We start from the raw sequence: 72,089 nt of genomic DNA, 5'->3' as shown, positions 1-72,089 counted from the left end.
AGTAATAAGTGAAGAGTCACACACGGGCCTAGTTCAGAGCACAATGAAATCAGTTATCACTGCTAACAAATCGCACTGTTAAGACAACATCAGGGATTGTGGTCATTACCTCTTCCAGGAATGAGTTGAAGGAATGTCTCCATCTACCATGGTCAGTATGAAGATGATGTAAGAACTGAGCCTGACTCAATGTCAAGGACCAAATTAAGGTGGACTATTTAATTAGAAACTCAGTTCTTTAAGTACAGTTCTAAACAGAATATTTAGGGATGTGAATCTAGCTATTTATCATGGGATCTTGATTAGTCATACAATAAACTAGCTTAATACTTTGTGATTTCCGTATGCACTAGCTCATGACAAGGCATTCATGTTGTGACTCAGCAAAAGAACACCTGCAGTGCGTGTGAACAGACAGAAATGCAAAATAAGTGGCCTCTCCTCATTCTCACTTCAGGTGGGAACAGGAGGAGAGTTCATGAAATAATTTGCTAAACATATTCCCAAGTTTTGGGATTGGACTTGGCTGCAATGCACAAAGGAGTATGTTTTTCTGTAATTATGCAGTGCTCCAGTAATGCCAGATCATTTATAAAAGCCCTAACTGGAATTACCAGATAGTTCATTGAAACTATTGTCTCTTCAAAGCTATTGTAGCACAATCTTCTACTGATTAATTGCACAGAGCAAGACTTTTGACTTTTAACATCTTTCTGGAACATTCCCCCACAGTATTGCCATCAGTTCCACGAGATGCTAGCAATTTGGTTCATGAAACATGGTGAAGTTAAAAGCTTCTTTCATCAAGATAGTTCTGTTAAAATTAAGTCGTGTGGTTCCCAAACATTAAAAAAAAAAAAAAAAAAAAATATTTCTCAATAGAGCTTTGTAATCTTTTCAAATACTAGAAGGTCACTTATGTTTTCAAGGCCGTTTAGCAAGGTCAGGTTGTAATGAGCTGCAACTACTTTATTTGTGATTTGTGGCTCTGAGGGATTAATTGTCCCCACTCTGTCTCATCCACAATCTAAGGCCGAATTGTCAAAATGATCCATGGCTTTCGTCCCCAGGCCCATGGTTTCATTATTAAGGTGCGTTCTAATCGATAGTAGCATTTTTAACATTTTGCCCCTTACGTTTTATCAATCCTTATTATCTAATGACCAATACTGAACTGGCACAAGGTTTTTCAGAAACACACTGACAGATTACAACAGGCAGTCACATGCATTTGTAATTAGACTTCATTACCATTATAAGTGCTGAATGGGAGCAGAATTGAAAGGCAGAAGGAATGCACCCAGTTCACAGGGCTGGTCCCATTTCTTAGAGCCCTGCATGAGTCTGCCTTAATTTAAAAAAAAAAAAACCAAAACAAAACAAAAAAAACCAACTCATCAACAAGCAACAAAAATTTGGGATCTTTTTCAGGTTAATATGTTCACTTTATTCCACTCCACTGTCCTAAGTGATATAAGAAGCTTTGAGAACTAGACCAGCTGTCTATAAATTATTAAGTTTTGTTTTGACAAAGAAATTACCCACTGCAAAACAAAGCAATTCTGTTACATTTAGTGACCTTAAATTTGATTATTTGAATTACTTTGATTCTTTGTCACAGTTTAATCTGTTCTCACCTTGATGAGGTAAATACAAACATTAATTTTCTTTTTCCCCTCTGCTGGAATCTGGAACTTTGACAGATAATACTGCATCTCCACATCTAAAAATCACTACTGGTTTAGAAAGAAAGCTGAGGGGACAGATCCTCAGGTGGCATAAACTGGCCTAATTCCACTGAAGTCAATGGAAATACACTAATTTACATGTGCTAAACATCTGGCCCAATAGTGGTCATTAACAGAATATTGCCCAAGAGTAACATTTTCCAGGCTACAGAAGAACTAAAATAGTTATTTTAAATTCTATAGCATTCATTCTCCCTCCTTTTCTGTGAGAAGGGAGGCCTGGGCTATCTAATGAAACTGCATGCTCTGGGCCTTCTGGCTTTCTTATTCAGGGAACGTGGCCACCTTTCCAACCTGACCTTGTCAAAGCAAGCAGCTTCCATCTCTGGAAAGCATGTCAAACTGCAGGCTACACACAAACACATGCAAGAATTTCACTAGGAACAAAGCGTGACGCTTAGCATTTCACTGACAAACTCGGAGCATGCAGTGATTTAGAACTGCAGCTAAATCTGGACAACACTTAGTCGTATGGTTTAGTTTGTGGTAGTCCTGCAAGAAGCTGGGAGTTGGACTCGATGATCCTTATAGGTCCCTTCCAGCTTGAGATATTCTATGGTTCTATTCTATGATTAAAAAAAAAAAAAACCAATCAATATTAGGTCCAAACTGAATTTTCAAACCCAAATCTGAATGAAGTACTAGTTTGTTAATTCTGAAAATACAAAATCATTGCTGGCTTCAAAAAGCCTGGAATGTTATTTACCAAGCTTTCAAATTTGGTATTTTTGTGAGGGTCTGGTCTGTATGCTTTCAATCCTTATGATCATTTTAGAGTCTACTATTGTATTTCCTTTTTCCAAAGAACTTCCAGAGCTGGTTGGGAAGAAAATCTCCTAAACAAACTTAGTCTGCACACGCTCAGACTAGAGGAAGGGCTGGCATGACTCTCTTGATCTCAGCAGAGACTTAGCCATAAATTCAAATACTGGTATCTTAATTGCTGATCAATGCAGGCAAGAAAGAAGTGTTACAAAGACTTGGATGACATAGGTGACTGGCATCTCATTTCCTATCATGAATCAGCTCTACCTAAAAAAATATCACCAACACTGTTTTTCAGCTATCCTAGCACATTAGTGGATAAATAACTCATTCAGACAGACTATTTCAAAGGCCCAGCAGTATTGTCTTTAAGACGATGGACAGCAAAGGCTTCAGCTAAAGCAAAGGGAGACACTTTTGCCTGTGGCACTTCCGACTTTAAAAGGATACTACAATTGTATGAAGTTTTGCTCTTAAAATCTGTCCTGTTTGTACTATATGTGGCTATGGGCTCATTTTCTCCAGTCCAAGGTGAAGTGTTCTGTATATAGAATTGTATACATGACTATATGAATACATACATAAAACTTTTGAAATATGTAGTGAAGTCCTACAAAAAGTTTCCGTGTTAAAGGACTGATAGCTTGGGCTTATGCTACTTCTGTTTGATGAAGACCACTCCACTAAGAAGCACCTAACTTTTCTTGTCTGGCAATGCTGGAAGGTGAGAAAGAGACTGGCCATTTTCCTGGAGAACAAACTGATTCTGCTCACCTCTCACCGTTATTCTCAGATAAGTCCAACAAATTGGAAACACTTGTAACACTCATGTAATGTAAGCAAACTTTTCTGCTTTGCAGAACAGGCCATAAATATATTTCAGTGCTAAAATTCTCTAGACCCCACCACCCCATTTACTAGTCAAAGTGTTTATCGCAAGGGCTTCCTGAATGACACGGACACGTTTCACAACCCACACTGTGTCTATGGATGAGGAATTGATCCTCCCTTATTACAAACAGCAAAGGTGGTCAAGAGCTCTAGCCAGCACTAGATTATATTTGTCAGGTAGATAGCTTAGAGGTCATTAAATGCCTAAAACATCTATTTTTAAAGGAATTACTGCTCTTCCCAGCCAAAAACTTGTTTCTGTTTTGTATCGACAGTGTTTGCCCATTTCCATTTCCCTCATTATAGGCAGTTATATCCAGCTATTGAGGCCTTTATTTAACATCATGGCAACGCACAGCAAAATTTTGCAGTACCTGCAGCAGCAACCTTATACAGAAATTAGGCAATGATGTTCAAGAAAAAAGTTGCAATAAATCAATTTTGCATTCAGAGTTTTTCCCAGAATATGTTGGTGTTTGTTTTTTTCAATGCTCACTTGGAAATATATTTTAGACACATGTTAATGAAAAAAATCCACAAATCCAGTAAGACGGGGAGAAGGAAAAGCAAAACCAAGGTAAGTGGTGTTTGAAGCAAAACAAAATGTGTTCGGTAAGTTAATAATACTAGAAGTTCACTTTATATTGCATTCCCTTTATGAGGCACAAAAGGCAATACTACACAGAGAACGTCCAGCCATCGCAGCTGGCAATATGAGTTTTGAAGACCATTTTGGGTAAAGATAACCAAGTGTACTGACAAAGATGTCTGTCTTTTAAAGAGGTAATTTGCTAAGCAGAGAGAATGAGATATGACAGTTAGTACCCATGCAGTAAGGTGACTTTTATTAGTCCTTATAAATTCACCCCTGGCCTCCTAAGCTTTGCCTACGTCAGCAAGAAAAGCTACCCACCAGGAACAGACCTGTAGACTGCAACATGTTCTGAGGCCCTGACACCCACCTGGGTGTGATGGGCCTTTCACTTCCAGGACTTCCTTACTTCCCAAAGCAGGGCAAGTGAGAACCGAAGTGCACTTTTCACCTGAAGTAAAACACTAATGTAAATGTACTCTTAGAGAAAATTATGAGACTCAGAAGGAAAACTGTCATCATTTAAATACTGCCTTCACTAGAATGACTAATATGAGCAGCTGTATGTCCTTCTATTTCACTTCTTGTTTCTTCGAGAAAATTTCCATTGTGTTTGAGTCACTTTCTGTTACTAATGACAGAATTTGAATTCAACGAGAACAAGGTAATTAGGCCAGCAGCCATGCTGTATGCAATTTTTCCAGGGTAACCTTGTCAAGTCTGAACATTCAATTTCTACACACGGAATACTCTTACTGCTAAATGTAAGGCATATCCTTTGCTATAAACTGATAGAGATAAATCCACTTAAAGAAGGAAAGAATTTTAAAAGGAATTTATGGGAAAATAATCACATGCAGTCACTGAATACACACAGAAGAATAAAAAAAAAAATAAAAATCCATCAACAGAACAATGTGCAACACCAAAAAAAGACCAGACTTTCTGGTGAATCCAACAGCAATGAGTATTTTCTCAAAATGACGAATATTCTACCTCTTGGAGGGTCCACAACAAAGATGTACTTTTCCTAGTGATGTCACAGCCTCCTTAATAGGCTAATCATGTCATAATTCCTGTGAGGGCAAAAATGACCATGCCCTTGCATCAAGAGAGTTACTCAAACTACCCTTTCAATAGCCTGAGAAATTTCACTGGATATCAGGCCCTGAAACACCACTTAAACCCCATGCAAATACATATTATTTTGAAAGCATAACAGTCCTGTGATTATTCTGCAATTGAATTCAGGAAGATGCTCAGTAAAACTCAGAATATAGACCTTTTCTGGCTGTGGTAGTCCTGGAAGAAGGCCATCAAGACTGCCACTATGTTGAAATTCAGAGTAGCTAGAAAGGCTCCACTATGTGTTTCCATATAAACATTTTGCAAGTAAATAAGTTATGCTCCAAGTGAACAGAGTCAAAAATAGGTATATAAAATTACTTGCCAGCCATTCCAATCTAGGGAAGACAATTCCTGATTTTTAGTTAAGGTAAAATGCTCCTCTGCCCTCTTGAAACAATTATCTCACTCCCTCAGTTTTCACTTACATTAAAAGTAATGTTCCTATTTCAACAGTCTTACCTGCCTCCAGATTGCAAATAGTAAAGACCACAAAACTACAGGGAAGTTTGCCCTTTCACAACATTAATATACTCAGTTTATTCAGTTTTGTTCGTCTTTCTGATGAAGGATTTCCCCCATTGATTAAGATGACTGCGCATGGGAAGAAATAGATTCAATAACAGGAATTAGAGGGTCAGACTGTATTTCAACTGTTTGTCTATGCAGTCAAAAGGTGCCTTATAACAGCAATATTATCACATACATGTATTAAAGTCAAGCTTTTATCTGTTCCTAAGGGTTTTACACAGAAGAGGCTGAATTCTATTCTGGTTCTCTTTGTGGCCGTTCATTTCCAATGAAGAGAGATGACAGGAGTGAGGAACAGTCTTCAAAGATTATTTCTGAGGACTTAACACAGGGCTAATTAAAAAGTTATTGTAGGTGAAGCAGCCCACTGTACGGAGATGATTCTGTTGAGCATTTTTACTAACGCAAGACTTCCCCACTGAAGTTCAGGACTTACTTTGTCAACTTGTACACACAGTATTGATCAGCAGCATGCATGCATCTCCCAGCACATGATCAAAACTACCTCATTCCTGAATTATTCAAAGAGGGATATGAGTATTATTCAACATGCTCGGTTAAATTTAAATTATACAAACGTTTATCAATGTTGTCTGTTTAGAGATCCTACCGTTACTGCTGAGGTCAGCGCACAAATCCAGTTCAAAGCATGAAGCCTGCCTTCTATGCATTTTCCTCTTGTTTTCTTGGTAAATTACAAGCAGCTAAACTCATACACATATTTCTCCATAAAAGCTTTTGACATGACAGGTAATATTGAGCAATGTTTAAATAAGAAGGGACTTAGCTTGCAGACATAGGAGCAAGAGAAGGTGCAAATTTGTAATTTCCAGAGTTGTAAAAGTTTAAGCTTTCTTCCTATATGTCTGCTTGGAATTATTTTATTAAGAAGAAAAAAAAAAATCCTCTGGTACCTTCAAGATGCTAGGACAATCTATGTTCTATTTTTAGAATTTGTCAAAACATGAAAAAAATAATAAAAAATGATGAAGGAGGGTTACAAGTATGTTGAGCCATTGAGACACTTTGTCACATTTATGACTGAGAGAAAATTCAGAACAGTCTGTAACTGAAAACATCAGCTCAGGTATAAATTCACTGAACCAGTATGACCTCAAGCACAAAGTCCTAATTATTATATGCTTGGCAGGTTCTCTGAACAACAGAAAATATAAAAGACATCGTAGATACTACTGGGACTTTTTCCGTCCTCCCGTATCTGGGGATTTCTGGCAGAAGCAAAAAGCTTTCTTGCTCCTGTTATGTTCAAATTGGTTTGTATTTACAGTAGTCCAGCATGAAAAGTATCCTGTGACCTAAAAGGTTGAAAATAATCTATCACAGTACAGCTGAATGCTTAGGCTATTTCCTTTTTAAGCAAAGGTCTTCTGATCATTCTTGTTTTTCTGATTTGTAAACTACACACAACTGCAACTTTTCTCTAAATATTTTCATAACATTATATCCTTCGTGGATTAACTGCATTAATAGCAAGTGTTACATAAAACAGCACGACCATTCATTCTCATATCCTTCTCAATTTTAAAATTTTTTCTAAATGGAAGTGTTTTCTGAAATACAGCAAGGATTTTGATTACAAATGTAGTTAGGAGTTCAATTTCACAGACATTATCCAAGATCAGTCTTTTAAAAAAAAAAAAAAAAACAAAAAAAAACTTTGCCAGCTTTTAAAAAAACCCTCCCTCTTGTCCCTCTCACTTCCACTATTGCTTATTGAGCTAACAGAGTAGCCAATATTTATCTACACTCTGAAACACAACAAATGGGGAAATTTGGGCAACACACAATAGACAGTCATCTGCTTTTGAAAAAGTCCCACAGCAACTTTTAACACTCAATAGAATAAAATAAAATAAACCTTCATTTTTAAGATTCCACAGGAAAAAACATCAGGATTTTTTTTCCCCCCAATTAAAATAAAGCTACCTACTACCAATGAAATCTAAAAAGGAAACAAAACCCTAAAATCATCATTGGGATCATTCTGCTTGGGGACCCCCAGAATTTCTCAGTTGCCTCCAGAAACAGCCCCACTGCAGTACCCGAGGGACCTGTTACTCAACACTAGTACTGCTGGCAGAGCCTGTCCTTATTAACACATGGTGAGATTCATCTAACCTAGCTTCAGACATCAAAAGATTGGACATTTAATTCTGAGTTTGTCACTGTAGGCTTTTCTGCACTCAATGGAGAGAAACAGGCATCTCCAGGGGCCAATTCGTCCGACCTGCCTATTTTAGGCTGAGATGAATCACTCTCTGAAGGTGCCCATTTTTCCTCAATTGACTGTAAAGTGAATGAAGGGTGACTTCCCCAGACTTCAATATCTACCTTTCTGATATCTTGGTGAAGACATCTGAATTTCACCCACAATTTTCAGAGCTCAAACCCAGTATCTCTGACAAATTAGCAGTCTTAAGTATCTGTTCCTTGAAACTGAAATTTTCACACCAAACTCCCAGATAATATTTCAGTTGACTTTCACAATCCCGTCCCTTCTAAAAGCACTGCCTTTGTTTTAATGTTGTAGTTTCAAGTCAATAAATTAACACAATTGAAAAACTAAAAAGGCAAAAATGATTTTGACTGCTGCAGTAATGCTGCTTTGGTTTGTTCTGTCCTATTCAGAGCCGACTTTCACAAGACAACTTTTCTGAATTCTTCAGTGAAACACTTTCAGTACAAATACTTTTGTTATTATAAACAAAAATGCAACAAGCATCTCTCATCAGTAACTATATTTTTCTGCCCAACAATCTGACATGAAATTTCAATTTTTAGTTTTAAGCCTTCATAACTTCATAGCAACACAGAAATTAAGTACAGGACACCATCGAAAGAGAGAGAAGTTGTTCCATGCATCTCCCTTTCGTAACAGAGGTCTTCCAGCTATGCATTTTTTCCCATGGGATAAGCTAATGTTACAAATTCAGAAAGGTCCTTCAATTATTATTTTTGGACAGATGATCCATTAGAGCACCATTCACCATTAGCACTGTACTCACGGATATAGTCTACACCTTAAGGCTAAACGAGCCCTCAGATGGAATCTAATCCATGATCCATCAGCATCTAACTTAACCGACAGTCCTATATGTTTTTCCTTTAATGACAAATTCTTACCATATATGTCTTTTTCCACCGATGTGTTCCCATCTCTCTCTCTCACTAGATCTAGCAACATTGTTTCTGTAATACATAAACATAAAATGTTCTTTAAGTATTATATTACCACCTTGTTTACTTAATGTATATTTTGGTTGGGTTTTTTTTGTTTTTTAAAAAAAGTTGTAGTTAACAAAATAAGTACTAGAAGAGCAGTTAAAATTACATACAAGAAAAACAAAATGGGGAAAACAAAAAGAAAACTAAGATGAAATACTCTATTTACTACTAACTAGAGCTCCTTTATAAGCTTGCTCATTTTTAATATATCACAACTATTATCACTAAATAAAAGAAAATAAGTTTTGGAACATGACCAGCTAAAACAATCAAAAAATTAATGTTTCATTCAACTCTACCCAATTTATTTCAGTCTGCCTAACCTACAATATCCCTCTATACTGTGTTACTACGGTGCAATCTATTTGCTCAAAAACGTGCCTACAGCAGTCAGTCAAGTTATTAGGTATCTGATTACTGATCTTCTTGCAGTCACCCTGTGGCACATCCTCCTCTCCTGCTCACACAAAAGCAGAATCCAAAGCCCAGCGTGCACAAAGCTGTGAGTAATGCTAGCTCTAGACGTCTAACTGAAATTGGACCTGTCATCTACCAATTCCTATTCACTTCCTGAATTTTAGCACATTTAAAATACTGTTTTGCTTAACTACCTGCAATCAGATGGTACACTTAACAGTACTTTTAGGGAAGCACTCTACAATTTTTTTGTCATGATTCATAATAAAAGTCCCACAAAGGAATGTATTTAAGCATAGGCTCAGCTGAAAGTCCATGGTTGATCTTAAATGGGAAGAGCACGGTGTTTTTCTCAACAACAAATACACCAAATACTCTACAGACATATCTAAAACATAAATCACTAACAATTTCATTCCCAAGCAAGTGTTTTATTTAGCTGGCTGCATGGTTATGGGAAATCACTTAGAAGTTAGGAGACCAGCCAGAACAAAATAAACTCTTCATTTACCTGGATAGTGAAAACATCTCCTGTTACATAGAAGGCAGTGCGGTCAAGCACCATTCCACAGCGCAGCCTTCAAAGCAGTCAGAGCCCTCCCTGAGGAGGAGGTACAGCAGCCTCTGATTGTCAAGGTGGTACCTGTACTAACTCTGAGCAACAGGCTCCGGCCAGTCTCAAAAGTGATTAGACACTGTATCACCTATTCAGCGGATCACTTATAATAATAATGATGTCTGTGCTCCTTAACAGACCTATCGGCCAAATTCAACCTGTTCACATCAGACCAAGGTCTGAAGAAACCATATCTGAAGAGTTAAAATGGTGCGAGCTCTTGAAAAAACACTTACATAAAGTTTGATTCCTCACTGTATCTTAAAGAGTCACCTCGATTTTGGGAACCCAAGTCTGAAAGAGCCAAGAAGAAGAGAGGCAGAAGCAGACAGCTGTTCCCCAGCAAGGGCCCTGTAGACTAGGTCTGCCAGGGGTCAGCAGAAGCAGATGGATAACAGTTACTAGGTTGTAACTGTATATCCCACAATAAACTATAGTGGATCAGAAGTGTACACCGATTAAGGTTGCCAAAATAAAGTGAACAACTGAACTTGACAAAACTGCTCCTTTGTCTGTGGTTTCTTATTCCTACATGTTCCCAAATCCCTCATCTCTGTTCTCTCTTGGAAAAGTGTTATATTCTCTAATATGGACCATCAAACATTTTTCTTAGGAAAAGCAGCAGCTATTTTGTTCATAGTTCTATTTTTATAGATGAGTTTAGGTTTGATTCCCCTTCACACTCTCTATACAACAGTAGTTAATGGCCTACAAATTTAAATTTAAAAAATCCCCAAATGTATCGTGTTTGTATTACACACGGCAAAAAAATAAAGACTATGTGTCTGGAGGACGGGGGCAAGATGCAAGAATTGCTTTTCAAGTGCAGTAAAAATAATAATAATTCTGCCATTATGCTGAGACCTTTCACAGCAGGACAAGTTTTTATTACCAAGATATAAAGTCCTGAAAAAGTAGATTTATAGGGGGCATGGTGACACTAATTAGAAATCCTTATGAGTGTCCATAGAGCACGACTTAAAGGCATTGTCTGAGTCTGCAAAATTAATCATGGGCATTTGGAAACATTTACCCACATGCTACTGGTTTGGTGAAAATCAATCAAATTTTAGGAGCAGGTATCTATTTATCCCTGTAAAGCTCTTCATTTTGGGTTACTGAGGACAGAAAAGAGGAGGCAGTATCTGCCCAGGTATACATGTCCTGTAAATCACACCACTTGGAACCCTGGCTCTCGCAGTAAAATAAAATGCCTTGATATAAAATTAATAGCAACTCAGAGAAAATACTACTTCTGATGGGTGTTGGGAGGTACTGGCACAAATGAGCTAATGGTCTCTGTTAAATTTCTAAAAGAAAAAGGTCAAAAGCAATTCGTCTCCAGTCCCCACCTTCTCTCCCAGTCCAAACTGCTTTCATGTCGGCAATACCTTAACAAAGGTAAAGATGTGAAATAAAATTTGGCCCCACTGAGATCAGTACCAAAGTTTCCACTGAACTTGCTGGAGAGAGGATTTCACTTGTGGAGAGTAAAATATCATCTTAAATCAAGGTTTGGTCCCCCTTGCTCAAGTCTGAGATCAAGCACGTTTGCAAAGTGATGACTGCAGGACACCTGAACTGGCATGTTCCATGCTATAATTTTTCTGTGCACGCTCAGGAAAGCAAGGTGTCTGTTTTAGGCAGTTTGCAATCTAAAACCAAGATCTGCAAAAATTTATGACTGAACTGCCCTACTAAAGAAAAAGGCACCTCTCATAGGAGTAAATATTGCACTTCGTGGGTGGAAGCTGTCCCCAAATGAAGAAGAAAAGACCAGTCATAATGTTATGCCGTCCAGAGTTCATAAGATCCCTCCAGTATAAAACTTTTCGATGTGTTTCACTGAATAATTTTCAGCCCTATGAAATGTTATGACTGTCAGAATTTCACTTAATGTGAATATATGCAAAATACAACATTTTTTCATGCAAAATATATTCACTTATATTGCTTAGGAGAATGCCAATATATTATTCTAGACTATCAAGTCTAGAATTCTGCTCCACGGAGTATATGAAACACTTAACAGCAGAGAAACAAAAACCCCATACACTTCATACATCAGTAGCGTAAATCATGCAATGTTGCAAAAGAAGATAAAAACACACGAAAATTTTTCTGTCCCTTAAACTTTCAGTTGGCTTTCTTAAGCATTAAGTATTTTTTAGCATGCACAACTAGAAATAATTTTACAATGTTTTCACGAATGGTCAATAAAAATGCAAGAATATAAAATCCCTGTATCTGAACAATAACTTTGGTTGCTGTTTACTGAATAATACTTGGAATAGACTGGAAACAGGAAACATATGAAGCACATCTTTTTAAAACAAGTCCAAGAAAACTCTATGTTCTGTAGCTTTTGAATGGAAGCAGACAACAGACTGATGGATTTTCCTGTAGATATGCAATTCTAACATCTACGTAGAAGATTATTGCGATAGCTGCTTCCCTCTTTCTTAAAAAGCTAACCCGGTAACTTCAGGACCTGACCAAACAGGCATCCGTGACTATCAGCAGATGAAAGATATCGCCATAGTCTTTTTTCAAAGATCGTCTGTTAACCAGCTTCAATGACTTTCCAGGCAGCCTACCTGGTTTGTTTGCAGCTTTAATACACTGGTGGCTACTTATGCAAAAAAGGCAAAAACTAATTAAATTTGTTTATGTATGTTATCGTGTGGAGCACTCATTTCCAGACATCAAGCTATGAATCATTAAATAACTGCTAAATTGGTCTCCTGGGATAGATCATGCCTCAGAGTTGGGCAGGCCCCCATCCCACCAAAGCCAGGTGTGCTCTGCAGCAAGCAGGCATTAAAACTGCTTTAAAGGCCATGATTTGGGTATGTAGCCAGGTCTCACACTGTGAGGTGAGTGGTAGGAAATCATGAAAACAGTGACAGCCCTCCTGTCAGAGTTACTCCTCTGTTTGATTAATGAGGGCATTTGAAAGACAATTAGCCAGAGCAGGTTTGGCTGCAACCAGCTTATCAATCAGGCACCCTCTATTCAAAGCACTCGTGCCTCCTTTTGTTTTTCCGTGGCAAAAGAATTGTATCAGTGATACACAAACAACAAGGGACCTTTACGTGGTATTTAAAAAGAGGAGAGCAGAATGTAGCAAACCACAACTGAAATAGTAAGAAATTGTTTTGTAAGCCACAAGCCACTGGTTACTAGCAAATCATCGCTGCAACTTTCACATTACTGGATTTTTAGCTTGTGCATGGTGAATTAAATGCTGCAGAATTACATCAGACACTTCCAAGTTTCACAAGGGCAAGTTTAAGCTAAGTTTTCAACAACAATGAAGCCCAACTACAAATGATCACATCTGTAACAGAACAAAACAAAATTCATTGGAAAGCCTACTGTGAACCCTACTCTGAGTTTCAATGTGTGTCAAACGTGAACTCTTTCAATTTTTAAAAAATGAATTTGTTGCAGTAATTCATCAGTTCAATTTATCCACTAGTAATGCAACTTTATTGCTTTCCAACTACCGGCATAGGTAGAACTTAATATAAAACTGACTTTTCATAAACAACTGCTCTCATGGGAGCGTGTTTCATTGTTTTGGTTTTACTGAGGGCTTTGCCTCAACTGGGGTAGCCTTTGGCCCCATGTAAGTGATCAGAAATATGCAACGGACTATTTAAACCATGCCAGTCCTTCTCCTGAAGATTTGCATTTCCATCAGAACAGTTTTTATCAAACTAAGAAAATGATGATTTTTGTCTGTGAACAAGTAAGAACCAAATACATTGAGTAATGTACTTCAATTACTCAACCAGTAGATCTGCATAAATCCAAGACTGAATGACGAGGATTGAGACCAAAGTGTGATGTGCTACTTTTCCTTTCAGTTTATGGTTAGTTTTCCCTGGTAATACCAGATCAGAAGTATTGTTAATGCATGACTACTGTAGTACTAAGTGGATATATATGCAATGCTAGGAGGCTAACTTTTTTTAAGCTGGCTATAATCTATTTCAGAAGTGAGCTCACAAAACAGCTACATTGTGTGTGTTTGAATACGGAGCTAATAAATAAGAGGCAAATTAATCTCTCATTAGATTAGCTAGACTACAAAGACAGAGGGAGCTTCAGCATAGCCAAAAAAATCCTCTCTCAAGCTTCCCTGTGGTGTAAGTATACGATAGTCCAATAGACGTGTATATGGAACTATAATTGTTTTTAAAAACTGGGAACAGTTCCCACTGAGAACACACAGCTTGTCGCAGAGTTCATCTCCAAAATCACTTTTGTAAAGTCTTCAGCCACCTCGGTAAGCCCCAGCAGTGGCACCCACAATGGGAGCACTGTTGTAAACTTGCCGCTAGCAGTTTATACAACCCTGGCCCTGATCCAGGATCCACTACAGAAAGCTGAAGGCTTTTTCAATGGATTTTAAATTGGTCCCTGCACTCCTCGAAGTTACAAAGGTGGTAATGAAGTATTGGGAGACACTAATAGAAAAATAAAATAAAGGGGTTCTAAGTAGGTGGTGGATAACCAGTGATTCCCCGTGTTCTCTACCGAGAAAGAAAATGAACAGTTTCTCATTTTTCTATGGCTGTAATTGCAAACAAAAAGGGACAAAGGCCTAAGTGGTGTGGCATAGCTCCCGTCTGTTCCATGTGCCAAATTCTTCCCACCCTCACCATGGGGGCAGCCCTCATTCATCCTGCTTATTAGAAACAGTCTCTGGCCTGAGCAAACACCTGACCCACATCTGGCCATCTTCAAGGAGCAGGCTAGTTGGCATCAACAAAAACCAGGCCATAAATGTGGCAGCAGTGCAGCCCTATGAATGCTTGTAGTGCTGTATTCAGGTCCATGCTTGGCCTTGCTTAGTTTACTAGTGCCGACGTAGCCACTCAATTCTACTTTAACTGGATCCAGGACACACTAATTGGCTCCTTGCAAGAGAGCGGTAAATGCTATGACCGTCCTTCGGCAAGAAAGTGGGAGTGCTGGGATAAATGCAGGCTATAACCAGCACTACTAGCTTGTGATCATTTCAGGGTAGGGGAGATCAAGTGGACAGAAATAGGTCCGCTATTTTTATACAGATTAATACAGACTGCCAGCTTCCTCCAAATAACAAAAGGTTAAAAGGACCCTGGGCAAGCAACAGAGACTTTGGGTTTTCTCATCACCTCTAGGAGAACAATTGCCTCTCCCTCCTCTTATTCCTCAGAGTCAGAAAGCATCCAGACACTTTGCTTTCTCAGCAGTTTGAAGAAACAATGGCACGAACAAGAACAAATATCCTACAATATATCCCAGGTATTTCAAATTTGAGGTCAATAGATGGTAAAAAAAAAAATAAATTTAGGGCACTTCACAAAAGATAGATTCTTCTGTTTCCCATCAGTGACCCACAGTCCAGCCACTGCCATTCGCTTAGCTGGTGAGAACAGCCAGAAACACCTTTTGTAGAAAACAACCAGAAGTGTTTATTAAGCAGAGACGATTAAGAGTGCAGGTTTTGACTGTTACATGGATTTAGATCTGTTATCTACTTTTCTATGATGTCCATGGAGGATTTTTGCAATGTATTCTGTCTCAAAGCCTGAAACCTAAGAAAGACTTCAAAGAAAATGTCAACAGCTACAGTAAAGAAACCTGTCTTTCCCTTATCTTCCAAAGGCATCAGATTGCTTTCCAGATGCAACTGCAGACATTTTCTTTCCCATACAAGCCCCTACGTGTTTCCCCTATTGGTTTATTCTTCTGGAGCACACTTAGGGAGACTTCAGTTTCCAATCCAGGGACACTGACGCCTTTGGTGAAGAGCATCACATTTTAACATGTGCTCTGCTATCTGAGTCAAAGAACCTGGGCAATCAGAAGCAGCAAAGAAATTTTGCCCCTCCAAATAAGCTGAACAAGACGCAAGATCCACATGAATGTGTAGGCTTTTCCTGAGGAAAAAAAAGTGAAGGCTTGTCACAGCCACGATTAAAGAAATTTATTCTTTCAATGTCTATTTATTTGAACCTATGGCTCAGGCCTAGTAGTTTAATTGACTTTCATAAATCAAAAAAATAAATATATAAAGTGAATCCTGATCACAAGGTGCATAAAAATGACCTTGTATCCTTCTTCCTTGTGAAAAGTTGGAGAAATGCTATCTGTCTAGGACAGATGGTTTTCACCTGGGCAAAAATGACAGAATATGCATCTTGGTTGACATTCCATTAACTACAATTTAGAAATTCTTCCTTAGCCTTACGCATTTTTTAATGCAAGTAAAGTTTACCTTGCTAATTGGTTCACTAAGTAACATATCATTGTTATTAAAAGGAGAAATGAAAACTTGCTGACCTAACATCCACAGCTATGATTATTCTTGTCAATTATTTTACATTTGGAAAGCCAAACAAACGTTGTATATAAAAACTAAATACTGCATTTGGCATAACTTCAAATTAGCTGTCTCACCGTGCTTATAGCATGCAAATTAAATGTCCTGAATAAGCATTAATCATCATAATAGGCTAATTATTGTCAGTTAGCTATCGAATGACTTAGCTACTACACCTTGCAAAGAATTTGTGAAAAACGTTAATAACAAGATCCTGGCTACCTAAAAGCAAGAAACAAACATTAGAATTTTTATCAGCGAGCAATTTTTTAAAACAAATACATACACCTTATTTTGACCAGTTTAAGCATTATTCTGGTTTTCCAACATATGTAAGCTTACTGTCTTTGAGTAATCTATATTTATTTCAAAAAACATTTTTGTATGAAGACGTCCTTGCATCTATGTCACTTAAAAAGACTTGTTGAGTTTTAAAACATTAATTAACATGTTAATAAACAGCTAATCTTTGTCTTCTCTAGCCATGCACGTGGCTACCACAGTACTTACAGATAGCAAGGGACTTAAATGTTTTACACAGAACTAAATGTTTCAGAAGGAATAAAGTATACATGAATGTAGAGCTGCTACTCAAAGCCAGTACGTTAGGACCTCAGAGTATATATTTAATAAAGGACTGATACATTATTGAATGTAAATGGATATCCAACACTTAAACGGAACTAAAGCACTTCTATGAATACACAAACACCAACACATTCAAAATTAAGTCTTAAGCATTTAAAAATATCTTTAAAACAAACTTGCAGACAGGTTTCAGGTAGACTGGCTGGTATTTGTCTGCAGCGTTTGTGAGGAAGAGGTTCCTCTTAGCAGATTTATTTATGTACCCCTACATAACACATTTGTCTCCTTTACTCAAAAGGTTTCCCCAAGGTGCTCACTGCTGCAATATTCTTACGCTGTCATTAACATGCTCACCCTCAGACTGCCTCCAGGACTGCGAAGAGGCTTTGGTCCTACTCCACAAATGGGAAACCAATGCACAGAGTATGATTTCTACAATGTCCCAGAGGAAATCCACCTCAACAGTAGAGATCAGAACCGTCCTCTCCCTTTCCCTCACCACCACTACACCTTCCAGGATGTTAAAAATGGCTCAAAGTCATGCAGAAAATGTCATGCAGAAATCATACTGATTTCACACAGTGAAATCAGTAACAGCTCCAGAACATGTGAGTCTTCCTTTACTGCCTTCACCACAGACCATCTCAGGGGAATGCTTCTGTACTTACTTTTTTCCTAAGAAATCGCTTGTGTACCTTAGTTTTTCTGCTTCATAACATTCTGCCTATGACACTGAGCTAAAGAAGTGTGAAAGACAATGACAAAGGCAGGATGCCTCCACAGACAATACAAAAGGTCTGTAGGAGAACAGTTAGCAAAGTATTGATTGAGAAACATTTAGTTACTCAGTCATAGGAGATAAAAATCACTTCCCATCCCACTGCTACCATTTCATTTAAACATCCAGGGATCTCACTGGCCTTTCTGAGCACAGCATTTCCCTTGGAGCTCCTGTTCAGCACTCTTGCCACTATGGCCTCATAATCTTTTAGGGCAGCAACTGTTTCACAGGATGCAGTTGCCATTTCTGTTGACACTTGTCTCCTATGTACGACCTCATACTTGGGTGTGTCAAAATGCATTTTAGTCCAATAAGGTAGAGTCTATGTGACATGAAGCGATAAAAACCTGAGGATGCTCTCCCTCATAATTTGCCACCAATCTTTGTCCAAAAATATTCTTGGCCAAGTTATTGTGTTTGGTGTCCGGTCATTGAAGATGACACCAACCACAGAATCAGTCCTGGTAGAATGCCATTGGAAACCTCCCACACACTAAGGGCTCTTCACTGAAAACTGCTCTTTGGCATCTGCCAGTGAAGCTGTTTTCAGTTTGTTTGTTAAATATTGCAGTGACAGTGTGAAGTGCTAGTGTTCCTCTTAATTCCAATATGGCATCAAAAATTTTTTGAGGCCTAAATACTCTGTCTACACAATACATTCATTAGACTTGTACTCACATGAGAAAACTGAAAGCTTCTTTGACGAGGTATTTTCTTCATAAAACTATGTTGACAGCCATCAACTAGACTTCCATTCTGTAATTCTTTGTCTACTTAATTCACTATCAGCTTTTCCATCAGTTTACCTGCGATCAATAGCAATCTGACTAATCTATACAAATCAAACCCATACTGCTTGCAGTTCTGAACACTAGCACAGTATAACACTTGTGTTTTGAAATATGCACAAAATCACATGCTTCAACAAAAAATAAACAGGTTGTCCAGGAAACCATCTCAGCAAAGTCCTTTAGGACTCTTATACTGAGGTCACCTAAGCCTGCTTGAATTTTTTTTAAAAAAATACATTAAAAATCGTTCATTTTTAAAAGAACTTCTCTAACTAAGCTACTCATTGGTTTTAAAGTTTTTCATTGCTTTGATACAGTACTTAGACACAATACCATGTTTGTTTCCAAATGGAAAGAATTATCTATTTAATCGTATCTGGGTTTTTTTCTGCAGTATTAAGAATTGGGAGTTTCCATTGAGTAAACAATCTATTCAATTCTTAGGGTTAGGGGGTAGTTTTGGTGGGGTTTTTTTGTTTGGTTGGTTGTTTTTTTCCCCCTAAATATGTTACAAAAGCCATTGTCCATGATCCTGTCAGCAGGATCCCTCACGTCTTAGCTTCCCTTTTCAATTTTTATACTTCATTACTTCTAGTTTGTATGACCTTTATAGAGATATCAGTTGATATATAAGTGTATATATAGTATAATAGTCATTTATTACAAGTGTGGCTTCTATTTCTCTCTGACAAAAGACAGAACTTCTGTCTTTTTCAGTCTCTGGTACTCTTAAAATAACTCTCAATTTTCATTCCCATTTTTCTGCCTGTATTTTTCAATTTCCATTGCATCTCAATGTAGCTTCACCATTCTCCCCAGATTAAGATATTCCAGTTTAGAGTATCCTGACAAGGAAGGAAGATTTAAGTCTAAGACACATCTATTTTGTCCCTTTATGAGAAAGCAACCTTTCAACTTGCAGCTCTGCTATGCACCACCAGAGATGTCGACCACCTGACAAGCACATACTTTGGCATTAACTGCTATTTAGGACACCTCTGAGGCATCCCTTTTCTTTTGTGACCTCAGTTACATTCCCAGCTTCAGCCAGGATGAGGTGTAGAGAGCAGCAACGTTCAAACGCTGAGTCCCATTGAACTGTGGCTGCTGAATTACCTAATTATTTAGATTGATAAGGCCAAGGAGGTATTCTTCCGTAAAAGTTTTACTCTTTCTTGCCCTGCCATTTGCTACTAAAAGTGAGAGATTGCCTGGTACTAATGGACTAAAGAGGAAAGAGATGCAGATGAAAAGAAAAAGAAGAAAATTTATGTTTAGGAAGAAAAGAAAAAGGAAAGAAACTCGCTCACCTAAGGGCCTTACCATATAAACTTCTAGATGATGATCCTATTTTTGCTTGTTAATATAACCGTATTTGAGCGTAAATTATTCTTTTTCGAACAATTTAGTGTCAAAAGACACTCAAGAAAAACCCAGCTGAGGTCTAACCTTTCTCCTTCACTCACAGACACACACACAATTTTTGATAATAAAATATTTTTAGTTCATTTTAGATCAAAAGTCAGTCATTGCTGAATGTCTGTGCTAAAATACATATTGCAAAAGCCCTGTAGGAAATGAGTAAGTTTACAGTGTCATTGCTGCTGAAATGAATGTGAAATTGAATGTAGTCTGAAGTTTCATAGACTTTCTATAGCAAAAAGAAATTGGACCAAGAGGATTGTGGAATATTTTTTTCATAAAGGTGGTGTCCCTTTGTCCTGTGTTTCCGTGTGTACTCTAAAAATCCACTGGAAATATCAGAAAGTAATACTTTAAAAGATCAAGTACTTTCACTTTAAAGTCAGGGTTTTTCTATTGCAAATTATGTTGAACTACAGATAACCCATTAGATGTATGATAATAGCTGAATGGATCCTAAGTCCATCCTGCTTGCACAACTCCACATGATCATATTTGTCTTCTAAAAAGAAAGGAGAGTTAAGTAACTTCAAGTCATTATGTAAAGTAAGCCATCTATTTTGGTTATTTTTTCACAAACTATTGTAAAAAAAAAAAATCTATTCTAAATGCAGAGAACTGATTTGTGAAAGGTTAAGGGCTATTTTGCGACAGCTGTTAAAAACTTACAATAAGGATATAATCTTCTTGCTGTTCCAGCAGAACTTGACATCAGTAGGAGGAATTATACGGTTGGAAAATTACAAAACACAATATCAGCTAAGCATCAATATAATAAAATCTTGAGAATAATTTTTCATCATCTTCATCATCAAAAATCTCAGCAATTGTTTTCCCACTTGTTAAACTGGTCAGCAAGAATCATGTAAGACCTAACTGGGTTTCTGAAATATCAGTGCAACCACTAAATTATAGGCAGTACCTAAAATAGAACTGTAACAACTAGGCATTTAGTAAGAACTTTCTTTTGTAAAAAAACCCACAGTCTATTATGCAATGCACACTAGAAGAATTCCTACATACTTGAGCAGACAAAGTACTTTGATAAGATGGACATATCCACTGATCGACAATTTGTCGAGTATTATATGTGTTCAAGTAGTGAAATAGACTCCAGCTGTGCTTAGTACCTCCTGGGTGATATAAAATAGTAAGTATTCATTATGACCTTTAGTCAGCTGCTTAATGGTAATACTAATGGACCCGCAATAAAATTTAGCTGACATACTGCTTAAGAATATTCTTAGGCTATTTTGTGGCATTAAATTGGCATATGTAACTACATTTAAACTCTAGATAAAATAACAAATTTTCAATTATGAATAAATCTTACAGTGAAAGGAATTTTGGTACGTTTTGATGTGACAAAAATACCTGGTCACAAAGAACAATTTCTAGCTAAATGGTAGCATTTAAATGCTAGCAAGCAAGGCTACCATTTTCAGACAACAAAGCTTAACATGAATATTACTGTTTATGTAAGTGGCAGCCCATGAAAAAGCTTGGTTTACAGTCACAGTCTGACACAACAAACAACGTAAACACACTAACCATCACAACAGAGGCAAGGTGGTCAGGCTGCTGTCTTCAGTCTTACCAAATAACCCTCCAGAAGACCCAAAGCTTTTGTAAGGGAGAGACTTCTGCACTGCAATTGCCCATAGCTGAGGTGCACTTCAGCCGAGACTTTGTTATCCACAGACCTTGCATCTTTGTCCTGATCCATTCATCTCTGCCACCTTTGCATTGGGATTCTATCAGAGGACTGACAGGGGGTCTTCCCAAAATACCTCATGTATACTACACAGACCAATGGAAAGACTCTCTAAAAGTTTGCTTAAACTGCAAGGAAGTATTACAGGCCTGTCCTTCGTCAATTGCTACTTTTCCTTGTCACGACGACCTTTAAAAATTTTAGATTTTCTCATTATTAGCTCCCATCTCTCATTCTCTCTTTCACATATGTTCTTCATATGCCTTGGTAATTTTTGTTACATATTCTTAGGTTTGGATCACTTCCAACTTTGTCTCCCTGCTTAACCATACAGTTAAAAAAAAAAATAAATAAGTCTCACAGAAACAATCTTCCACAGATGTTTAGTTCTCTGTCCAAACTCCTGGGTAGCATATGAAAGCTTTCCTTCCGTTATGTCAAAGTTCAGAGCCTTCCTGTTCTGAGATGGATATTTCTGTAAAATGACAGAAGTGGACTGATCTGGTATGGATACACTACCCACCTAACGACCAGAGCTAAAGAGATTTTTTACAGCTTGAGGATAGCTTTCTGCAGAGAAGCTGAATAAATTATTGAAATTGTAGTCTCTACATAACCGTAGATATGAAAGCAATAATAATTTACTTTTAGAAGGCTGAGTGGAAAAAATACATTTTCTTCCAACTCCTTATTTTACCCTTGGATTTTATGTGTATTAATGTGGTACAAAACCCTGTTCATTCTTTCCAGATTTTCACACAGGCCTTTCTTCCAACATTTTATGTCCATAATATTATTTTAGGGACACAAGTCTCTTTATGAATAATATTGTTTGTCTGTTATCCTTCTAGCGGCATCCTCCATTCTCTCTTTTGATATCCCACAGCCTACATCAGCGCTATATTAAATCTAAACAGACACAAGACCCCAGCAAATGCTGCTTTGCTTCATTTTTAAACTATATTATATGAATATATCTTTTTTTCTCCTACATAATACAATTTAAGAAGTGTTTGGAAAGACCTGAAGAATCTAATTTGAATACGACTTAAAATTTTACACTCCTGCATTTGCCTTCTTAAGCGTTCAGAAGTACACCTGCCTTTTGTAGTTCTGATTTCCCTTCTACATTCATTTGTACCAATAAGGTACAGTTTTACAGGGCTTATATTCACAAAACTCCAGATAAAGCCACTGACACAGATTTTATCCTTTAAATTTCTAATCCTACTATTTGTTCATGTACAAGACAAATGTAATTGGGGGCATGAATCCATTTTATTTGCACATATTCAAATGCTAAAGCAGACCTTATCAGAGGGGATTTAAAGAAATGGGGAGTTGGAGAAATGTTGATTTTGGGTCTGCAGAGAACAATGCTGAAAGACAATCTTTTTGCAACAGCATTGTCTATAAAGCCAGGAGAAGCAAATATGTACAATGAATTAAAAGAATCAAATATTTTACAGGAAAGATTTTTGGTAATGCCAAAACCAGGCCTAACTTTGTTCCCACACACGTCTTACATTGATTTCAATAGCAGTAAAGCTAGACTAATGCCAAGTCCTTTTTTAAATTCTGTCTTACACACCCCAGCTTTAACCACAAAAAAACTCAACAGAAACGATGGCTTGTTGTGGCAATATCACAACTTCTGGGATACGTAGTTGAATATCATTTACCCTTGGAGACTGAGGGAGATTGTAGAAGTAGGCAACTTGCAAGAGCAAGGTGGCAGGGGTACTAATAGAACTCAGGTGAGCCAAGAGGCTCAACTGCAATACCAGTCTCCTCCTTACTTCCCTGCATGCCATTTTTCTTTGCCCGGGACAAAGGAGACTGAAACAGTCCCATAACAGTCACCCATTAACAGTCGCACACGTACCAACAAAGAATCAGGCTGTTACTACAAGTATGTTTCCTCTTCGTGAGCAGAAGCATGCTACACATAATACCATATGCAGCAACAGTGAGAAATAATAATCTTATCCCATTCACGACTATAACGTAATCTATTCTATGTCTTGTGACAGACACAGACAATGCTAACCAACAACGCTGTTTCCATAGCTGTCAGAGGGACTGACAACTGTAGTTCCAAAATTCCAGACTATAAAATAAAGGTTGCATCCACTCCGCAATTGTCAGAAACAACTGAGGCGTAACACAGAAAAACCCAAGCCAGCTGTAGACGAAGTGAGCTCATCCCAGCAGCATGAAACTGAACTGACTTTGGTGGGAAATGACTGCAATATATGCATACCCAAACAACACAGAGTTTAGGTGGAGCATATGTGTTTCTATTAACGACACACAGATCTATTTTATCCAAGATACACACAATAGGAGTTGTGGTAAGAAGAGATACTTGCAAACTTCATTAATGCTGGAAAAGATTCATCTCCAGGTAGCGTCCTACAGGCTGCATCTCACAGGCACCACAATACATTAAATTACACATGCTGCTGTTCAATAATCTGATACAGATTATTGCTATTCTTTATTTCTTTCCCAAAGAACGTATTTCAGAATGCACATTGTTTTTACAGGTGACTGGTTAGCCAGCACGCTGCCAAAAGGCTGGAGAGGAAACCTAACTGTAACCTTGCTCCTCTGTGCAATCTTCTCAGCACAACCCAGATGGGTTCTTGCCTTCCTAAGTGGTATGCAAAGCTGGGAAGCAAACTATAAGCATCTATGTCTCTGATAAGCACCTGTAATAATACAGATGCATTCCAGTGAAAACAAGGCTACATGCAGGGTCTCTGTTACACACAACACAGCCCACTGTCTCTGCTAAGAGTAAATTACTCGGATCACACGCTTCCCACCACAGTCTCTTTTGAGAAACACCCATGTACAGTATTGCTTTGAATTGTTTTCCCCTTTTCCCGATCAGCAGCTAGAAACTCACCCATTTTCCATGCTTTCAAAGTTTTCTTTTTCTGCAAAGAGAAGGCATTACCACCTATTCTTTAAACTAATTAACTATCCCTTTTATCTATAATTTCTCGTCATATAAAACATTTGTAAAAGGTCTGTTTTTCCCCATGCCCTCTTTTCTCTCTTCTGGCTCTTCATTATGACCAAGCCTAATTGTGATGAGCTGTCCACCATTTACTCTACAGGATTGTATAGAGCTTTGTAATGCGCCTGCCACTGATGTATTTACAATTAGAAGCAGTTAACTCTTTAGTCCTGCTTCCTTGTTCAAAACAATGAACTGCATGAGGAACTAGTGCTTAGCCCCAATTAAAGATTTTTAAAAGTCTCCATTTTAAGCCTGAGTACTCCAAATTGAGCATTTGTCAAAGGCCCAGTCACAGCCCCAAATGGGGAGAGGGAAATCCTACTGAGAAGAATAGGACTATCCCATCAGTTGGGGTGAAAGTTCTTCTCAATCAGCATCTTAAACATGTAATCAGTATAGGATCTATTAGGTTCTGCCTTGTCCATACAAACCTGCTGATCTCTATCGGTGTTGTTATCAAACAATTAATTTACTGATATTCGTAATTTCAACATTTTTTTCCTGAAGATAATCTAACTATCTAAGTCTTAACTGTTAAAATGGAGGGGAGATTTTTTTTTTTTGAATGAATGAATATGAAAGTAGCTCTTCTTTCTGCATAAGGAATTCCAGCATTTTTACATCATGAAAGTTTCTCAGAGCTGCTCGTGACATAAAACCTAGCAAAATACATTAAAATATCAGGAGAAATATCTCTCTTCTATTTCCCTTTCAGTTAAGAGACCACACTGAAGAGCCATTTGCAGTTTCTGCAGTTTCAGGATTATCTTCCCAAGCATGTAGCAATTCTAAACTCTAGCTCCTTCATATTCCCATTTCAGGGCAAATTCCCTCAAAATCTTATGGTGAGGGTGTTACAAAGACTCTTGTAGTTAACTATTTGAATATTTTTATTATTTTCATACAAATTACATGCATCTTTAGAGTTGACATCTATGGACAGATATGAATTGATGGTTATGCCTCTTGATCAGCTTTGCACTGGAGAGTGATTGCAATATGATGAATGATTCTTTTTCCTATAGAAAACAGAATATAACAGTTGACAAATGTGCATGGACAGCTACCTTTCTGAGCAAAAATGTTCATATTTTGATATCTTGATATTGACAATCTGTCTAAAATGGATACACTTAAAACTTCAGTGCAGTGCTGATAAACAGCTTCTTTCTATGTCTTCTTGTCTTACACATTTTCTTTCTGATAAGGATCTCTGTACGTGTTGAAAGAACATAGGTTCAGAATACACTTAAAAAATGGGCAACTAATATCTATGCTAAACAAAGGCAGAAAGAAGAAAAAGACCCAGTTTACACCTATAAAGACAAGAAATCATGAGATCTGACATATGGAAGAACTCCTGAAAAACTGGAACTTTATTTCTGATCTGAATCATAACAGCTAAGCTGACACAGTAGGGCCATGCACTTTTGCCACAAATCGTATTAACTCAAAAAAAAAAAAGTTAAACAAGTGGGCTATGTTTGTCCTGTATCACTTTTTGAGACTAAGATATTAAAGCAATATTTATAACAGTATTTATTTTTAAAAGTAGATTGCATATATTTTTATGCAACAAGAAATACCTTACTTTCAGTTAGGTTCCTGGATTCTGGGCTTTAAGCTCCACAGACTGCTAAATCATTGGCGTTTAGAAGTTATGTGCCATAAAAGTACTTTTTCTTTTTTTTTTTTTTTTTCCCAAATCAATGCAGTGTGAACAAACTGGAGAGAGGACTGTTTGTGTGCTTCATGTCCAAGAGCAGACTTGCAAGCAGGTAAGAGCAAGAATCAGAAAAACAGAACGGCACATGAAGTGAGCATCAAACTACACATATTCCCACCTACCCAAAGGATGGAGGAGAGAACAGCAGCACATTTTACCTGAAAGTTAAGTGCTTTTCAAACTTACAAAAAGAATTATTTTAAAAGAAGATATTCTATGGGACTCTCCTTTCCCCATCTTCTGTACAGATTTTCTCCCTCACCTATTTGTTTATTCTGTTTTAACTGCTGTCAGAAATATTAGGAACTAAGATGACACAATTATTCCTGCATGTCAACTTAGCCTGCTTTCCTGGGAAATTAAAACCAAAACGCAACAATGGCAAAAAAGCTCTTCTGTCAATACTACATTTTGTTATTCTAGCTGCTCTTACAAATGGCTGAGGGACCACAGTTCCTAATGGAACAACTCAGCTACGTTTATTGCACTCAGATCCCGTTTGTTCACGGGGGGAAAGTCCACACAAAATGAAAGCTTGTCTACAGCCACAGACGGTTTCTCTTTAGCAATGCCTTTCCTCCACAGTGGATAAAACACACAGTAAACACAATATCAAACACAAGCAAAAGATTTGTTTCAAGTTTGAAGATTAATCTTGAAGCTTTATCTCAGATCAATTCTCTGAGCAGATATATCTTTCTTTCTTCTCTTTTTTCTGCAACTGTGAACGCTAGCCCACCACTTGCTTACTGAGCATAATTAGCCCTCAATTATCACAAGTTAGATTTTCACTGGTTTCTTTACACTTCCCTGGAACTTCTTGCATGTTCAAGCCCATCTCCCAACCAACAGTGAGCAGAGTTCCTTGGCTATAGAATTTGGTTTTGGATATTAAAGTTTTAATTAGCTTCAACATGAGTAATCATTCTACATCATTTGCACCAAATCTATTTAAAAACAAGCCTTGCTTAGTACCTAGTTTTCTCTAAAGGTAAACACATGGCAAAAGCTATCATCTTCCTCCTTGTCAGAACCAAGTTACAGGCGTAGCATACAGTGCTTCCCCCTACCCTGACTAGTCCAAGGTCAGCAAACCTTTTGCAGCAGACAGCAGATGCCTCCTTTCCTTCATAGCTGGTCACCACAGTTTCTGCCCAAAAGAAATCAGCTTTTCACCCAGCACACAAGCAGGATGTGCCCCTTGTGCTCAATTACAGACAAGCCTGCTAAGATTTCTCAGCTGAAATAACAAGAGTAGCACATCAGCTGTTTTCCATTTTCCAAGGGAGAGCGGTATACTTTCTATATTCTTCTCTTAACTGATAGGAGAGCCCAGTTTCCTAATTTGAATCCTTCAAGCTTTCAGCTTTTTCCTTTTCCTTAACAATTTCTGTCTCTACCTTATTCCACCCAAGAGAAAGAGATCCTGGAAATGGTTCTAGCCTAAATTGTGTCCTGGGAGAAACCATAAAACACAGCCATGCTATTTATGCACTTACAAAGCAAGCAAAAACCAAACCCATAATTTTCAGCCAGCAAAATGGATTTTCTTCCAGTCTACAAGAAAGCAACATATTTCCAGTTTTTAGGTTTTGGAGACAGTCTGCTGCACTAAACAAAAGGGGAGATTTTGTTTTTAAAATAGCTATTGTTCTTCATTTGTATAAAAGTATCCACTTCTTGAACTACATGAGCATTTTGAGGTATAGGACATAGCGCAATACTCCCTTGCAAGGCAGTACTTATAGAAAAGACAAATAGAATGCACATTGATAGGAAATCTTCTGCATCAAATCCATTCCACAATAAAGTTTATTATTAATACCTTTATAACCCTCTCAGTTTCCAATATGCTCCAAACATGCTTGTGACAGCCCAAGAAAATTGAACTTTTCTACACAATTCTCACTAATATGGCCTGCTACTTAGTCTTATTGTTATTAGAATAATTTGCTCCCAAGTTCTGAAATGAACTCTGTGCCCAAGTAATTAAAGCTCTTAAAGTTTCTAGTCCTTTGTTTAAAGAATTCGTCCTTGTGCTCTCTATGCCCCATCAGCTACCTAATTAGCAGAGCCTTTGCGTGATTAAAAATTCTCACAGAGATTCTGCTGGATATTTGCCTCTCTTAATGAGTGTTTGTGGACAGCTGGGAGCGGGAGCTGGTTCCCTCCTCCCAGGACCTCCAATGAATTCTGCAGACCTCTGTCAGGGCCCAGGAGTGAAAGCTGTCATTTTAGTAATGTGGATGAAAATTGGTCAAAAGCACTGTGGTCCTTGAGGAATGAAAGGCCTTGAAATATAAATGAAGATGAATATTCATATTTGGTTCAATAAGTGCCAACTATTAATATACATGTCTGTCAGTAAGAAAAGTCAGAACTTATTCAATTGTGCCTGGCATAATTTGGCTCCTAATTCACAATTATCCTCCTATTCTTTGCATTACTTTTCAGTTAATTTTTTCAGTTAAAAACTTGCCGGAAAATGAAAGCCTTGCTATTGTCACAAAAATAAGTACTCTTCTCTATCTTTCAGCTAATTTACTGCCTATTAAGAATCACCTGTGGCTTTTACACACAGGATTCTAACTATCTTGCTCTGATTTTCCATATCTTGTTCTCTCTCTCAATGTCAGCTTATAAAATAGCCCATTGTATGCCTTTGGAAGTATACCAACTTTCTTAAAGGAAATTCCCATTTGATTCCCTACCCCTCTCCACTGTGACCCTCCGCTTACTTCATTTGCAAGTCAACTCTAATTTCATATCTGTTGCGATTTTTAAGGGTCTTTCAGTTTTTAAGGACTGCAGTATTAAGATGAAATATTAGATAGGGTGGTTTTGTGGGGGTTTGGGTTTGTGGGGTTTTTTCCTATTTGTTTTTTAAGTATGGTATATGTTTGATTTTGGGAAGCATGTCTGAAGACACTGAAGAGATACTACCCTGGCTCTATTATTAGCAACAGACTACTAATTTCTGAATTGGAAGACTGGGATTACAGAAGAATCCTGAAAGTATTCAAACTAGACAATCCTGCTTCACATGAGAGTGATCTCTTATTCAGTGACATTTGTGAAATTAGAGCTAAGTGATTTTCCTAATCAATATATTCCCATTTATCACTTTGTCCCAAACACCATGTGCACTGGGACCAATATACATACTAGACACTCCGTTTTTAGGAGAATAAAAAGCTTTGGAGAAAACATTGCAAAAATAGGATTAATACTCAGTTTACAAAGTTAAGATGATCAGAGAAAACTGAAACTTCGTGTATATGAGGAGCTATATAGATCATATGCAAATTAATTGAAATGTATTTTGGATTTCTGGACTAGAATCCAGGGAGGAAGCAGTGAGGAAAGTATTTGTTTTCTTTAACCACAACATTACAGATCAACATATCAAAAAACAAACAGAGAGGTATGACTGCTATGAAACCTGCTGCATCACCAAAGGTTACACAGAGGCCACACGGCGATTTAATTCAACTTTACTCAGGAAATCTAACACAACCAGATCCTTCAGAGACATGCTTTGCTAAATGACAGAGGAACATTTATTGTTTCAAATTTTACTTGGTCAGGTTCCTGCTGACTTATAATGTGAGCTTGTCCAAGTAAGGCATAGGTATGAATCAGAGAGACTGTAGCCTAATGGAAGAGTAGCTGGAGAGAAGGATGTGAAGCACCAGAATCATTCTAGAATGAAACCAGCACACGAGAGAAAAGAGGTCCTGGGTATTTTGACACAAGTGACCAGATTCTTCTCTCATTTATACTGGTCCCGGTCCATTAGCTTCAAGGTGGTACATCTGTCAAGCCTGTAAGTTAAACAGCTTTCCGTTCAAAGCCTTTAGGTTAAACAACTTTTCTTCCAAACCATTTCTGTCTACGTTTCATGTGGCACTTTTTTTTGTTTGTGTGCGTAGGACATTATTTTTCACTCTGCCTACTAGATGTAGATTTGTTTCAGCAGAGAATGGTGATCAGCTGCTTTCACTGGCTGTTTGAAAAATGGAAGAAATAAGTTAGGACAGGTGTGGGTGCACATTAGTGAGGCAATTAGGTTTGGAAATATTAATTTATCACTTGTAATAAGGTCATGGATTATAGATCTATATCCATGATACGCCTATTATCTCAGAGGTTCCAGTTCAAAGGATCCAAACCAAATCAGAGACTGGGGGGGGAGAATATTTTTTTTAAAGAGTGTTTTTGTTTGCGTGTTTTGAGACCACCTGCCAAAAGCTAACTTTTCTTGGATTGAAATTGAAAGGCCATGACTCCTCCTCTGTCGCACATTATTACAAACAGAAGCCACAGGATAGACACAAGTCCAAAATTCAACAAGAGTGGATTGAAATATTGTAAGCATTTTAGGCTTATGATTAAAATTTACCACAATTCCACAGTCTCTATTTATGTGTGCTTGCTTGTTCATACTTGCACAGTGGTCATAAGTCACAAGCCCACATGCAATAACATGACATTTCACAGAACTCTTTTGAGTTTATTGGGCTCCTGGGGATTTAATATCCATCCAGTCTATGTTAAGAGAAAGTGCCATTTGCATCATTACTATTATTTGTCTTTTTTTTTCCCTAACATAATGAACATTTCTTTTAAAAAGTGAGTTAGTTTAGACATTTTAGAAACTAACAGAATAAAAACATTTGCAAGGGTTTTTCCCCCTGCCTCATTTTCTGTGATTTCATGTAGTACATTACCAGAAAGTACTTGAACATAGTAATTGCCACACCAGAGCAGACCAAAGGTCAACTAATTCCGTCTCACTTGTGGAAATCAGCAGCATACAGGTGCTTTAGAAGACTGTTCAATACGGTCATATGTGCAACTACCAAATAATCCACCTCCTTATTTTCAAAACTTACATGCACCCATCCCCATAAAAGGAGAGCAGCCCATATTAGTTAAAAAAAAATTAAAAATTCATGTGTGATAATACACAAGTCAGTAGAGTAGGAAAAGAAGAAACTAATCAGCTAAGAAAAAGTTAACAAAAGAAAGTAGTATTTTAATTTAACGTTTGGCAAAGGCTCAGCTGAAAAGGTAGACCTGGCACCACTCTTCAGGATACTAAACCCTGCCTTTAAAAAAATGAGCAAAAGCAAACCCCCAAGTCAGGAACTTCCCCCGGGGGACAGACTCCCCTGTTCTTCGGGATGTAGACACTGGCTGCAAAAGCACCCCAGCTCCATACTCAGCCCTGAACACACACACACGCACACCCACACACCCACACCGCTGAGCTTAGAGGGATATAGGCTGCAAAGGAAAGCTCAAGAGGGCTGCAAGTCAGCAAAGTGCCACGGTTTATGGGGGCATTCGGTTTCACCGCAGTTCTACATGCACTTAGATGTGGAGAGCACTACAAGATTTTAATGTAGATGCTCATATTTAACTTATATTTGAACTAATTACCATTTATTCTGCGTATTTAGAAGTTGATCTGTTCATTTACCTTGCTTTTAAAATAAGCTTTTTTGTTAGAGGCACAGTGGAAAAAAGACAAGCAAAAGGAAAAAAAAAGTGTTTGATTTTTTTTCTTAAAGATTTTTTCAAAACTGTTCTGAACACAGCAGTATTAGGCTCAGAAATTGTGTCATCAGCCACACGTGCTACAATAGATGAAAGTCCTGTCTCAAATCAGTATGGATATCTTGGGGGAATCATTATAGGAAATCTGCACAGAAGTCGTCTCTTAAGGAGGGATTTGAATTGAGACAGGGAGATCGTTTGACATACAAAGCATTGGGGGAACACGGGAGACTGTGAGGATGAGAGCAAGGGAAGGATAAACAGTAGGTAGGCTTCTTTCACATAATAAAACCATCACACGTAGGAAAGAGACTATCTGTGACTAGATACTGTCACAAAAAATGCACTGAAATTGGCCATAACTGCAAAGTCAATAAAATGCTCTTAATCTTTCAATAAACAATTTATTTTTAAAAGTTATTTTGGAGCTATTGAAGCTCCTGGGGTGGGGAAGTAAATGCATTTTAAATGTGCTGTACGGTATGCAGTATCACAGGTTTAAGTTTCATCTTATCAGATGTATGGTTTAGTCATTTGAACTCTGGATTAGAAGCCAGAATTCCTCCACTCTAACACTGACTCCTTTTCTGGCTTTCAACAAATCATTTAAGGTCAGACTCGAGTAGCTCTCCTCATGAAGGAGGGCAGGTACTGCGCAGTACAAGAGAGGAAAGCAAAATTTGCCCTTCAAATCAGTCAGCTTCTGTGAAACTAGCATAAAATAGTCACCTATTTTCTTGCAAGGTAGTTGCCAAAATGAATTATTGTAATTAACATTTGGAAAGAATGAAGACTATTAAATAGAGCTGGACAACAGTTTTGGCTTAAAAAAAAAAAGTACTTTGCAAGTTTTAAGATAAAACACCTTTTGGAAACCAGTGCAATAAAACTAGTTTTGCAAACATTACTTTTTTTCTCTGAATTTTCATACTGTTTCCTCCATGTTATCCATAGAGAAAGAACACATTGACAGAGGAACAAAGAGAGTAAGAATAATGGCAAAACTATAAATATTTTTAAGTGAAAAATCCTCCTAAACAGTCATGGCATTTAAATGCAATTTTTCATTAGGCATTTGCTTTCAAACCTATTGCACAATATACTGGGCTCAAAATAGTTGCTCAGACTGGAAATCATTCAGAGAAGACAGCACTGCACATTCTCATTTGCTAGCCTGATCCCATCTCTGTCACTTTAATGTCTCGGTAACTGCTAGGAGGGTTTGGGGAGGTCATTCTAGCAATTGACTGTTTCATCAATTATTACTTACCCATTTAAAAGTTGCTATGACACTTGCATATATTTTCATTACACAACTGGCTTAAAACAAACCTCACTGCCCAACTTTGAGGTAGCATGTAGGAATCTATGCTCGAGATTCTACATCAGTCTCTTGCTTTGGAGGTGACTTCAGCGTAATTTAATACAGATTGCACACTTCATTAAGAGATTTTACTTCCTCCTCATTGCATTATGTACCCCTTCGGACAGGCTTCGCACAGGACTTTGTAAGGTATATGCAACAAATGCCAGTGCAAAATATATTCATCCAAGCAATATTCTTTAATAACTGAAGATACATTATCAAGATTACCACTTCTGTGAGAGAAGTGAACTAATCTATATTTGCATTCATTTGCAATAGCCACTCATGCAGCTACAACATATTCTGTAACTATTTGATTGAAAGCTGTGAAGTTGTCTAAGTCCTGAGAAGATGCCAAAAAAAGGCCAAGCTGATAGGAAGTCTCTTCCCCAGGTGTCAAAAGGACCACCACTGAACAGAAAAAACATGAAGACAGATTTGCAGCTTGTGAGGTCAAAATGGCAGATCCAAGGTGGCTATCAAGAAGCAAACCCAAGACAACAGCTACTGCTCTGATAGAAAGTCAGTTAAGAGCAGCCAAAGGATATTTACTCTTATGCAAACATAACAAGTGCCTGAAAAAAACCACCCTAATAGCACCAATGAAACACATTAGAGAACTTATCCTTCACTACACATTTAAATAGACTTCTTGGTAGCTTCAAAGAGAGACAATGGTAAACCTGTGATCTATATCACAAAATTAGGAATTCATTCCATTTATGCAGTGATCACAAATAAAAGCCAAATCATAAATGCACTCAGAAAGCACCCATCCAGCAGCAGAGCTCAGTTGCCTTTGGAAATATGGCTATGGATTGTTGCCTTGCCTATGTAAACTGTAGTAACGCTGTAGTAATGCTGAAAGTATCAGGAGTAGTTAGGTGACTTCATAACTTGCAGAAACAAGCTCGGGTACCAAGGGGATATTGTATAACGTAACACTGGAAACATTAGGAAAGATTAACCCTCTAATGCCCATTGACATTACCAGGGGTCTTCAAGTACTTCTTTCTGTCTTGAATCATAGCTTCTGCCTTTACCCATGCAGAAAGGAGACTAGTGACCTAATTAGTATGAATTCTTCCAGAATGGCTCTGCTAGTGTCCCAAACCTTGGAAAGAAGATGTTATGTTTCATATCCCACACCTTCACGTGCTCCACTTGGTGATCTCTGAAGTGTTCATTTCTGAAAATTACTATAATTTATTGTGGTGGGTAATAGGCATTATTCTAGCGTTTAATAGATGTACTTTGAAGTTACCATCTGACTTACAGTTCTGTGGAAGACTTTGTTTCCTTCCTCGTGCCTCCATGGAAACTGAGCTACCTTGCAGTCTGTATCAGTCTAGAGACCTGTATGTACACACACCTATATATACACCAAAGAACATTTCCCAGTACAATCCTAGCTTTCTCAGCAGACGTCCAGAAACCTTATATAAGGAGTAGGACTACAACTTTGTGCTTGATCTATGGTATTTCTATATTTCCATTTCTCAGTTTTGTATTTCCTTAGTATTAGTAATTTTTTGTTACATGGATAGGAGATCAGAATACGCTGTACCATTTTTCTCTGTTTCCTGTGTATCTCAAACCATCTCATTGCTTCATTTTTCATTTAACTTGCTTCTGAACAGACTCAATACTTTGCCTTATTTCTTTGTGTACAGTAGTAGAGAAACAGTTCACTAACATCTAGGCTAACATTTAAATATTGAGTTACTGCAAACAGTGTGTTTGAATCTTGGAAGAAGGTTACACCCAAATCCTTCCCCATTCCTGCAAGTCTAGAATGGAGTTGGTTAGATAATGACTGCACCATTAAAACTCTACAGTAACCTCATTCTTCGCTGCAGGTCAATGCACAACTCTGTGTTCCTAGACATAGGAATGAGTTGTTACAGACACTGATTCTGGGTTTCCCAAAAAATTATAATCAAAAGAAGTTCACATCAAATACAAGATTTGTAGCTTGACCAAACATTTTAATGAGGGTGGAGGGATGAAATAAAGAGGAACAGTTACAGAAAGCATATAAAATGATCAAATTTGTGTCTCTTACGTGCCAAAAGTTTGCATCTTTTTAACTTCCATAAACAGGCAAGCAGCTCCCCAAAACTACTTTTCCAGAGACAGATACTAAAATGATACATGTGTAAATATATAAACTTATTGCTGTGCATCTTTCTCTAAGTATTTTTAGAATACAAATCAACTTAAATATCCTGCCCATCTTAAAAGCTTGCTGTGAAACAAGAAGTATAAAGGGTGAGTAAGAAGGAAGCTGGTTCCTGTTTTTTTTTTTTTTTATTTTTTTTTTTTAAGAACAAGGTCACATCTCAGCAACTGAAAAGTAGCAGAGCTCCTTTCATCAAGTTTTTAACTAGAAAAATAGTATGCCCATTTCTTTGTAATACACCTCTGGGCTTTTTTATTATGACTTCATTTCCCCTTGTAATATTGGAACGTCTCTATAATTGTAAAAGTGTAATAGAATCTAATAGAATTTCATTTGGAACTCTGAATGGTCTATGCCATCTCTGCTCATTTTGAGTAAAATAATGATTTTTAATGTCCACACATGGCTTCCCATGACCTTATTCAATCTTTGGGTTGATCAGGAAATATATTGATTCAATTACATACTGATGACAAATGAACTAAAAGAAAGAGGAAAAAAAGGTCAGCATGTATTTGAAAATGTAAATCTTAGCAATGTCTTTTGGGTTTGCCCAAAAAAAAAAAGTCATTTCAAAATGCCATTTGTGGCTAATAGTGTGGAGTTCCAGTTCCTATCTGTGAGCAGCAAAGAAATCATTAAAGTGTAAGAAGCATACTCTCCCCTCCTTTTATCATTACAAAATCCTCTTTCCTTTAGAGGTTTGCATGGAATGACCTCCTTTGGCTAAAAGACCCTTTTTCCCCTCACTTTATGGAAAGAAGGCTTCAGTTCATAAATACACCACCCGTTACACTAATTTTTCTTTTCTTCCTTCCCCCCTCCTTTTCATTTTGTTTTCTTCATAAAGCAATTACCAGTGCAAACATTTCATCATCACCACTTCCCTACCCCCGCTGCTTTCGTTATTATCACACCTTTATCCCCTCATCCTCAATCTCAGATATATAAAATGCCAAATGGGATGGCGTGCATCAGTGGAGTTGTTTCCAGTTTAATAAGCTGTAAGTGTCCATTTGTAGCATTGCAGTACTTGATGGCACCTCACTGTAAAACCCTTTTTAATCTAGACGGAAGCTTCACCTCTGCTCTGCGAAGCTGGGCTCTGAACCTTAGAAACAAAACATTTAATTGCTAAGAAGCAGTAAGACATGAATAGAAATAAAGAGCAGTCCATAGCTAAAGCAGTCACTGTGTCGTTAACTTATTTGGTAACGTGGATTTTACAAGGTACCTACGCATCCTTGGCTTTGGATTAGCTATTTGGCTGGTTTCATTACCTTGGTTGTTTTTTTTAAGAATGAACGATGGGTCTGTGAAAAAGCATCCAGTTGACAGCTACCCAGTCTGACTTGTCAATATTCACCAAAACAGGCACACCTCACTGGCCTGTTTTTCCCAACGTGAAAAGCCATCCCACCCCAAACAGATCTGAACACAGGTATGGGATCAAGCCCATGAGCCAACTTTATGGGTGCCTTCCACATCTGACAATAATTCTCCAGTGCTTCGAGATTTTTGCTAAGAAAAAAATGCATTCACTGGGAACAGCAATAGGACATCACCTATCTTTGTGCATTTCACCAAAGAGCTTTTTGGGGAGAATTTGCAGTAGCTTTCCTCCTGTCCTGAGACCAGCACAAGGCTATGCCGCTCATATCTTATGTGAGCCCCCTCGGATCAGCCTCAAGCCTTTAATGAAGGGAACAGCAGAATTGGGAATTGACCCATCATCTCCTCCATGGAGGCATTAGCCACACTATCTCTTTCTGCAGACAGATCTTGTTTTTCTAAATATTCAGGTCTATCATCAGGACACACGTGACTGCTTTCAGCCACAAAAGCACATAGCTGAGCATCTAAAAAACAGGATATGGGCACTCCGCTAAAATCACAACAACAGAAATGATATTTTGTCCAAAGCTGTATATTTTGTTAATGCAAATTTTGTAGGAAACTGTGCGTGCACTGGAAAAGATCAATCAGCTATTGATTTTGAAAAGGAAAAGAAGTACATGGGGAGAAGTGGCTGCTTTCTAGAGATTAGTGTTGCAAAATAAATTCAAATGTGTCATAACAAGATTTCTCAGAAATTTTTTTTCAGACTTAGTCCAAGACAAAAACAGATACACTTTTCAGGATCTAGTCAGCCTGACGACTGATTAGCACCCCATAATATAAAATAAATTAGCTTTAGAAGTTTAAACCACAAATATTAATTTTTTGTCACAACCACTTTTATTCACATACTCAAAGGGAGAAAGGTTAAAACAAAAAAATTACTTGTTTCCCAATCTTTGCTCATTTAGGGCAAAATTACCATGGGAAACATTTAGATGGGTAGGCTGTTTTGCTGTTACTATTCATTGGAAAATACGGTTCATTCACAATAATCTCTTGAAAATGCAGGCATGCAATAACACCTTCAATCTGCAGCATTTTTTGATTGAATGAAACATTGTTGAAGGATTAGTTTGTCTGCAGTGGAGTGCTGCTTTGTTACTAGCCTTTGGAGTGCTGACTTCGGAGTATTAAAGTCCCTACAGGCTTTTAGGACAAAATTGTCAATCTCCTGGGAAATGAACATAAATTATGTATCTTATTTTCTGCAAGGAGCAAGGATGGCATAGTAAAAAAAAAATGTAAAAATTACCCTTTTCTTCAGTGTCATATAGTGACGCATTGCATAGTGCCATGAAAGCACTGAGAAAAGAGTTAAGGATCTAATCCCAGACTTCCAAGTCACATGAAATTCAGAACAAGTCCATCCTTCTGGGCTAGGTGGGGCAGTAAAATATGGTATGGCATGAGGCACCACTGAATATGGTGAAATTCCTTCAGCTACTCTGTGAAACTAAGACAAGCAAACACAGCATACTTATATTTGCTCTTCTTCTTTTTGTCTACTAAGTCTTTTGTTTTCCAAAACAATTTAGACTACTACTAATCTAACCATAAGATTCCACAAAATCTTTAAACATTCAAATCATGACCAAAAACAAAGCACCAGATTTAAACATTTCGTACATAACTTTGTAGTATTCAACACGAGATAGCAAATAGCCAGTTACACTGAAGTCTGGCAAATAATGCAGATTCCTAGTAGACTAACCAGACTTCTTCAGGAGTCAGCCACCATAAAGAACTGTGCCCTGTCCTGCTTCTCAGCAAGCATTTAATGGCAAAGTGTGGTAGTGAGGTCTCATATTACCACAGCCTCATTAATTTCACAAAACATAGTGCAGAACATTTGCTAGCATACTCTGAAGTATTATTGTAAATTATTTAAACTAAACTACACTTGTCAAACAAATAACTAAATTACATTTTGTGATGCAGAATCCTAGATTTTTCACTCTGGTAGTGTTTCCCAGCTTCCTAATTGCCCAAAATAAAAATTAGACTGGACTGTTTTTATACCTACCACACTGAGAGCAGTACAGCCCTGAGCCAATGACTTGTTGCTCTGTAGTAGCCCAATAGATATCACAAGGTCCAGGTGAAAACTGCATCAAAGCATGGATTGTTCAGCTCAACTAATGCTTACCCATCCTGACCGATGGAGGTGCTCAGCTTTCCACAGGTGAGCAGGCCATTTGAACTCTCAGTAGTCAGCTCTGCGGTCAGCACCAAGAGAGAACAAGGAGCTCCTTTTCCTGCGATACCAATACATCTAACAGAAATATTAATATTGACACAATATATCTTGGTTTTATCAGTGAACGTCCAGAGCTGTGCCTCACCAGCTCTTCAAGATCCGTCTGCTGTGACATTAAAGGCCATGCTCTCCTTTCTTTGCAAAGGTGATTCAGGCCTGCGGTAACCAGTTTCACCACAGCACCCTCATGTTGCGTAAAATCTGCTCCACACCACTTTGTAATTGTGGGGCTAAAACATAACTACAACTGACAAGCAAGGTAACTGGAACTACCAGTACCATAGTTTCTAAAAGATCACCATAGCCAAAGCACTCACTATTCACCGTTGCCACATTCTTACCTGCCATATTAAATCGTAACAAAAATATTTACAGTAAGCTCTACTGGTCTTGAACTATCTTTAATAACTTGATCATTCAGTTGAGGCACACAGGAACCCTCACATACACTGTAGATATGTCTTAGTAATGAAGGGTGAATGAAAGAACTTGTTTGCTATGTCACTCAGGGTACAGATTGGAAATGTCTTAAATTAACATTATTTAGAAGAATTGAGGCTATAGGTTATTAAATATCAACTTTGTGCCAGCAAAATTAAAGACACTAATTTATTTTATAACACTTTGAAGTATTATATGGCATTTTATTTCTTGATAACCTTTCAATGTCTAACCCCATTTAATTTACATACATAGTTAGCAGCTCATTAACAGCTCATTAGAAGCACGAGGAAAAACATGCGACAATAACAAATTCAGTGCAGCAGAGGGGACCAAAATTCTATTTGGGAAATTATACAGAAATTTCTGCTTCTAAATGACAAATCTATGGTATTTTGCCAGTACTAGGCCTGCAGGGCTCACTGTTATTACATGAAAATAGTAAAAATAACTCAATTTCTATAGCTGACTCTTCTTGTATTTATTTAGACAATACTAGAGGGCAATGTGCTGAGAGATGATCACATGACACAAGGCAAGGAAGATGCCCCATAGTGTAAATATTGCCACAGGTAAGTGCTGCATTGAACACTGCTATCTAGTAGTGCATTTAGAATGATATACAGTTCCCCAAAATAATGCTTTTCTGAAGAGTTATTCCTTTTTAATTTTTAAATCATCTGCTTTATCATAAAAAGCAAATAGGCATAATCTAAAGCCATAGAAGTGACAAAAATGGATGTGCCAGGTCAGATCACAACCTACATATCCCAGCAAGCTGTCTTCATCAGTGAAAAGAAGCAGAGTTTTAAGAAAGTGTAGATAGTGTTGACATCTTTCCTTGGGTATACCTTCTGGCGAATACAAAGTCAGAAATTTTCCAGGCAGGATTACTGTACATCCAGACTGTCATGCTGAATAGTGACAAATGGACCTATCTTTCACGACTCTCTCTAATCCTTGGCATAGAATCTCTGTTTATACAGTCAGAATAAGGATGCTGACTACTATTATAAAGCACTCTTAGATCCATGGGAAGAAACTCATGAAATATTGTCATCACCTTCTCATAGGACTTTGGAGGGATCATAGAAATTAGTACTGCCAGGAAACACAGTGCACATTGGAATTGGAATATGGCAGCACAGCACAAATCGCATCAATAAATCTCAGATGAAATATCAAACTAGTGACACCCAAAGAGCTGATTTAAGGGAAACTGAACATAAATGAGTCACAGAGCCCACCTGAGAAAGTTTCCACATTAAAAAACAAAAAGACACATTTCCAACAAGGATGTCAATTGCCAAATGCCAAACTGTCAAATTCTCAAAACTCTCTGCAATTCATTTGCTAATGTACTCTGATAAGGATGAAGTATACTTTAAATTTGAGGGTGGCCTTGTCCAATTTTTCCTGCTCCTGAAAGAGATCTCAGCTGTCTCTTGGCATTTCCTCATTCTCGGCATAATCCTCCAACTCTCCTTTCCATATGATCTCCAGGCTTTCCTTTCTGTTTTACGAAGTCGTTACTATATACTATAAAGTTTTGTTCCTGCCTCCCAGCCCTCTTCCTCACACTGCTCCCAAGTCTTGGAACAGAAAATAGTTTTTACTCATCTATTTCGTCTTTCCTGAATCTTTTCTTCTACACTACTTTAGATTTTAACAGTCATTTCCTCAAATCTAGATTGTCTAAAATGTTATTCAAAGATAGTCTCACTCTCACACTTTCCCCTTCCTTAGTATCATTTCTCCATTTTCAACTTGATTATATTTAAAGTTTAAAAATCACTTCTTGCTATCACTGCCTTTTCCAGTGGGCATCCAACCATGGTGCCCTCCTACCATTTTGTCAAATAAATAAATCTCTTATTTCTTCACCCTCCTTCCCGATATCTCTGTATCCTTTCTGCTCTACCAGTTTGGCCTTTCCTCCGTGCTCAAGAGTATTTTTCAAGTTAATTTAAACTATTTCTGAAAACCAAAACCAGCAGACTCACCTATATAAAATGAATATGCATCTACTTTACAGGAAAGTCATGGTACCAGGATATTTAGATAGTTAAACTGAGTTACCACAATCATATGCAAGTGTAAATGTGTGTATGTGTACGATTAGCTGTAACTTATGGCCAACTTCCATGTTCCCATGCTCAAGTCAACTTGCCATCTCCCACAGAGATCAGTCTTTTGTGATTTTTTTTTCCTTTCAATCACCTACCAACTCAGTAACTACTTTAGCTATAAACAGCATCTTAGTAATGCCATTTGACTTAGATATTTTTAAGTTGCTGAGACATCAATACATTTTCTTGTTTGCCTTCCTTTCCTGCATCATGGACTTCCCACCCGAAGAAGGCAACTCAAACCACCCTCGGCAATGGCATCTCTACGAGGCGCACACCCACGCCGAACCTTCAGCCCCGGGGCCTGTGATCGTTTTGATCTTTCTATCAGAGGCGACTCTAGCAAGGTGCCCAGTCCCTACCTGCGGGGCAGCCGCTCTGCGCCTCCCCATCCCCGGTGCGCTGCTGCCACCTGCCGCCGCCGCCGGCCCCTCACGGCCCCGGCCCCGCCGCACCGCCCGGCCCCGGCTCCGGCTCCCGCGGGGCGCCTCCCGGACGCTTCGGGACGGCTTCCCGCCTGGGTACACAGGTTTCAGCATCGGTGCATTGCGGGGGGCCGGTTCGTCCTCAAGTGTGGTTCAAGAGAAACTTCAGCTGCAAATCCGAGCCGGCCCTTCAAGCCCCCGGGCAGACAGGGTGCGTGGGACCCGCCACCCCCCCGCAAAGCAGGAGCGGCGGGGAGTTGTTGGACGCTTACGTGCAGTAATTCAAGTTCTGAACTGCAACAGCTACTGGAGAATAATGATGAAAATAAGAGAGTTAATAAATCTTCAGCGAGATTACTTGCCAAATGGACAGTGTTAGCTTAAAAGTACTGAAAATAAGTTTTGAAGGAAAATATAGTGAATAGAAGATGTAGGGTTTTTTTAAAATCTTTATAACCCATGGACTGATTCTCCTTTCAGAGTATCAATTAGTATCCCTGGCCAGTAAAGTCACATTTATTAAGTGTGGCTGTTCATTCATTGATGACTCCTAATTTCAAAGTAGTTTAGAAGTCTACACATACATTTAAAATTATTGCAATTCCAAGCTTAAATCTGCAATAAAACTTCGCAGGAGAGCCGGAGTTTTTAATTTTAGGTGACTGACTTTTAAGCCATAGAGACAAAAATTCAACTACAAGACAACCACCTCTCTGTGAATTTTCCTACTACTTTAGCGATTAAGGAGATGTTTCTTAGAAAATTTGTGTAATTAATTGGCATCTTAACCAAGCTGTAAATGCTGAAAACTAAAGTTTTAATAGAAGCTATGGTCTGTTATTTAACTGACTGACACACTGCTGCTCATTGTTTACCACTCTAAATCCTCCTCTTCTACATGTTAAGATGCTTCTCATCCTAAAAACCTAATAGTATCTAAGTATAACTGCTTTTTAATGAGCTCCCAGTGGATCATACACAAGGCCTTTTTGACATCTCTACTCCTCTTTTGCTTTAGAGTCTCTATCAAATGATGAAATATTAAAAAAAAAAATCTGACAAACAATTGTAACTTTTATGCTTCAATCTTATGTTGATGGCCTTTCTTTTTTACAGCAGAAAAAAGAGCATCTTCTGTGGCCAAGATATGAAAGAGCAATTTCAGGTTCTGGCAAACAGAATAAATCTATGCTGTAGCAAAGGAAGACAATTCGTTGTGATAAAGGGAAAGAAACTAAATTAACCAAAAAATTAAGCACTACTATAAGAAAGCAGATTGATGACTACAGTGATCTTGCAGATGCTGCACAGTGGAGATCACAAGTGTGTGGAAGTCTCTAAGATCCCTCTGCGTGTTGCATTTCACTGCAGTTCGCTCACACACAGTATTTTGTGAGCATCCATGACCAAACACACAATACTGTGGGCAAATGTAACTCTTGGCATGAAAGTTTCCTCTATGGTTTTGCATAGCTAGCCTCATCTATGCACTTAAATATACTTGATATTCCTGGAAGCCCCTAGACACCACAATTTTAGCTAAGAATACAGAGTTTTGATCCATTTAGTCCATCAACTCACATTTTCCTTCAATATCAGCAACTGCTTTGGTTAAACATAGCATCAGGGAGAAGTCTAAGCTAGCCACGGTTCTTTCCTTTGGTCAGAATGGCCCCAGACTATTCTGTGGAGCTTTCTAGACTTGCACTAACTTAAATCACACCTGAACTCAAAACAGGCTGGAAGAAGAGTCAGTGACAGTGAGTTACATCTCCAAAATTATAATGCAGCCATCAGAGTCAGAATGTGACTGTTCTCTGAGTAAGTTTAGGATCATTTCTGCTGCGTATCACAATGGCTGGGGGGGATGGGGGTGGGTGGGCAGGGGAGGCAAGGAAGAAAAGGTTAATTTCAGATTTAATAAGAGGGGAATAATTTAAACTGGACTGGGCATAGACTCACACTCAGTATGTGTCCCTCAGAAGTGACGCTGGATGACTGCATTCCCATTAGAAAAAATATGCAGTGACCATATCAAGCAAAAGGCAGCTAAAACTATGTCATACCACAGAAGAAAATACAGCACGAAAGTGGCTAGGATAAGATGTCAAGAATCCCAAGGAATAGAGAGATTTAGCACAACAGAGATAAGAAAGGACTAAACTAATCATCTAGGCAGATGAGATCATCATAATTTTAATCTTTATACAAAAGCACCTGAAAGTATGCAGATGTCAGTACTTGGGAAATAAAAGCCTCCCTTTTAAAATCATTGATCTGAAGTGCATACAGAAATAAGGTATACAATGGGGATCAGATACGTACGGAATTTGGTCCTCGTTCCCTGTTGCATATTTGTTAAGAGATTTCTTTTTATTACTTTTAAATTCATTATTGTAAGTGTAATCTCAGTCAAGTCAAATCACTTCATTAATTAAAAGGGATTGAAAAGGTCCTTAGCTACCAGATTCCACAAAGGCCCAAAAGCTCAGGCCTGTTTACAGGAGGTCGTATTTCATTTGCTGCCTATGTCAAATCAGTACCCGTCAGGCCTTTGCCAGGCCCCAGAGACGAGCCAATCAATGTCTGCTCACTAAAGCCCCTCGCATGAATCCATTTAAGCAATGTGGATGCTTCCTGTCGAAAAAAGAAATGGTCTCTTGGTATCTCTGATAGAAATTAGCCATGAATTAAAAGAGAAGCACAGTTGTTTTGGAAGAAAGCCAGAACCAGAATTAATAGGCCATCTGAGCCTCTTGAGTGTTGAATCCCATTTGTTAGCAATTCTTTATGAAAGGTTTCCCCTCCCTACACCAGTTCTGACCAAACCCTTTATGCTGTCTCTTGAAACTAAAATCGTTCAGTTACATTTTAACCAGCTGGGAAAATATGAAAAATACTGTCTTTTGTCAAACATAATTTTAGAAACTTGCGTGATATTTGTACTACAATAACCCATTTGCCCTCTGTTTCCTTTAAAATACACATTTCCTCATGACTCATCATCTCTCCGTGCTTCCATGTAGCAGGACCACTGACACAGATGGAGTTGCACTAGACATGAGTTTGGCTCAATATAATTTCAGTAATTTTGGCAGAATCTTGTTAAGGCTTTCACTGCACATTTAATTACTATTATCCTGTGTGAATGGAATAATCTATCTTGTTGCCAATCCTCCTAGCCTCAAAAGCTTTGCATATACCTTTAGTGGTGATGAAATTAAAGAACTTTAAGAGATCTCATGTTAAAATGTGCTAGACTCCCATTTTTACACGGGGCAACTTAGTTCAAGCCTGGGTTTCCAAAGTTAGTTGAATTTTCTCCAATCTTTGGTGTTTAAGCATAGGAACTGGAGCAGGGGAAGGCCTGTTTGTTTCCAAAAGATGACATCAAATTCTGGTCTAATTACTAAAACCTGAGTACCCATTTTTCTCAGAAAAGCTTATGAGGATTTCTTGAGTGGGACATCTCAAAAATTCACTACTGACAGCTAGGCTGCTCAATCCCTAAGTAAAGCTGTATAATCTGGAAGCAGCCAGTGGTGTATCAGATGGACCTCAGTATCCAATCATACAGGAAGGAGAGAAAAAAAAAAAAGAAAAAACAAACCCACAAAACGCAACCACCCATCTATGTTCTCTTCAGCCTCCTTGTTTCTTTCAGAGTTTTGTGATACTTAGCTGAGGTATCCTATTTCTTTTTTCAGAGTATAATGTTTACTATGGTCTGCCCTCTTCATTCTATTTGTATAATCCCTAGAACAATAAGACATTAATCCATGTTGATGCTTTGTATGCTCAGGCTATGCAAATCAATAATTTGTTAATAATATTTATAAGCATATAATTGGGAATGTGATTAGTTTTAGAATTGTCAGCTAGCTCAAAGGATCCCGCTTGGTGATAGGCGATACTTGGAGCAGTAAATGGGTTTTTTAATCATTCATTCAGAACATCTTGATTTTGGTTATAGGGAAGGTTAAACCTGACCTTTACTGGCTTCTCTCCTGCAGACAAGTAGGGAATTTTACAGCTTATTCTCTCTTGCAGACACATACACCCCATGAACTTGCAGGACACAGGACATAATTTGTGTCATTTAATTTTTAACTGTGACTGGGAAGAATTTTCTGATTTCTCTAAACAGAAGCAGTCAAGTGATTATTTGGCTGCTTCCTGACTTCTCATTTGTTCTCATTATTTTCAAAGGCCCTTTTTTAATTGATTATATTTTGAAGAACAAATAGCAGAATTTTAACAAATGTCTCTGCCAGTCTTAATTCTAATTGCAGTATCATTTCATCATTTAGTAAGTCTTGGCAAAAATACCCCTCGCATTAGCGCACAGAGAAGAATCCTGTAAACAACTAGTCTGCCAGGCAACAGCGCTAATTCATTTTCACTTGATTTGCATTGTCTGATTTCATTAACAATCAGAAGATATCCTTTTCTAAACAGTCCACCATATAAATGTTCTCTTTTTTTGAGGGAGAGCTTACTATTTAATCATCCATGATCTGTTCATATATTTGTCACAAAAAGAAAAGCACATGACAATTTACTAACCACTTCAGAAAGGGAAAAAAAAATATTATTGTTTTTCTTTAAGTTTTTTTATTTTTTAAACTAAGACATTTCAAAGCTATAATTGTAACTGTAGAACAAGGCAATGGACACAATCCCATGGAAAGCTTCAAGTATAAATCATCATTTCAAAGCATCTTTTCCTAGTGGAGATGGAACAGCATAAAGACGGCTGTCCCATAGACCTTTAGCTAACAAAACATGCAAACATGCGTCTTCATTACACCACCAAAGTGGCAAACAGGAACATTTAGAAAGTCCTAAATTTTGCCTTAACTGCCTGACCTCGTTTTAGCACACATCAGGTATAAACAAACCCCAGTCTTCCTAAAAAATCTCTTCTTCAGGTCACTGAAGTCTCTTCAAGGATGCATCCCTAGAGGTATTTAAAAGACATGGTACTTAGGAACATGGTTTAGTGGTGGACTTGGCAGTGGTAGGTTAATGATTGGACTTGATGGTCTTAAAGGTCTCTTCCAACCTAAATGACTCCTAATAGGCTGCCCAGGGAGGTGGTGGATTCACCATCCCTGGAGGTGTTTAAAAAAAGGGTAGATGGGGCACTTAGGGACATGGTTTAGAAGTGGCTCTTGTCAGGGTAGGCTAAAGGTTGGACTCGATGATCTTAAAGGTCCCTTCCAACCTCAACAATTCTATGATTCTATTCTATGATTCTATGATTCTATGACTGGGTCTGAGATTTTTTTAAACATCAGGTTGACACAGGATAGGCAACGAACATGAGTAGGGGCAGGAGAAGGACACCACAGCAACAGGACTTCCACCAAGTATTGGGCCAGCTCAGTCAAATCCTCACCCAGAAAAGAAGGAATGGGAAAACACAGTCAGTCCAGTGGTACCAGTATTGGCAGACAGGTGCAAGGAGGAGTTCTTAGAAATAAATGGAGGCACAGGCTCACAGCAGGATAAAAGTGGTTTAATCTCAGTTATTTCTCACAGCTCACCTAGAGACAAATAAAAGAACCTACAGCAGAACAAAGCGAATCGTGAAGGTTTCACAAACATTAAAGGTTGGACCAGATGATCCTTGAGGTCCATTCCAACCTGGTATTCTATGATTATTCCAATTTAAGGTCAATGAACAAAAAAGTAGAAACAAAGATTTGCCTGGTTACAAGTTATAAGGAATCTAGAATCCAGATCAGCTTTTAGGATTCCCAGATGGCATCTCTCTTGCATGTTTGTCCCCATCGCAATGCCTGGTGGCCCTTCTCATTTATGCAGCGCAGTGAGACAACGGTTCACAGAGCACATGCATGCACAGTCTCTATAAAACACCTTGTTCTGGCCAACTACTTTGGCTTGCTTCTATGAACCCTGCGCCAGGTCACGAGAAACCATCTATTGTGTCTGCTAAATGTATGCTCACAATCCCAGCTTCTGCACCATAAGCACCATGTTCCAGCCTGACAGCTCTCTATAGGCTGCAAAAATCTGTACATTTGTACTTGCCCGGTACAGTTTGTCAGGTTTCTCTTTTAATTTACCTTATGGTCTCAAGCTAATTCTTTTCAAAGGGCTAATTTTGGGTTTGCTGTTCTTCCCCTCCTTCCTCCCTTGCCTCAAGAGTATTCAAAGGGATTAATTGATTTGAAAAGGTGTTGATGCTATTAATATTGCTATTATTTCTAGTGTGGCTCTGACAATAGCACAGATCATTGTTGCAGAAATAAATAGGAACTAAGCAACATTGTTTTAAAGACAGCAAAAATACCAAAGTAGCTCAGAAGCCCCATTCCGAGGCCTGCCTTTCAGAAGTGCTTACAGAATTCTTACTACATGCTTCCACAGTAAAAGTACGGCAGGAGGCATGCCAGAAACAAATGTCACTTGTCAATAGTCAAAAGTGTTACATGAAGTAAAGATATTTCATGACACAAGCCAGTGGAAATAACAGCCTGCTTTCATATGGCTATAATCCTCTGGAAGGTAGTAGCACACAAGCTGCACGCAGCAAGTTACTGAGACAGAGCATTTAGAGTATTTTGATTTTAAGCCACTTTTATTTCAGCCAAATACAAAGCCAGTCTGAAAGCAAATAAGAGGCTAATCCAGTAAATGAACTGAAGAATACTCTCCTGAAGTCTGTAGTGACTCCTTAGATTTCAGTTTTGTATCTTTCACAGGTACAAAGGGTAGAAATATTTTATCTCATCTTTTTCAGAAGTAGAATTCAGGTAGATACAGAACAGTCTCCACTTCCTTAGCCAAATCAAAGGCATCCCCAAAAAAAGGCTTTTTGGCTTTTTGTACTTTCCCTTTCAACAAAGCCGAAACATTAGAGCCTTCAGATGGATCCCATCTTTCCTGGCAACTTATACTGTGTTTAGAACAAAGCAGAAGAGCCCCTTGAGCAAGCAAATTTTCGCATGCGTAGTTTAGAGCCTGTAAATTTTGCTATTAGTCAAATCCTTCTTATACCATAAGTGCAGACAGAACTTTAGAACTTTCATTACCATCAGGCAAGGCTACAATATCATAGCAAACATCATAGATGCAGCTGTGAAGGACTTTTATAACACCAGTAAGTCAGACAACAAATTTATTCTACCAGCAATAAGCAGCACAACACTTCCCCTGCCTCCAGACAAGGGGTTCTGGAAGCAGGAGGCCAAATTAAGTTCCCAAACACTTGTGTGCTGTGCACGTAGTAGATCACGTGCCAAACAAATTTCTCCTATGGCTCATAAGGACTTGGCTGCAAGGACTCTTCATTATGTGATGAGGGTTGCACAGCAGCCTGCGCGTATGTTAAGGCACTAGCAATGTATGTTTTCATGAAATAGATAATACCTTAATATTTTGAGACCACTGTGCTTTTAACAAACTACTTAAAACTTATTGGCAGGAGGTATGAGAGGACAGATGTGCAGAAAAGGCCGTATCTACACAGAGAAAAAGTCACAGGGATTGCTTCTCTAGGAAAAAGAGAATGGCAGTGTGGCTGCCACCCATGTCCTGCTAAGTCACTTTCTGAACTTCTCAGCTTTACATCTTTAAAAGTTGTGATGTGCACCTTGGCATTTTTCTGATGGTTGGAGTTTAAGACATTGACTTTGACAGAGTCTTTCTGTCAGCCCCATCAGAACGGTGAGAGCGTTATCAGTTGCAAACAAGAAAGGAACTCTTCAGAGGGCAAGTCACTATCTGCTATTCCAAGTGAAAACAATATCAGATGAAGGTAGTCCCAAGAAGGACACTTCTCAAATTTCCTTTGAACGTTTCTTCTCTCTGGGTAACTGCACTCTACGCTGTCCTGTGCTAGAAAAACCACAGCTATACAAACAGAACTACTTCTTGTTTCACTGTCATTCACTGTCAGGTTCCCTTTATACTTCCAGGGCAGTTAAACAGATATTTATGTACATATGAAGCATAGGCCCATCATTAATAAGGGAGCATGGTCCATTGCAGTTCAAGTCTATGACCCATGATTTGTTTTGGGCACTTTAACCAATGGAGCCAGACTAAGGTCCCAATTCAGCAAGACACTGGGAATCGCAAAAACTCCATTCTAGCACTGTTCAGCAAAACACTTAAACTAGCTCTTTCCATCCCCTCATAGTGCCCAAACTGCAAATGTTTCCTACTCAGGTGCCAAAAATGCTAACTTCCCCACATTATCACCTAAGATCCTGTTCAGGTTCACTGGGAAACAAAAATAGTTCCAATGAACAGTTAAAAAGCAATTTTTCTTCTCATTAGCTTCCTTCCCCACCCCCTTCTCCTTATGTTTCTTTGTTTTTTTCTCCTTCATGCTGTAGCAAACTTTGGCAGCACTGCAGAATGCTGATGAGACACACACTTACTGGGTGAAACCCCAAAAGCTATTTTTGGCCAATACCTGGCGTGAACTGCCTGCTCTTTGAGGACTAAGAGTTTGCTTATCAAGCTGTCTTGGAAAGTTCAATGCTTCATTATGACTCGCCAAAAGGCGTGCAGTTTTTACAAAACTAACATCACACTAATGACAAACTCCAGCAACCCTTTAAGCATTCCTAGCAGCAAAGCACCAAGGTGGTTTTTCCTTTGAGAATACAAAGGCAGTTTTATTCCATCTCTAAAATGAAGATCAACGCTGTATATGCAAAGTCCTTGTTCACTTACATTGTCACTGCTTTCTGTTTTGAAAAGCATTGGTCAAGTGTAGGATTATCACAAAAGGCAATTACACAGTCTTCACAACATAGCATTTCCAACATCTGTCAATCCTGACTTATCACAGTCCTCAGATTGCCCTGAGGAAGGCTCCTGGTCTCCTGTCCACTGTGAGAACATATCCATCAGCACCCAAACCGAAGGTCTGAAATATATATCCAAACCAAGTCCCAGGCTACTCCTCCCAAGGGGTCTCACTGCTGTGAGCTCAGATCAGATGGGTCTGTTTTGCTTTGTTAACCTGATGAAAGACAGTTTAACAGAGGGAACTGTCAGCAGCTGGATGTGCTTCATCTTCCAGTCACCTCATTTTATGAAGTTTAGTCAGCAGCTGTATCAGAGCCATTTTAATTAAATAGGTCACAAAAGGATCTTCTTTTTACCTTGAAAAAGATGTGGTCAGGACTTTACCTGAGCTGAAAGGTTTGAATTTCATTAGGGCTTTAAAGTGGGTTTTTTCGCCCCCATCCAAATACAACTAGCACCCTTTGTTCAACACATCAATACAGCTGTTTGCATAAAGTATTGATTAGAAGTCATTATAATCACAAAATGTTAATTACACCAATTAATTCCCAATCTGTTTGTACCTTAAGCTTGTTTGCTTTCAGCACAGAAGGTTAAAGCAAGAGTGAATCAGTCTTGTCTTTCTCTCTGGGGACAGATTTTTATACATTGAGGCCTCTCATCTTCAGTTTTTCTGTATGACCAGGCTTTTCCCCAACTTTGTTTCATAACTCCCCATACTGTTTTCATGCATTACACAGGGATACCAAACCCTTGGTCTCCTCATCACCAAGCAGGTTCCTTACAATCATCATAATTAATCTGTGGGTTTGTAAATAATGGAGAACAAGAAAGTGTCCCAGTGTGCCCCAACTACCAGACAGAAGAAGTGATTCTGTGGGACTAGTACAAACTCAGAATGCTGAGCAGCTCTGAAAAATCAGATCCTACGGCATTACTAATCTGATTGTGTTCCCCACTTCCCCATCTACAGAAGATTTCATTTAATGAATTTGTGGAGACACCTTCATTCCTGCAGCATCATAACTGCTGCTCACAAGGATGGCTGTACCATGTTCAATCCAAATACTTCAACCCAATCCCATTATGTTATTCTTCAAGCATGCTAGCAGCCCTCTTCCTCTTATTTCCCAAGAAAAATGAAATGAGTGTCGTGTCCCCATTTTCACCTGTGCCTCCTCACCTTCCTCTCACCGTCCAAACAATTTGATTTCCCTCTTGTGAGAAACGCTCCTTATCCAATAACAACAGCTCAGGCAGTGAACGATACGAAGCACATTTTATTTGAACATTCTTGCAAGAGCAGGTGACCTAGCAAGTAGGCACACTTTTGGTTCTTGAAACACACCTTTTTATTTCCTAATCCCCGGCCAAATTTTTCCTCCCCTGTTTCCCATTGGTTAGGTACTCCAGGGTTCACAGTCTGTCCGGAGCACCTAAAAGCCTTCCTGGATGTCTTGCCTCTGTTTGCTTCTCCTTATGCTACACCTGAAGGGATTATCTGACTAGTTTATTTCTTTCCTTTTTGGCAAAAAAATTGCTCAATGTCATTAGCCCTGGTTAAATGTTTGACTACACTTCTAGTCACTAATCCGGTATGAATCAGTTTGTCCTTTTGTCTGTGTGATAAGAGATGTTCTACAAGCCTTTGCTGGAGCCTCTTTGTCTTAGTCATTCCCTTATCATGTCACCTCTGATGGAAACAGCTTTTCTCCTCCGCAAAAACAAAAACTGCCTTTCTTACACTCTTAACCATTTAAAAACTAAAAACAAACAAAACAAACAAGGAAAAAAAGAACAAAGAAACCCCCTTTCTCTACTCACTGGCACATATGCTTTATTAAAGCTTAAGATTTTTTTAAGGGAAAGACAATATAAGCTGTCTGTATATAACCTAGCCATTGCTTGCAGTTGACTATACTGACAAGGACAAGACGGAAGAGGGAATTTTGCATTTTCTTTACACTGTTAGGTACAAAGAAGGTTGCAATAATTTAATAATGTCAGATCCACAAAGTACGTTGAAAGAAGGAAGTTATATATATAAAAAAAAACCCTATTCAATCCCTAGAAAAAAAAAATTAGTTTGCACTATACAGACCTACCCAGGAGAAAAAGAACGTGCATTCACTGGAAGCAGATTTTAAGTTACAATAGTACTTCTTATGACATGAAAGTTGATGCCATGTGGGGACAGACAATGAGACTACTTTCCCATCCCTTTTCTTAAGCTGCCAGTAAAGAATGGTTATCTTTTTACAAAATATTTTTTGGATCAAAATACTTGGTGTGCAATATTTAAGTATTATAAAGCTCTGTTTAAAGTGATGTTATTGCCTCAAATTAAAACAATAGGTTGACTTCCTGAACCGTTCAATCCCAATTGCTGCAATGCTTGGTTTGGAATGGTGACATGTCCAGGTGTTAGAAGACTTTGCCACTCCCTGAATAGGAAGATCACTTCAGTGTAATGTGGGGGCCACCTATAAGCCCTGCTATCAAATGTACCCAGAGATCAGTTCATGGAAGATAACTTCTGTGTATCAGGGTTGCAGAATTCAGAATACAAAACTTTATAGTTTCACTGAGCACGCTATTTCTCCAACACAAAATAAGATGGTATTTGTCAGCTCCATGTAGCATATCCACTGTTTTAGCAAGACTCACTACTGATCCCTCAAGCCTTTTTCACATTTACCCCAGACATTAGATGTCTGAACAGGTAAGTCTCCTCTATTGGCCAGTATAAGAGGCCGCAAAGTTCAGAGAGCCACTAAAATGAAGGGCAGACACTGAAGATACTCTGAGATATGGATAACTTATATATAGCTTATTGTAGCTTTTGTAGTAGACCACTGCATTTTAACAGCTAGAAAGGTAAAGTTGTAATTTATTTTTTTAAGGTAAAATGTCTTTGGAGACTACTGTATTATTATTACAGACATAAGGCAATAACATTTAATATTAAAGGGCATTTTTTAAAAAAAAAAAAAAAAAACACACCCACCCTTCTCTCCATCCCTTTGGAAGGGATTTTGTGGCTCACAGAAACCATCTGGGTAAAAGTAATTGAGTGCATAATCCTTTGCACTTGCATCCATGCCCTTCCAGCGCCATTTCTTTAGAAATGAAAGTCTGGGGATCGGGCTGTAGGCCCAGTCAAAAGGGGAAAAGCAAATGAATAGAGCTGACAACCACACAGCCCAAGTGTGAGGCCACATTTCCTTTTATATTTCCTTGAAGAGCAATAGTAGCAGCTGATGAGAACCTCAGAGCCACAACTCCAATGGCATTGGAGAAGAACAGCAAGAACTCAGGCTTGAAAGACACATCTATGCATCTCTGGGCTTCCCCACGTCCCCAGGGGCTGCAAGATTTGGGCAGGAATCAAACCTATTCACTGAAGGGTTTTGCCTTGTTACACTCCCTTGTTTCTGTGGGAAGAGATTATCTGCACGAGGAGGACCTGACCCACCAGACTATTAATATCTTCTGAGCACTGGAAGTCATGAGGATTATCAAAGACCAGTTTGTGAATGAGTCAGACTACAGACCTAATATCATTTATGACTTAGGGCAGACATGGATATTTCATGCAGGTCAGACAAAAGGAGCATACGATTTTCTGTCATGATCATTTATGAGGTCCTGGCCTTAACGTAACCTCTCTTTACAGTGCCTATGACTTGTTTTCTTTGGTAATTCCCATGAATTAGCTTTTTTGCTTAGCTGTCTAAACTAATTTTTATCACATGTAAAAGCCTTTTCATGAAGCAACAGAACAGCTTTGCTTCTTACCTTTAAAAAAAATCTCTGCTTTTTTCTGTGTATTGATACAATTTCATAGTGAGGACAATTTTACATAAACTATTTTCCACTCCACTGAACGTTATGTCGCTCTACATGAATATATTTCTTGGTTGATGCTAAGGCAAAATATTGCTGTAACTGCTGTATTTTCATAAATGCTATTCTTTGACTTTTTAATAGATTCATTCCATGCATACTATCAATACCAAGTCTCACTGATGGACCTGTATTAAACTGCCAGCATAATTTCCTCTGTTGTCCCCAGAGCCTTCTCCTATGAGTCAAAGGAGTGTGGGGGGGAGATCACTAGCTCTCCTGGATTTCAAGGCAATGAAGTGATCAAGATGGAAGGAGAAGCTCCAGTGATTTGAAAAACTCCAGTCAGTAACACAGAAACAGAGAAAGGGAATTTGAGACTTAGAAGGAGGGGGAAACAGGGATTTTTGTGTGTGTGGTTTTTTTGGTCTTGGTTGCTTGTTTTTTGGTTTGGTTTTGTGGTTGGGTTTTTTTTGGGTTTTTTTTTTGGTTTGTTTTTTTTTGTTGTTTTAGAAAAAAAAGTCATTGACATAATAACACGGAATGGCCAAATTCAGAGTCCCAAATTCAGAGCCAGCTGTAGATATTGTAAGTTAAACAGTGATAAGTTAATGCCAGGTCCAGCAAAAGTACAGCAGCTGCAAGTTTCTGATAGCATATAGCATACGAGAAATCCCTATGATCATAATGCTAACAATGCAGGAGATGAAGGACAGCATGACTTTACCAAATTTAGACTCCTTTTAAGTATCATTTGGCTCACGTTGGGACACACATTTTGTTCTCTTCTACATTAGTTTAAATCTAAATTTTGAGTAATTGACTCCAGGGTTATATTCTTCTAAAGGAGACTAAAGATCAGCGCTGCCTAGACTTGTTTCTGGAAAAAGCCCAAGAATACTAGCAACAGCTACATATTTTATTCTAGCTTTTCAGCATGTTGGGAGCAATTAAACGAAGTGCATTAAATCCAAATGCAGTGACTTTCATTAACATGTATCTAAGCTCAATTTTTCCTTGGCTTTTTAGAATTTTTGACACTGGTACATTCTTGTTTGACTTTGTACATTTTGTAACTGACTAGTTATATACCTTGTGAGTACTTATATACCTTATGAATACTCTGTGCCTCATCAGCCCCCTCAGCCTTTTTAGGGTTTCTGAAACATCATACAAAGGTCTCCCTATTTTTGTAAAGGCATCCATTATTAAAGAGCCTGAACTTCTGAGATGCAAGTTTTGACACTTTCTGGAAATAACAAACCCATAAAACTGTAATTTCAAGTTATGCTACGTTTGTTCTGAGCCACTGCCAAATATGAAATAGCAAATAACACATATTGCCCTTAATCATCTAGCTTGTATGATTATATAATAAAATAACACAAACAGGATAGGTTCAGAGACAGTTCTGTCCAACTTCCTGTTTACTCACAAAAATTATCACATTTTAAAAAGCAGTACCAAAGTTCTGCTAATACAACTTCATAGCAGGAACAAAGACCTTACAAAAAGATTTTGGCCAATTCCTGTTCCATTTTCCTAGAAAGATATACCTGCTAATTTAATTCAGGACAAGAAGGTTGTAAGGTATGAAGTTGGCACAAAGCAGGACAAATGCATTTGATCACACCTATTCCTGAACTTTCAGTCTTCTGTAGTTTATTTTTGCAGTTCATCACTGTAGAAAACATGTGACTTTTTGGGAAAGTCTTTAGCCTCCATTTTGAAGACTTTTAAGACATGGGGTACAGGAGACAAGTTAGGGTAACAAACAGCTGTCAGTCAGGGTGGGAGACATTTCCCAAAATCCAATAAGTATCTTACTAAAGTCTCCCACACAAGTGAAGTTTGGGACAATTGTTTAACATCCTTCTTTTGCTTTCTAAAGCTGAGGCTCAACCTCACAAAAAACAGGGAAGGGGAACATATTCACAAGAAGCAGTCGCTTCGGCTGTGGAAGACCATCCAGGAAGTTCTTAAGAGCGGATGCAGCTTGGAGGACTGACTATAGAAGCTTAAGTCAATTTACATAACATTACCTGTAATGTTGTATTACTTTATTTCTTAAGCAACATTTGATTCCTTCATTTATGAAACAGATGGTAGCTCAGAGGTGTTTGCTGTTGGGATGTTCAATTTGAAAGTTCCCTCATGGTGCTGTGAGGCACCAGTATGGCTGCTGAATTGGCCTGAAATGGAGGAAAAGGGGAGTCATTAGCAGTAACTATGCATACTAATTAGGTAGTTACTGGCACAGAAGCAATGTTCTCTGCTGTGGGGCACAAATTGTGACTAGGGCTTCAGAGTAATTTTCAAAAGTCAGCTGAATATTGATCCTATACAAAGCTGCTGCCAAAGGGCTAATCTGATCCTAAAATGTTTGAAAAGAATGAATAGCAAGATGGAATCAAGTTTTATTTCCCTTAGTTTGACAATAGGGTAATTAATATTGGAATAAAGACTTTAGTTTTAATATCCATAGTCCAGAAACACTATTAATAAATTAGAGATGAGAAAAACCTCAACAATAATTAAAATTTGGAAAATACACCATCATCACTAGTGTACAGCTGAATCTGCATCAGAACAAAAGAAGGTTAACACGTAAACTGTGATCACAGTCTGTCAGTATGTAAATGAAGAACAAATGTCTTCAAAGGCAAAAGACAAAAAGTCCTAATGTTGAAAGCCAAAATTAAACATAGGTAGACAAATACTAGAAATTAATCCTATTTGAGAGCTACTTTTTATTTTAATAATATTGCTAATAACCAGATATTGGACCTAACCAGCAACTTTGGGGCTTTCTTCCTCACTAGCCATTTTTAAACATCTTTTCTAATAGCTGGGTTCTAAATGAGCTCCAACCGGTACCTTGCATAGAAACATCTTCAAATCTTTCTTTTGTCCTGTTCATGTAATGCCTGCTAGCATCCATTTGCCTTAGTTCTATTGCAGACATATAGTGGGTTGATGTTTTCAAGGATTTTTTTCCTTTTTTTTTTTTTTTTTCTAAAAAACATCTTAAATCCTTCTCTAGACAGGACTAGTAATGACTCTGACTAATGCATATTCCTAGGTTTGGTTTATTGCTCCTAAACATTTTTCTTCCTGGTTGTTTTTAACATGTTTACAAAGGTAAACACATTTACTTTAAGTTCTGTTTTGCACTGAGTACTCTCTTGACTGAGAAGCGACCAAGCTCAGAGTTTTCCTCTTTCTTCCTCATGTCACTGTTTTAGAGGTCTTCAACATTGGTACCTTCAGCAAAACTGAGATGCTTTGTCCAAATAATTGTTAGCACACACTTTAACTTGCTACTATACTATTATATATCACAAATGGAAAACTATTTCCGAATAAAAGAGAGCCAGGTTTTCAAACATTGGCTTTCATTTTTTGCACATGCAGTTATTTGCTGGCACAATCTATCACACACAGATGGCTAAATATATGATTGTACCTCACTACAATTTACAGAGGCACATTAGAGGCTAGTCTGAAGTTGTAGTCCTAAAGGTCTAACCTGAGCCTCAAAACCCCCAGGATATTTCAAATTAGTACACTTAGTTTGGCATATTATAACTAAGTAGTAAGAGATAAACAATATGCAATATTATGAAAGTTCATCTTAATCAAGCTCACAAAAGGATGCATTACTGATGTAATATCTGATTCTATCAGTCTTCATTCAGACAAGATTTCCTCGTTTTCCCCTATTTCATGCTGTTGATCATTAAAAAGCCTTATAAGCTAAGAGTCCTCAGTTAATCAGAGGAAGAGATCAGGATATAAGTTTGGTCATTCATTCTTTCTTCTTACCCCCCCCCCATCTTTGGTGATACGAAGAAACATTGCTGTTGTTGCTTTGTTTGTGTTATCCTCCAGTCTGCTTCCTGGTAATTGTATTTGATTCTTCTTATTTTTTGCACTTGGAGAAACAGATGGGGAAGATTCATAAAGGAGATCTTTACAATTGAGTCATTGTTATTAGGTTCTCTCACGCTCACCCCTTTTAATTATTAACACGAAGAACAAGGTCAAACTATAACAACTTGTAATTGAGTAAGCACAAAATACCTCCAACCTTCCTTAGCCATAAGAGGTAAGGGCGCAAAAGGGTACTACTAGGGCCCAGGTTTGGCACTGGCGTTTCTACACTGAAAAAATGCAACTTCAATATTACAGACGTGCAAACAACTATCCCTGCCACATCTGCCCAAAGCAGTATTACCTACAGTATTTACCTGCTTTGTAAGGAAGTCTACAACGTAAGTAATCATAAAGCAGCTGGAAATATGACCTCCATCAATCTACAGTACATGCAAATGCTTAATTTCATTTTTCCATCAATTTCTAAATAAATGAGGCTCATTGTATTGAAAAATAAAAACAGCCTGGCCTTTGACTTCATTTGAGATTACTCTTCCACATTAATGTCCTCAACAGAGTTTCTTGCAGGCTTTGGAAGGACTAAATTAGAAGCGTACAGACTATACACAGAAGACATCCATTTGATCTTTACACATTTCCACCCACACTTAAGGCCAAGAAGGCAGAGAAGCATTTAAAGTAAGTACACCTTCAAACATCAGCACAATATGCCTCAAGAAGAACTGAAGGCATTGGTGGTAAGATCTTATTCAGATGTATTGTCAAACAAAAAGAAGAATATACACAATGATCCAAACCTGACTTCCAGCACACACAGCCTACATAATACATTGGTAGCCTTGTCTCTTCTGCTAACAAGTTTTTCATATTTAGTGTTCCTGAAGAGAAACATTTAATTAAACACGGAGATTGAGAGAGGCTGTTCACTACAATCTGAATTTCATTTTGTTTTGCATCCATTGTCAATGAACATAAATTGCAGAGCTATTAAAGATAGAACTCAGTCAAAGTTTCACACTCCTTGAGCAAAGCAAAAGGGAGTTTAACTACACACATATTGACATTGCAATCAGCCAGGATATATGACTGGAGTGTACGGTCATATATGTGCTAGTCTTAATCAAGCTAATTTAATCAACAGAAGGGAAGACATAGTAGAACAGGCTTATTGCAAGCTTAGGGTAAGCAGTAAGCCAGCAGGGTACCCAGTAAGCCTGTAGAGCCTATGCTGCTGCCATCCGTGCCTCTCGTGTACTGGTTGTCAGAGAGATGGCTGCACCTCCTCGGTCCTTAGGGAAGATCTGTGCCCCACATAGACAGTTGAGGGGGCAGGAGCAGGAAGGAAGAGGGCTAATTGATATCAGCTGGCAAGATGTGTTTGCTGATTGGGTTGGGAAGACAGTGTCCAACACTCCCCTGCTAACATATGCCTTACATCAAACCAAACAGTAGGTGATGCAAGAGTCAGGTGTTTGGCTCACAGTTTGAGCTTCTCACACCAGGAATTTCCACCTATCCAGGTGACAGATTTAATGTCTTTTGTGGTCATCAGATTGTGCAAATGCATGTCATTACATTCAATTTTTATTCCACGCAGACAAAGTGCACCACATTTACTCAAGAGAGACAGGAGAGAAAAGCTCTCATGTTAAGAGACTGATAAATGGAACAGATGCATCTTTGACAGTGCCAGCATCTGGAGGCATTACTATTTTAATATTTACTTTGTCTAAAGTGTTTTATTTAAAAAATGTAATTATTTCTCACCTCTATAAAAAAGCAACATGATGTAGCAAATCATTTTTACAGATTTGCTGCTAAGCATGTATTTCAGAATAGTAAATGATATTCAGAAATGAGCCTGGCCCCAGTGGTGGTCAACAGCAGATGGGAATGTAACAGATTCTACCTACAGTGTCACAACATAAAATGTGGAAGTGAATACATGTGAAAAACTAGAAGGTGGAAGTGATAGCATCAAGAGCCTTCCATTATTGCGATGTTGTGAAAGAAATATTATGGGCCACAAAGCTCTTAAATTTTCAGTTCCAAAGATAAACACGAAGTTTGACTAAAAGTTTAGAGAGCCTAATTTAAATCTTTCCTCTCATGGGAAGTGAATCAAATTCCAGCACAGGGAAACAAAACAAAAAAAAAAAAAAAAGGGCAGCTTTCCCAAATAAGAACACCTTGCTTGACCTGAGGAATTTGTCAGGTAAAGCCTCAGGTATAGTCAACTTATGCAGCTCTGACTTTTTGCTCATGAGCAGATTCTTATTCTCCTTCATTGCCCACGATTTCTTTAAGATCAGTAACACCATTAAAACACTTACAGAAAGCACTAAACTGAGGACAATGTGTATAGGCAATGTCTTTCTAACATTTCCAGGACATTTGAGGTGGCTCCGTGGCAAGTTGTGACCACAGAATAAAAATGAAAGGGATTCCTCCAAGCCCTTCCATCAAAATTGTTTCTTTAAGGGCATCAGCCGAGCTAGGGACTGCCTCAGATTTCATCAATACAGCTATTTTCTGGCATTTTTTTAATGAAAAAAAGAAAAAAGTGGGCATTTTCATTTCTTTTTTGAATAAGTCATTCAGTTTTATTTGCCTGCCTAGCTCCAAGCAAAACCATTCCATTCTGTATATTCTGGAGTTGTGTATAAGCCTGCATACCTTTACCCATTTTTTTTCTACTCAGACTCTCTTTCCTCCACTGTTTCCTACTGTCCTCAATAAAATTTCACTTTCTGCTGGGTGGCACAACCCTACCCAGCATCAACACAGGATAGCATGGTTTTCACGGAACAGTTATACTGTGAAATGTCTTATTTGAATCTCAAACAGCACCAGAACGAAAAGAAAACTCCTTTCAATCCAATTTAATCAATTTAGGTCCTTCTAATACAAAAGCTCAAAAAAATCCTTTTAGCAATCCCTCTGCCTTTCTGGTCTCTAGCTGTTCTGTATTCACCCTAATTTAGCAAGACGGCCAAGTAAACCTTCCTTAACTTGCTGGCTACAAACTGTCTGTTTTGCTGTAGTCATGGTTAACCGGTTTGTCTCACAGTGCTGTTCTCACTGCTTCCAGCAGCAGGTTTTCAGATCTAGAAAGCACAGCTACTACTTACCAGACCTTCCCAGTCTCTCACCCTCACTAACCATTTCCTTTTTCCTCTGCAAAGAAGAGCACATTTCAGAAAAAAGATACCCTCTAAAACATGGAAACATCCTACAGAAAACAGTTCAGTGTTAGAAAACAGAAACAGCTGCCACTTCCACCAGCACAAGGTATTAATGACCTTCAGAGCAACTCAACATCAGAACAGAGAGCAGCTTTTGTTTGAAGACCTGGGACATCATAAACTGTCAAAGGACCTCAGATCTGTGCAATTCATTGCAGCAGAATACTAATAAGAGTTTATCACACTTTGAAGACTACTATACAGGAATCAAAACCAGGCTGCCTGTGACCATTTTAAACACTTGAGCTGGCCACTGTCCGCTACCAATTCAGATACTTCGGTTAAAAACTGATGGCATATTTGTAATATACCCATGAGTCAAGCACGTCGTAGGTAGTAAGGGTTGAGTCACTGTTTCTAAAACAGATGTGTTTTTTTCCTTGTACAGATAAGAGGAAGAAAATGTGATAACATTCTCTTTGCACTAGCAACAGGTATTACTACACATGGCAAGGAGAGAAATCAAGATTACAACGTACCTCTTGGTCAGGAAATCTTCCCAATGACATCATAACCCAGCGTCTTAGAATCCAACACTGGAAACAAGTGATAGCAGCAGCTTCAAATGCATTGAAAGGGTACCCAGATGCATTTTTTTTTTTAAATTAACAACATGGATTAATAACTGATGTTAGGATGACAAGCAAGAAACCTGACAGGCCTTGCAACATGAAGATGATTGATCTCTAACTTTCATTATTCTACTCCACTGGTAATGCCACAACACTAAATACATCATAATAACAAGGGAAGTGGAGAAGAATTACAACTCCTTTACCAAAAATATTCTTCCATCTTCACTTAATGTAGTCTCTTGTTACATTAAGATATCACCTAACCCTTAACAAGAATAACTGTATGTTGTCTTAAGAAGCTTGTTTTCAAGTTACACCCAAATTTTTGTGTGTAGAGAGATAACAACTACTCCATCAGCCAGGCCCCTTTCTCTCCCCCAGGAAATAAAAAAAAGCCCTAAAACATATTTCTGTTCCCAAGAGATGGAGAATATCCTGCAACACCCTCTCACTCTTTATTCAAAACACCTTCCAGACAACTTCCAAGTACAATCACTTTTCTGCACTGGCAGCAATCGGTCTTCTCATGTTAGAAAGTTTTTGGAGTAAAATTGTTCCGTTAAAAAAATTCAGAGAAAGCTGCAAAGGTGTTCTCCACCATTTTGCTAAAAATAGCAACCATTTTCTTTTTCACTACAAACTGCAAAATTCTTCACTTAGAAATGTAAGGCAGAAAATACAGAGCCCTGAGTCAAATCCAATGTTTTAAATATTCTTCTTCCTAAGATTTAGTAAGACTGGATTTATAACATCATTTTACAAAACGCAATTCATTTCCTAATTAGGCAAACTGGACACTCCTAGTTTAGAAGCACCCATGAGTGTACACAGTTAATCTCAGCCCTATTTGCTTTTATTTAGTGTCTTTTATCTAGCCAAAGCAAAGGTACAGATAAACTCCAAAGGTTTTATACTGTTTTGGGGGGGTTTTCTGTTTGGTTTTTTTTGGTTTTTTTTTTATTTTTTCAGTCCCACTAAAGTAAAAGATGACAGGTAATAATATAATGCCTGGCAGAAGGAGAAATGCTGACAGACATTGTGTTACTTTGCTTCAATTAGGCTCTAATTACTTTTTTCTCTTCAATTAGAAAATCACATGAACCAATTATGCCAGATAATGTGTGCTTATCCTATTCAAACTGCACAATGGGTAAGGTCTATTCACATTGATTATCTTCAATTTATGCTTTTAGCCTTTTTTCCCCCTTCTGTCTGCATGGCCCATTACAGTTTTAAAGTGGAAGCTCTTAAGCAGTTCATAGTATTATGATATCATTCATAACAATTGTTATGTTTTGATGGAAGAATAATTTTGATGCCTTGAATGCAGAGGAGAAAAATCTTCGGATTGAATGCATTCCAATTTTGCTATTTTGGTTAACAATATTCCCATGGTTTTTTAAATAAATGTGATAAAATGTGGTCTAATGTTAATGGACAGAGCTGAGTGAACCAGCTGGTTCTATGGGAACAAAGACAGATTTCAAAACCAAGCACATGGTATTGAACACAAGAACTGCTCACTCATTGTCAGCACAGAGGTATCAGTCCTAAAAGGCTTATCAGGCCTCATTCACAAATAATCTGCAGAGTGGAAGGCAGTCAGCAAAAGCAAAGTGACAACTGTAAAACAAAAATGGTGAAACCATAAGAATGTTTTCCTGCAAAACAAATGAGGGAAAACCATAATGCAAATCTTCACCAGTTATAGAATAGTCCAATAGATCTGGAGGAGCAGAAAATGCTGAGAAACAAGCCAAATTCTAAAGGCAACTTAAAGAATATCACCTCTTGTTTTATAAAGATTGAAGGGATTCTGATGATACATGTTTTTATCTACGCTTGTGTTCAACGAGGAATTAACTCCTTTTAATTCTCCAAGTATTAAATATAGAATACACTCTTTGCTGTACAGCAATTTCCACAGATAACTTCAGCTGATTCTAAATGATGGTGTTTGTCCATCTCGGTCAATGGGAATCTTTCTTGCTTAAAACATACAAACTCTTTTCACACTGGCTTGCTTGAATAGAATTTATATGCAAAGAGTCCATTTCCTGAGGAACTGAGTAGATACAAAAAGACAACAACAAGCAAACAAACACAACAGGAGTTTCACAAAACTGATACTCTCCTTTCTTTCACCAGGAGGGGGGAAGACAACCTTTGAGTGCTCAGTCATCCCAGAAAAGACTTCCAGATGTCACTAAAAGCATAGTGATCCCTCCACAGAAGACAAATTAATCCTTCTCCTGAAGGAAGAAAATAATCCCAGAACCTACTATTTTAAATGTGAAATTGATTATTTTCCCATAGGTACCTTATCTACTATGCACCATGTGCCATTTCATTGCCTGCCCACTCAGTCTCATAAGGTCTTACTGCAATTCCTTATAGTCAGTTCTTGTCCATAGCACTCTGAACAGCTTTGTGTCATCAGCATACATTCTTCTTCCTAAAGTTTGGAGGACACTTCGGCTTAAGGTCTTTTTTTAGTTCGTCTCATTCTATTTTGAAATTCACAACAACTTATAATGTTTTCTGTTTTTTTCATTTGGGCTCAATTTCCACTTTTAAATGACAACTTTTTGCTACTAGCAGCCTTTTTTGCCCTAATGTTTAGCTACCCTAAGCACTTTATCTGCTTTCTCAAGGCTTTCCAAACAGACACTATGCATGGGCCCTGTGTTTCCAATAATAAATTGTTATTGAGTGGCATCCAGGCTACACTCAAGGACTTCATTCTTCTAGGTGTCCCTTTTAGGTTCTTTTAGAATAGAATATTTCAGTTGGAAGGGACCTAAATTGACTATCTACCCTAACTGCCTGACCAATTCAGAGCTGAGCAAAAGTTAAAGCAAGTTATCAAGGGCATTGTCCAAACGCCTCTTAAATGCTGACAGGCTTGGAGCATCAACCACCTCCCTAGAAAGCCTGTTCCAGTGTTTGACCACTCTCTCAGTAAAGAAATGCTTCCTAATGTTCAGTCTAAACCTGCCCTGGTGCAGCTTTGAACCATTCCCACGTGTCCTGTCACTGGATACCAGGGGGAAGAGCTCAGCACCTACCTCTCCACTTCACTTCCTCGGGAAGCTATAAAGAGCCATGAGGTCACCCCTCACCCTCCTTTTCTCCAAAATACACAAGCCTAAAATCCTTAGCTGCTCCTCATAGGACATACTCCTTCCAGCCCTTTCACCAGCATTGTTGTCCTCCTCTGGATGCATTCAAGTCCCTTAACATCCTCCTTAAATTGCAGGGCCCCGAACTGCACGCAGTTCTGTTCTAGCAATATAAGCATCATCATTCAATGAGCACTGGAGAGGAATCAGTAGGGTAAGGTCTCCAAAGTAAGTGGGACAAATCCAGAAGCATTTTTCGATATCCACAATGAGAGACCAGGAGAGTAGCTTAGGCTAGGCACTCAGCTTCTTGATGGGTATATTAAATGAGATTCATTCCATTCTAAAAGTTTTCTGATGTGTTAAAAATAAACTGGGAATTAAAGCAGCAAATACTTTGTTAAATAAACCAACTTGGGATGATACAGCCATTGAGGTTTTTTTTTTTTCCCCCCTAACTTTCGGTCAAGTACCCAAGCAATTAAGGCTCTGGTCTATGAATGTGACAAATATGAACACACATAAGGTAAAAAAGAGTGCAATTTTGTACATCTGGCATACACGTGTTCCCTAAAAAGAAGGCTGCCCAGGAACTGTAAAATCATACTGCATAATGAAATAAAAAGAGGGAAAGGCGAGTTATTTTCTATAATATTGTGAACGTCAAAATGTAATTACAAAGAACTCTGTATATATTACATGATATAATTAATACCATAATGGAAGCTCAAACTTCACAGGGAAAATAGTTACCTATGACAGGCAGAATCACTTTTCATTGACTTACAACTAAGAGATGGAAACAACTGAAGCATTTGTGAGACCCCACTGTTCTAAGAAGTTACTACAGAATTCTACACAGTTTAGGTAAAACAAGCCTGCGTCAAAAAGTCTGGTTTGTCTAACAAGATTCTCTGTTATCAAAGTGCTCTGGAAAACTCAGCTTTGGAATTTCACGTTTCATATGTTTTCACATGAATTCACATGTTTTTGAAGTCCAGATTAAGTCCCACTAAATTCAAAGTCTCTCAATCACCTGCTTTCTCTCACAGCAGAAGGGAAAGCAGCCAAGTGAGATAGAGTTTTCTCACAAAATTTTTACAGTGGCAGAAATTAAAAAAATTAAAATATCAGATGCCAAGAGATTTCCAGCCCATCTGCCAGATCAAAGACTGGAACAAGTGTAAATGAGGACCTAAACTTTTGGAAGCTGGTGTGAGCAGAAGTACTTTTCGTCAGAATCTTCCTGCCACCACTCAAAATTCAGTGGAATTCACAGAATTTTTCTGAAATTCAAGAACATTTGTCTAGCACTTTTGAGTTATAAAAGCGACAAAGAAATAGAAGTTAAATTTTTTAAGATGCTTTTTGCACTCAAAAAAAATAATGAACAGATTTGTTTCTGGAGACTAGACTTTCATTTCTCAATGGCTCACACCTCTTCTTCATTTGAAGGACATTAAACATGGCAGCTTTTGCCAACTTGATTGGAGTGACTACAAAACCTTTATAACTGTTTGCATGGACTTAGACTGAATCAATTCAATCGCCCAATCTCTTTTTAATAAAAAGAGTCAATTTCTGTGAATTGTCTTAAAAAGAGTCATCTGGACAAGCCAATTGGTTGTGCCTGAGCTTGAACACTTTGGCTGAGATAAAGGTAAGGAAGGGCATTATTTGTTTTAAAAATTAAGGCCAATAGACCACATAGAACTGGTAAAATTATTTCTCTCATCTAACAAAAATAAACCACTAAAAGTAACCACTTACTGTTTCCATCATTATACTGGCTTCTATTCAGAAGCAGAAATAGCCGTACCAACAGTTTTGTGAGTAGGTTACTTTATTGATAAGGAAAAAGAAATCCTTCTCTCTAATCCAAAGGGCTGCATTAGTGAAGGGGTCATACAAAAAGGGCTTCTATTGAGTTCAGACATGCTCTTACCTTAATAGAACTGAAACTTCTCTTTATGTCTCTTCAGCAGTATTATGTGCTCTCTAACTGGTAAGAATAAGGAGGAATAAAAGTAGACCTTGCCTATACTAGCAACTATTTGGGGGCAGGTATGCTACAGCTGTAAAAACAAGGCCAGAAAAATGAGGTAAAAATTCTGCAAGGAAGAAGTTTCCTTGCATGCAAAAAAGGAAAGAAAACCCAGGCTTTAAAATGTATGTGTGCAAATTCATCGTCTCTTGGGTATTCATAACAGTTTAAAAGTGAAATGCAGTTTATGAGCATGAAGTATTCTCATGGCTGGTTTAAACTATTGTAAATTGCACTGCATTTACCCCTTATAAATACTACTTAAAAACAATTATGACCTGTAAGTAAATCCTTTTACTTAAAATGTTACTTTTTATGGCAGGCACTATACCTTTATCATTTGCCGCAAAGTTTCAAAAATAGATTACGAGAAAGGTAGAACTGAAATATTTTGCCCGTGAAAAGAATTCAAATTTGTAAGTCTCTTCCCAAATATTACCTGTTCTTGATAATGGTACAAGAAGAACTTTTGCATACAAATGGAAACAAACACTCACACGAAAGTCAATAGGGATCAGCACAGCAGGGAAGCAGACACCCAGAAGCAGCAGAAGACAAGATCTGGAAGTTTTATAGCGGGCATGTTTCCTAGCTTTAGATATGAAAATGACTTGAAAGACTTGGGGTTTAAAATTACAACTTAACCGAAAACTTAGTTATTCTAAAAAATCAGCTTTGAAACAGAATAATTGAAATTAGTTTTAGCACTAAAAAGGGAACAGGCTGATGCAACTCAGTGGGAGGAAAATAGGATTTTTCTAGATAGTCAAGCTCTGCAGTGATCGTTCAATCTAATAAAGTAGCAGATTTGGTTTGGGGGACTTATGTTTAACAATTATAATTATGGAACTACATCAGTGATGAATACTCTGTGTTGTGAATACGACTAGTATTGTATTTTTAAACTACTATATAATTCCCGGGCATACTTTGATGATTTTTCTGGCTGCTCACCTATTCTATAAATCAGCAGGAGGCTTGACAAGATGAGGAAAAAAAGGCTTCCTCCTCCCTGGACTTATATATACTCAGTTGTATTCATTGTTGGTGCTGTTCTGAACAACTTATTCATTGACTTATGGTATGTGCTCTGTAAAACCTTTTTAACGTTTTTATGTGCCCTGCATGTATCCCTTGCTTTAAATAAAGGAATAATTGAAGAACAATTTCAGAAATTAGGTTCAGCCCAAAAAGTTATATAAATTGCCTCTTTTTTCATAAATTTAAAACACCTATATAATCTTTATTCCTCACCCTCAGGTAAAGGAAATGCCAGTGCCTTACATCATGGGTTAACAAAACAAAAACAAACAAAAAAAAGTTTTTAAAAAAAGCAAGTGAGAAAGTGACTCGTGCCTTTGGTAGGCCAAAAATTTTCAGTGTATCTCATAATTCTGCATGTTTTCCCTCAGTCTCTCTCACTGAAGACATCTCAGGTTGTCCATTACATCTGGTCTCACAGGAAGAAGTGATGACAAAGGAGCCATACGCATCACTTCATCAAACAGGCTTTGGGTACTAAACCAAATTAAATATATGTTCAGAGACTCTATAGGCTCTAAGACTGTTTGGATCTCGGCCTTAAATTGCTGGAAAGGTTAAGGCCTTCCCCTTCTTCTCAGAAAAGGGAACACTGGAAATAAACCAGCATAATTCTTCCTCCCTCCAAGGATTAGGTCCTATTTTTCCCCTCTTAGCCCACACCGTGGCAGAGGGAACAGAATCTAAAAGCCCTACTGCTGATACCTTCCTTCCTTTCCATGCCCCTCTCAGCAACAGATGAGCTGGCTGCTTCGCTGGATTACTGTCCTTTGTTTCTCAATTATTTTTCTCTCTTACCCCTGAAAAGCAGCTGAAAGTTAAGTATAAGGAAGAAGAAATGCACTGTTGGTAAAAGTTGAAAGGAAATAACACTCTCTCTCTTTCATAATTATACCCATTCTAATGGATTAAAGCAGGTGCCACTGCAATACACCACTCATTCCCCTGCAGGGCTTCTATCTAAAGTATTATCAGTGCCTTTCAAAAAAGGGAAAAAGAAAAAAAAAAAAGAGATACACTTAATTCCTTAAATAACTTTTTCAATTTCTGGGCATTTAGCCCAACCAGTCCTTAGTGCTATTGTAATGCAAGTAATAAATAATTATTCCCTCTCCACTGCCCAAGAAAATGATTGTTCCCATTTCACAGCTAAAAAAAAAAAAATAAAAAAATAAATGACTTCCCAGATTCCACAGAAAGTCTCCTTGAGCCTGTCAAGTGCCACAGCCACAAGATCTCTTTACTTCTTTAAGGCATCAGGTGACTTTCCCAATTCCTTCAGAAATAGGGCATGCTACAGAAGGAAGCCACTGGAGAAAACAGGGCAAGTTTCTGGAAGATACTGCTCCTCTATAGCTGGGCTAGCAAGCTTAGGAAGGGCTTGCAAGTTTGCACATCTGATACTCGGAGCAGGGATGCCTCGTAGCAGAAGGCCAGAATCTGCTCCACAATTGAGAACTTGAAAGACATGGGAGTAGGCGCACTGAGGAACACTCCATAACACACAAAGGAACACTACATGTCTGAGGTCCTTCACAGTAATAGCAGAGGCAGGTTTGGAGCAACCCAAACCTTCTTCCCTGTAAAACTGCAGTCTAAAGTCAACAGCTAACTCAGATTCAAAGTACTGTGGAAGTAGCAGCTAGTAGCCAGCATGAGGGAGCGGGTAAACCGCAGCCAGAAGATAATGGTGAGAAGCAGCTGTTAGTTTGGAAGCAGGGTTAAAATGCCCTTAAATAACACCTTTCAAAGGCACTTAGTATATAGAAACTCAAAGTGAGGTTGAAAAAAATTTAAATACATCAGATTTAGCACATAGTGTCTTGTGCCTTTTTTTTTTTTAAGTGCATTTTGGGTCCACCTCCTCAGTGGAAAATAAGAGACTAACAATACTGCCAATGTGACATATCCCACAGCGACAGAAAAGAACATGCTGGGAACAGCTTGTCTCAGCACATCACGTACAGTCAAGGTAATGTCGTACACCACGTCCGCAGCTTTGGTCCCACATCCCCAGGAACCAGCAAGCTCCACAGGCTGTGTGCTTCTCTTCTCCATTCAGTGTTCACCATCCCTTACCTACTTCAACCTGGCACCTGTGTTGCAAGCCACAACGCACCGTGTCACTGAAACACTGCTGCCAAGCTCAGGATGGCAGAAAGCAACAGAACTCTCCCAACCTGCTACCACCCACCCGTCCCCGCTGCATTAAGTGTCCCAATGCAGTACTATTCCCAGCACCATCACCGAACCCGCAAGCGACAGAGCACACTCCAGCACAGCCCTGACTCACTTGCCCACCTCCCTCACAAGCCAGAGCCGAGCAATGCAAAATTGTAGACACAGACTATTTTGAGAAACAGCCTAATGGAAGTTATCAAGGGATGTGAATCCGACTTTATAACAAAGAGCATGTACCAATTTGAGTTCAAGTCCAATTCCCAGAATGACATTATCTGTGTAGTGTTAATTCTTTATTATTCAAAAGATTGCTAACTGTTCATATCTGCACAAATGCGTTCATGCTTCATTCATTCCAAGTCAATAATAATGGATTCTTACTATTGATTATACATGAGCCTTTTTGTCCCATCATAATGAAATTTTAATGTTGATGGTCCCCAAACTATTATTTCAACCTAATAACAGTGAGACTTGACAATTACCTCGCTCTGCGAATTGCAGATAGAACTAATAAGGTCATCCTTAATAACTTTTTGTTTACCTGACATTTGGTAATTTTATAGTTATTATGTATTATTTTAAAGTCAGAGGAGTGTTTTGCAAAGAAATGTTGTCTCCCCGTGGAATAAAATACGATTCTGCCAGGAGGAAGCCCTTCCCTTGCCTGCTCCCTGACCCGCGGTGCGGCGCGTGCTGCCATTACCTGAGCCCCTCGGCCCAGGGGGAGAGGAGCGCAGCTCCACAGCTACAGCTCAAAAACGTAATTACAAAAGGGGAAAAAAGGGCAAGAATCTAAGTCTTAATAAAAAAAAAAACCTGCAAGGGAAAAAACTTAATTTAAGAATCAGCAAGGACAGGCTAGCTAGTGATGTGGTGTGAGCCTGGTTCAGTGAAATGGAGCATGTCTTCACCTCACTGTGCATATAGAGTTATTGTGGGACTGTCCTCAGGAGGTTTCTCCCCTTTCTGGCCATCAGCAGACCCACAGTCCCTAGGACAACCGAGCCCCCCACGGCACCTCCAGACCACAGCCAGGGAGCAGTGGTTTTGGTTCCCAAACTGATCTCTTCCCATTACCTGGCGCCGCTCGCTGCCTGGCCTGTCACCTCTCTCCGTTCAGCCATGTTAGCGGGCAGCCCCCGCTGCTGCAGTCTGCTGCCAGGAGATCCCCTCTCACCGCTGGGGGGGTGTCCCGAGACAGAACCCCCACATCAGCAAA

The sequence above is a fragment of the Chroicocephalus ridibundus genome, chromosome 4, assembly GCF_963924245.1.
Source record: "Chroicocephalus ridibundus chromosome 4, bChrRid1.1, whole genome shotgun sequence".
Lineage (NCBI taxonomy): Eukaryota > Metazoa > Chordata > Aves > Charadriiformes > Laridae > Chroicocephalus > Chroicocephalus ridibundus.
This window is presented reverse-complemented; position numbering follows the sequence as displayed.